The sequence below is a fragment of the Eriocheir sinensis genome, chromosome 41 (genome assembly GCF_024679095.1).
Source record: "Eriocheir sinensis breed Jianghai 21 chromosome 41, ASM2467909v1, whole genome shotgun sequence".
In the NCBI taxonomy this organism is placed as follows: Eukaryota; Metazoa; Arthropoda; class Malacostraca; order Decapoda; family Varunidae; genus Eriocheir; species Eriocheir sinensis.
In genome coordinates, this window is record NC_066549.1 from 4,094,454 (window position 1) to 4,166,542 (window position 72,089).

Sequence of the window (72,089 nt, forward strand, 5' to 3'; positions counted from 1 at the left end):
CCTTCCTTTTCCATCGTTTACAGAATTACTTTTCATTCTATTTTACTCTTCTTCCCTCCCCTGTGTGTGTGTGTGTGTGTGTGTGTGTGTGTGTGTACCCCCTCCCCCCCTCCCCGCCCGAAGTCCCTCGCCCCCAGCGCCATCTCGCGGAGTGTTTCAGCGCCGCACATAAAATCGTAATCGAGCACACGAGGTTTTATTGCCCCGAGCCGCCTTGTTCTCTTATCTCGCCTAAGCCGCGAGAGAAAAAGGACGATTGTGAAGTACGCCTCGCTTTGGTGTCGCTGGTTTGTGGCGGTGGCGTTGGTGGGGGGGCTGGTGGTGGAGGTGATGATGGTGGCGGTGGTGGTGTTGGTGGTGGTGTTGGTAGCTTTTGCTTTGGTGTGTGTACTGTTATTATTTGTGGTGTTGGTGTTAGTGGTATTTCCTTTCGTTCCTGTGTACTTTTATTGTAAGTGATGATACTCGCTTTGATGGTGGTGGTGGTGGTGGTGTTTTCTGGTAATGGTGGTGACGTGTTTTTGTGTAGTGTTGTTGTTGGTGGTGATAGTGTTGATGGTGATGGTGGCGGAGAGTAATGCTTATGATGATGGTGAGGATGATAATGATGACGAAGATGATTTTTGTTATTTATTCTTGTTCTTTCCTTTTCTCGCACGGTAGCGGCGGTGATGCAGAAATGAGTGGCAATGTGTACAGTCTTAATGAGTGTTCTGTCGCTATTGTTGTTGTTAGTGTTGTTAGGGGGACGAGGAGTAGTAGTAGTAATGGTGGTGGTGGTGGTCGTCAAACGCATGTGGTACGACAAATTGATTTTCAAACGAACATGAAGTGGTATTTTCTTTCGTGATCGCTTTTACCCATTCCTTTCATATTCCTTCCTCTCTCTCAACATCTATCTACCTATCTATCTATGTATCTATCTGTCTATCTATCTGCCTTTTTCTCGACATATTCCAATCACCAGGGCACCGCGGCTTCCCAACGGACTCAAAACATCGGGACGAGGAAGAGATGGACCACACCAAAAAGATCACATCCTTTGACAGTTTACCAGCGACGGGTCAAATTTGTGGCTTTACCGTGTAGCAGCGACGGTCCAAATTTTTGCCATGATATAAACCCCCAAAAATAGATGATGCATAAACTGATCACAAATGCGTTGATATATATTATGAAATGGTTTGTGTGAGTGATGATTTTTTCTCATTTTTCTCGCTTAGAGGGGGATTTAAGAAACATGATCCCTGCAGCTACCGGGTGAATGGCATGGTAATACAGGTAAAGTTTCCATTATTATCCAGGCCGAGGCCCACGCTACGTATAAGTCCACAGCAGCTCTTGTTAGTCCTAAAGTTTCCTTGTTTTCCGTGGGTGCGCGTTACTCCCGCACAACTTGCCGGGAAGCTTGTCACCCACATCTTCCCCGCCGCACCTCTTTACGGGCCCCGGTTCACCTTCCACGCCTGCACGCCATCAACAGACTCACAGTTTCGACAGCCCATCGCCGTGTATCTTAACTAAACAGGGTCACGTGTGCCTCTTTCCCACAACCTGACGTGCCCGCCGACCCTTCTCTCCGCCATACCTGTCTGTGCAGTTAATCCACACCACCTGGCACGCCGGCAACACCAGCAACGACTCCCAGACTCCCCTCCACCCCAGGCCCTTCCCCACACCTCGCTGCCGCCGCGCTGATAAGCCGCGCCGTGGTTTAATAGACTGTGTTAAAGCCCTCTTAGCTTCCCAACCGATCATAGCCAAGCTTCACCTTAATTAGATCCCGGAGGCTTGTCAGGACGTAGGCACAACGTCTTCTAATGGGGTTGGTAGTGCCCCCCCCCCAGGCACACACAACATCCTTCCCCTGTCATGCCTTGTCTGCTGATGGGATTCGTGCGTTATCCCTCCACAGCCTTTCTCTGCAGCGTCACAGGTCTTGATGCATTATGTTAAGATGACTGAGGGCGTGGTGAGTTTAAGAGAGTAGTGGGTAGAGTTTCAGGAAGCAAACGGAAGTAATAATAATCTGGCCAGTGTATCAAGGACAAAGGGAGAATATAAGAGGGACAATCACAATATTAGATACGAAAGGAAGGTGTCAAGTGAGCGCGGGCGACGTAGGACATGAAAACCAAGTAAGTAAGCGAGCGAGACTAGATGGATAGGGGAGGGAGGGGAGTGCGAGAGAAGGCGACATGAGTACAGTGAAGGTGAGGATATGGGAAAGCAGCGTGAAGACGTGGATGTGTTATGAATACTGGAGTGGGGCCAAGGTGACATGAAAACTTTGTAAGGAAGCGAGCGAGACGAGATGGATGGAGGGGAGGGGAGTGCGAGAGAAGGCGACATGAGTACAGTGAAGGTGAGGATATGGGAAAGCAGCGTGGAGACGTGGATGTGATATGAATACTGGAGTGGGGCCAAGGTGAGGCTAACTGAGGACGTAATGAAATGTAAACAAGGAGCACAGGAGCAAAATGCCAGCTGGACGGACTGCCATCCCTGCGCGGACCAAACACCCACAACCACACCTATTTACCACCTCCATCGCTCAGCTAGAAAGCACAATGGTCGGTATTATAAGATACTTTCGCCTCTCATATCAGCTACTTTTAGAAAGAGGGGTCATTCGGGGTTCTACGAGTGTTTTTAGTTTTTTGTGGGTCAGAAGAAGAGTCAAACTACCAAACCACCAAAACTACCCTAAAAAACTCCCACAACTCCTACGAAAAAATTGAAAAAATGTGTCTTGAGCAGCGAATGAAATGTCTTTATAACCACCAATATTCTGTCATCATAACTCATGACCAAACTAACGACCCAGGTATTTTTGCTTATTTGAAATATATAAACCTGTACCAATGGACGAAAAAAAGAGTTTTGTTAGGAAGGAACTCGCAACTAACCATACGATAACATGCCGTAGAAGGAAGCACCGTTGCCAGATTATCGTACTCAGAGCATCATATTTACAGGCTTCTCCCCCACAAATACCACCAGGAAACAAAAATAGTTAACCATTTCAACGATGACAGCATAAAAAGCCAGTTATTGGTGCCCAAGAGACAGTTTTGGGGTTGGAAATAGGGAAATAAGAGAAACTGAGTACGACAATCTGGCAAACGTGGAAGGAGGCCAGAGGAAAACGTCCCAACGGTCAGGCAGATCAGGTTAGGGCACAGGGCCAATTTTACAGAAAGTACAGCACATTTGTAAGCTCCCCAACAAGACACAACTACGAAAAGTCATTGTAGCTCTAGTGTTTGGCGTTGGTATAAAAGGAGAATATTTTAGGAAACCAAGCGGGAAGTCTCTTTAGAATCTGGCACTGAATAGAAACATCTGATCACTGTGGAGAATACAGTTTGGTTCGGGCGCTAACAACGACTCTTGGACTGTCGAGCTGGCCCACAGTGTTTACAAGCCAACACGGGCCCTGCTGACGCCACGGCCTACACGACGCTGGGTACCGGATGGGTTGCTTATGGGTACTCTGACGCGTGTAAGGAGAGATCAGGTTGAGGTTGTAAATGAACTCAGCGAGGCATAACAAAACGTGTCGCTGATGTTGACACAGCCTCGGCACAGATCCTGAGGACACACGGCCTGGAGGGAATGAGGCGTTGTGTTGATTGCGCGGAGCAGCGTTAGAAACATGTTGATAAATGGAGATGTGTGAGTGTTTGATTAAAAATAATTATTGATGATGATGATGTTTTGTGTGTGTGTGTGTGTGTGTGTGTGTGTGTGTGTGTGTGTGAACGCTTAAGGTATATTTAACTGAAACATATATAACATTTCATCAAGCCGTTGTTATATTTAATAAAGTCCAGCCAGAGTTCCACTGCACTAAATCCCTTGGGGCATCTGATGAACCGTTGAATCTTTTACACTCCGCTAATCCCGGATATCCGTGACTCATTTAAGCTCGTGAAATACTATCTATGAGTATTATTGTCGTTACAGGAACACTGGGGATCGTTTCGCGGCTCCCAGAATGAGTATGAGTTGGTATTGTGTTGATTTTGCCGCGAGCACTGAGTTCCCTTTTCATTGCTTACGGGCTTCCACAGCACTGTTGGAGATCACTTAGGAAAGTATGTATAATCATTTTAAGAAGGTGTCAATGGATATTATAATGTATAGTTATTTGGTACATCAATGGGGACGTGTAACTTAAAACATTTCATTTTCTGAAATATATTTACGGTGTCCTGACGGTAAGGAAAACATTATATGTATTCTTTACTTCTTGATCCAATCTTATTCCCTCACACTTTTCTTTATCGCGTTCATTTTTCTTTTACTACTTTTGACTATTCTTGAAAATTTAGCTCGCCCCTTCCCCTCCCTCCCTCCCCTTCCTTCATCCCTCCCTCCGGCGTGAATCTCACCAAACTCCTTCGTAGAACTTGCTCCTTCCGCCGCCGTGACCAAAATACCTCAGACTTATCGCAAAAACATTCCCGCGAGCACGGAAGGCATCGAGCCCCAGAACCTCGACTCAGCAGCACTTGGAGGGAGTTTGGGCCCGGCGCAGCGAGGGACGGGCGGCCCAAGAGCCCAACTCACACTCTCCTGACCCGGTGTTTCCGCTGAGCTTTCCAGGTTCGTTCACACATTATCCCCGCGCTTCGAATTTTCCTCGTGTTGTTCCGGCTCTTATTTGTGCTGATTGACGTTTTTTTTCACAGCGCCATCAGCAAGTTTTCCTCTCACCTTCGGCCCTCCCTTCCCCTCTCTCCTCCTCCTCTTCCTAATGCAAGCGATGAACACTCATTTACACCATTCCATTTTTGCTTCCTCTTTTTAATTGCGTCATTGACCTGGACTTCCTATCCTGTTAAAAAGAAACCACATCAGGCAAATCTAAAACCTATATTTGCACCTGTTCATTCTTACTCAACGTCATTCCCTCTTTCTATGCAGCCGAATATCTTTCAACACACCCAAATGATTGCTATCCACCTCCGACAACTATCATTACTCTTAAACCAAGGCACAACACAACCAACCAAAATAAACATCAATTATTTTTATTACTGGGAGCGGCGAGTAGCGGTCTTTTTTTTGGTACTATTTTTGTAGCCCTTGAGCCGTGTCCCTTGATGTAAAAAAAAAAAAAAAAAAAAAATACACTCACACGTCTCCTCCACTTATCATGTATCTAGCAATTCTCAAAACAATCAACACAACACCTCTTGCCATCCATGCCGCGTGGCCTCTGGGTGTGTGCCGAGGCTGTGCCAATATCAGCGACACTTGGGATAAATATAATTGTGATAGGTGAAGGAAAGAGGAAGTGATTGTCAACTTGTTTCAGAGAATTTCCCTGCAACGTACAATGCCAATAATACTCAAGGATATCTACGTCACATGAGGGGTGGGAGAGAGAGAGAGAGAGAGAGAGAGAGAGAGAGAGAGAGAGAGAGAGAGAGAGAGAGAGAGAGAGAGAGAGAGAGAGAGACATAGAGAGATAGAGAGAGAGAGAGAGAGAGAGAGAGAGAGAGAGAGAGAGAGAGAGAGAGAGAGAGAGAGAGAGAGAGAGAGAGAGAGAGAGAGAGAGAGAGAGAGAGAGAGAGAGAGAGAGAGAGAGAGAGAGAGAGAGAGAGAGAGAGAGAGAGAGAGAGAGAGAGAGAGAAAATTCTGTGATAATAATGTGAAGGAAAATAAAACTCGAGTCAAATAAACACAAAGAAACTGTAAAGAATAACCCGAACTTACAAGGAAAAATGAGTGATCTACGATAAAGAAACTCATGAAGGGAGAATGGCAGAAAACGAAGAAAAAAATACCACTAGACAAAGAGGAAAACAAACACAATTACAGAGCAGGAAATAATAGTTCAATTAGAGATGAAAGAACACAAACAAAAAAATACCTCCAGAAGCCGAAGGGCATGCAAACACACACACACACACACACACACACACACACACACACACACACACACACACACACACACACACACACACACACACACACACACACACACACACACACACACACACACACACAGAAGCGCACGAGGACGCACACGCAAATCGATACAAGGCAGGGAGTAAAATGATAGGGCGGAGAGCTAACTTTGAGATAAAAGAAGCGGACATATTTGTTGCCTTTGATTTTTTTTTTTATTGTTGTTGTTACTTGGAATGTTACCGATACATATCCCCGGGACTCATGCAACAACGCCATCAGAGTGGGAGAAACAAACGTTGAATATATTTTAATGGCAAAAACAACTATATTTGGGCAGACCATGTTTGTTTTACAGCAGAGGAAGCAGCTTAAGGGCAAAAGGCAAATACTGAGACCCCCCCCCCCCCAAAAAAAAAGCCCGCTAGTCGCTGTTCCTGTAAATAATAAAAAATAGAACAAAATGGTCAAAATGAGATACCAATTTCGGATGGAGAGGTGTCTTGATACTCCCCTTTTCAAAGAGTTCAAGTCGTAGGCAGGAAAAAAATACAAATGCCGGTGAAAGTAACAGAGTGGGAGCCCTGGAATTGCAAAAATCGTTAGGGCAGGCAGAGAACCATAGATGATTAAGTAGATAGATAGGTAGACATAAGTAGAGAAAATAGAAACAGTACATACTTTCTACCAAGCAATACCTATCTTCTACCTCACTAATTTTGAAATCGGTACACTGTTACGCGCCTGTGCAAGCTGTAGCCTGGAGGAACACCTGTATAGGGTGACTCCTCTCCCTCCGTTCAGCTGACGCGTGCACAAAACCCTCGTCCCTCGCCCAGCCTCGGCTCGTAACCCTTCCCTGGCAGACACCTCCGTCCGGGCGGGGGAATTATTAACGGGCTGGGAGGGAGGGCGGGTAAGTAGGAGCGATAGGGAGGAAATTTTACCGAGAAAACTTCCGCAGATTCCCAGTTTATGGCTCATTCCGCAGAGATTATTGCCCGCACTGCCAGCGTCGCCATTCCTGCCTCCCTCCCACCCCCTGACACCCTCGACGCGCCCATAAACATAACCACCCCCATAACCATCACCATAACAACACTGGCCAACCCGCATCCCCACCACTGTCACTGTTGCCGCCACCCTCCCCACAAGTGTAATGATCCTCGTTCACCGTCCCCCTCCACAATCATGTTCATCCACACTCACGATCACAATCACCAGCATAGTCATTATACATACTGCTTTTATCACTATTATAATCATTAGCAAAACTGTCGCTATTACCACGACCTGTAATGCTCATCACTATCATCCTTAAACACAGTCACAAACGGTATTTTAATCCACACTCACCATCACTATCGCCACCGCCACTGGTACAGAATCCTCACGGCTAGCTTCACCCGATCGTCTGTTCAGTGACTGGAGGTGTAAAATAACTCCTACACCTACACCACCGGTACAATATCTATTCTTTCCTCAGTTTTTCTCTTGCGCAATAACTGGGAATATCACAATACCTATCACACTTGGACAATCGGAGAGCAATACGTATTGGAGACCAGCGACATAGCGGGGTTATTCTCCTGTATTTTTCCCCCTTTGAGCTGCCTCCTTTGCTGTAAAATGAGGACGACACATAGGTCCGTATTGTTAGACGCTTTCGGCTCTCACAAACAATTTCTTAAGGTCATAAAAGGAAATCAAGTCAGATGCTCATGAGTGGTATTTCAGGTTCATCGTACAGAAGAAGGATCAAACTACCACCAGGGCCATTAAACTATCCCTGGAAAAGTCCAAAACTCATACGAAAGCCTTGTCAAATATCAGTGCTTGGGCGACGACATGTTTTAAAATACGACCCATAATCTTTGTACTCGCCAATCATCATCAAGGTTGTCCTCGCGGCAGTCAATGGAATCTGGAAAAAAAGGATATGTCGTTAATGTGTCTCTTTCTACACCTACTTGTACCTTATTATTTTACACTCGGTCACACGGGAATAAGTTTCATCTTCCTATGGCATACGGATACATATAGATGACATAGAGATACACAGGGTTAGAGGAAAAAGTAGGAAGCCGCTGTTTGGCAAAATGAAGAGTATAAAAATAAGCTGACATATAATACTTAACATTTCAGGAGGATGGCCACTAACATATTGCAATAGGTAGCCAAGTAAAACAAAAGTAAAACCGTAAGCGAAGGTAAACAATGCAATGACATCCTCTCTCAAGCTCTGACCCCGACACTAGTTATTCTGCCAAACAAGCCTCAAGTAAGCACATTCTCACTCCCTCTCCGCCTGGCGCCTTGAAAGCATCGTCAACACTCCACTATATCCAGGGAGCTTCCCACTCCCAACAGGTCGCAAAAAGCAAACACGTGAAGCCTTTCCTGCGTCACTTCCCTCACTTCTCAATAACCGCCGAGGAGCTGAACGGGCGAGGGTCATCACAGCCTCTGATTCACGGTCGCTGTGGGCGTTGTGAGCCACTCCAGAGGGAAATATTGGACGCCACCAAGACAGCCACATTTTGATAACGTGTCAGTACACCTTGACTGTGAGGCTATTTTTGTTCCTATCTCTGTACAAATGACACGCACACACACACACAGACACAGACACACACAAACACAAACAAAAAACACGATATAACAAACACACACACACAGGAACGCACAAATACACACCACACAAACAAACACGCAAAAACACACACACAGACACTTCCCAGCCCTCCCCATACACGCACATACACACACTTCCTCCTCCTCACTTCCTAACGACATGATCTATTATATCCAGAACCTCACATTCACAGCTTAACCCCCCTTACGCTTCACCGGCCTATACAAGCCTCCTTCGATCCTGTCCTTGACCGCTTTCGGCTTACACTCCAGCTTCACCGTGATGCAGTTAAAGACCATTGCCTTTAGCCTTGCCTCGGCCTGTCTCTGGAGCAAACAGCATCCTGACCTTCGTGTCCAAGCGGTGCGTCGGGAACCAGGATATCCCCTCGAGCAGGTTGTTGGCTTCCGGGAAAGGAGAATGATGGGTCAGATGTTGAGAGCCTCGGTGATGACTTGTTTGTTGCGACGCTCTTCCATCTTACCTCCTCTGCCCTCTCATCGTTTTGCTTCCCTTTCTATTTTCTTTTCTTTTTCTTTTACTTTTTGTTCTTGTTCTTCTTATTAAGGGTATCAAAGATTTTCTTCTTCTTTTTCTTCTTATCATTATTATTAGGAATCATTATTTTTGTGTTCTTTTTCTTTTCCTTCTTCTTCTTCTTCTTCTTCCTCTTCTTCTTTTTCCTTCTTTGTCATTTTCTTCTTCTACTTCTTCTTCTTCTTCTTCTTCTTCTTCTTCTCCTTCTATTTCTTCTTCTTCTTTTCCTTCTTCTTCTTCTTCTTCCTATTATTATTATTATTATTATTATTATTATTATTATTATTATTATTATTATTATTATTATTATTATTATTATCACTATCCACCTCCTTCTGTTATACCATCCTCTGCCTCTGCCTCCTCCTCCTCCTTCAACTTTATTTTTCCTCTTCCTCCATGTATTTTATCATCCTCTTCCTCCGCCTCCTCCTGCGATACACAATCATGTTTATACGAACTTGCTTTCTTTCCTTTCTTGCCCATTTTAAGAAGCAAACTTTTTACATTATATTTTCTTAAAGACTTTGTTTACGCATATCATCCACCTTTTTATTCTATTTATTTTTTCATTTATCTATTATTTTTTGTTTTAATTATTTATTTATTTATCATTTATTTATTTACTTTTTTTTGTGTGTAATTGCATCCGTGTTTATGCGTGCGCTCAAACATTTATTTCTTGCTCCAATAAAAAAATAATTTCCCAAGATGATAAGTTTTTCTTGATTATATTTTAACCTCTTTACCTCTCAGTATGCGCGCGTTCCCCTCGCAATCCGTTTACCGACAAATAAATCACTCCGGGCGACAGACGGCGACACAACGCAATCATCGACGCAAAAAAAAAAAAAAAAAAAAAAAAAATCGCCAATATTTCCGTTTCTTCTTTTTCCCGGGACGACATATAATGAAGGGAGTGAATTTTTTTTTTATCATTACTGAATTACCACTGATTACAGGTTACGTGTGTGTGTGTGTGTGTGTGTGTGTGTGTGTGTGTGTGTGTGTGTGTGTGTGTGTGTGTGTGTGTGTGTACATGAGCAAATATCAGACTCGAGCTTCATATTTCTGTGTCTATTTGCTAAAGTTCAAGGTTTTCTACACTTTGAAAAAAAAAAAACTTATAAAAAAAGTGAATAAAGACCAATGAACAAAATAAAACACAGTTCTTTTGGCCGAAGCGTTTCTGCTATGATTGTCCTTTTAATATATTGTAGAACCGAACTCAGTGAATATAAAGTGTTGAAGTTCCATGATATTTTTTTGCAGGTCACTTTTTTTTTTTACTTTTCGAAAGCTCCGCTCCTCCTGACAGGTATCGCTCCTTCAGACACAATTTGTTCCTCGTTGAGAGACAGTGACTGACAGCACGCCAAACACAGCGCCGGATATCTGAGGTCAAGGTCGTCAACGTGAAAAATAAAAATGTAAAAAATAGGTGAGGCGCAAAAAGTCTAGACGAGCGTTAAACCAAGAGCTGACAAATTAGAAAAAAAACAAAACAGGAATGAATAATCCGATGCTTGATTCGTCTCTGTCCCCCTGTGATTCGCTTTCTGCTTCTGTTCTGTTCTGTTCTGTTCTCTCTCTCTCTCTCTCTCTCATAACCACCAGTCATCAGAAGTGCTTACGTTTTGGCTTTACCTCTGCATTTCCTAGACCGCCTCTCACATACAGAATCTTTATATTATGTGGTTAGAATACTGATAACAAAAAGTAAGCTTGCCTTTCGGTAAAACATGAATTTTGCACTCCTGCCGGCCAGCAAGCTAGGCAGCCAGGAAGTTTATTAAGCACCTATATTCCCAGTCATCCAGCCATATAATTAACCAGTCTACCAACTAGCGCGCCGACAACCTAGAGAAACAAATGCAGCCAGTCAATTTGCAAGACAGCCAACAATCCCACCAGTCATCCAGCCAGCCAGTCGCTTACACTGCTAGACAACCAACTAACTAACAAGACAACTAACCAATTGGTCAAGCGCACAAACAAGCAACGCTGCAATGCACGAGATGCGCTTTAGGTCGTAAACGGCAATCAAGATGAGCTTCCAGTGAGAGAGCAGACGGCCAAACACTGCCTTCCCTGCCAACCTGTTCCTCTGTCAGCCGACTGTGCTGCCCATGAACGGTTACGTGTCACCTTCAAGTCAAAATATAAAACAAAAGGCGGGGTGAGGTATTGGTGCCAATGCACATTTCTCTACCTCTATCTACGTCGTTCGTCCGCCCTCGTTAAAGAAAGGCTTTGTTGCTGTGACCCTGAACTCCAGCTTGACGAGAAGGAAGGCTGTGTTTTATTAGTGTGAACGAATGACAGTGTGCACCCACGACACCTGCTGAGTTGGTTATTTTATGATAACATTTCAACGGGAATATGATACCAATACACCGACTGATCGATAGGTATATGGACATGCGCCAAATGACAGATGATACCTAACCAACCAACAAGTGTGCAAGGCTACAGTAACATTTATATTATTTTGAGTCTGAGCTAACTGACGGCTGTGCAGGATACAACATATTTCACGATTCTTTTATTGCTTTTTAAATCTTTAGGGATAATAATGTTATTAAAAATATTTTATAACCTACATTTCATTTCCAAATAAACATCGCGATAATAAATGTAATAATAATATTTTTAAAGTCATCCATTGCTACGAGAGCTAGAGAGCGAGAGCGAAAGAGAGAGAGCGAGAGAGAGAGAGAGAGAGAGAGAGAGAGAGAGAGAGAGAGAGAGAGAGAGAGAGAGAGAGAGAGAGAGAGAGAGAGAGAGAGAGAGAGAGAGAGAGAGAGAGAGAGACGGGAGGGGGGGAGGGGAAGGGAAAGATACTCAACACAAACAGCCCCCCCTCCCCTACAAGTCTTTCTCCCACCAAGCAGAACACCATATTTGCGTGTCGAGGCAGCGGGACGCAAAGGCTGTCGCGAGAATCGACAAGTGAGAGGCGAACCAGCTGGTTGGCGTGAGTCAATTTGCATAGCGACGTCTGTCTTAACACGGCGGAGTGAGGAGGGCTGGGTCCGGGCGGGGGTGAAGGGGGGGCAGTGATGGTTGTGGTCGTGGTGGAGGCGGTTGTGGTAGAGGCCGGAGGCGAGGAAAGTTGGGTGAATTTGGTGATATGGTCGGCGGGATGGGTGAGGGAACTTGTTACAGGGAAGGACAGTGGGCCATACATAAGTGTTTTGGACGTGGATGGCTGCAGGGTCATAGCGGGGGCTTAGGAGGCCGTAGCGGGGAAAGTAGGAGAGCCGAGGGGACCATGAACGGAAAGAGGGAAGGGGAAAGAAAGCCAGAAATAGTGGAAATTGGTAAATGTGGTGCTGTGCATGCCGTGAGGGGGGCAGGAGGGGGAAGGGGTATGCGGAGAGAAAAGAAGGAACCATGGAAAGAAAGAAAAGACCAAGTAAGGTTTTATGGAAGCGGTGATGACCTAGGAATCGGAGCTGGGAAAGGAAGGGACATCGATAGAGAAGCCAAGTCGAGGTTTCGGTGAATATCATCCTGGAATAGTGTGATGTAGAGGCTGTGAATGAAGGGAGAAGAGGAAGGGGAATTGGGAGCAAAGTCTAAACGTTAGGAAAAGAAAAAAAAGACGTGAGGATATAGGGATTAGAGAAGGGGACAACGATGCCAGTAAAGATATTGACGGTGATATGGAGAGCATGAAGGTGAAGCCAAACGGAGACTAAGTTTACAAGTAAGGGAGAGAATTACAAGTGAGAACATATGGATCAGGAAAAGAGATCGCAATTCCAGAGAAGTCAGAAGGTAGGTCAGGAGTGATGTGGGGAGCATGAAAGAGGATAGATATGGGGAGCAAAAACGGAAAATCAAAGGCAGAAATAGAAGTGAAGACATACGGAGCAGGAAGAAAGAGACAACCGATTCCATGGAAGCCAGAATGAGGGTAACGTTGACGGCCAACCGGAAGTGGGACGCTTTACTATCTCAGACGGGTGATCCAAAAAAGAGATTGGAGCGAATATTCGACGCAGACTTTTATATTCATGGAAAGAAGAGACAGACGGGTGGCTGATAGAGGCAGAGAAAAGACCTGAATTTGTAAGTGATAGGGTTTTGAAAGAGGTCTAGCGGAATGATAGGTGTTCAAAGGGGTGTGCTTTTTTGTGAGGAGGGAGTCTGAAAAGAGAGAGAAGGGTCAATAGGAGTTGATGAGGCTGTTTGTGATGCTTGACTAACTAGGAACACAGACGTCAGGCAACAAAACGCGGAGAGTGAGATCAAGCAAGGAGCAATATCAAGTCAAGCGTGTTTTACTGTGAGGGAAGTGAGGGACAGGGCTAAAGGTGGTGGTGGAGACTAACCTACCGCAAGCTTGCCAAACTTAACCAAACTTAATAAATCAGGCAACAAAACGCCACGGGTGACATCTAGCGTGTTTTACGGTGAGGCAAGGAAGTGACCGGGTTGGAGGTGTGGTGGAGCCTAACTTAACCAAACTTACCCAAACTCGCTAATGTCAGGCGACGAAACACGGCTGGGGGCAAGCAAGTTTTAGTGTGAGGCGCAAGGACATGGCGTGAGTAGCACAGACAAGGACAGTCTCCTATCTATCTTATGACGGAACAGTTGACCTCAGAAAGAAATAGCCAATAAATAAAGAGATAAGACAATGACAGAACAGTTGACCCCAGGAAGAAATAGGCAATAAATAAATGAGAATAGATAGACAATGACAGGCTCCTATTTATTTCGCGACGGAGTAGTTGACCTCAGAAAGAAATAGTCAATAAATAAATGAGAATAGACAGACATTGACAGCCTCCAATCTACCTCACGAGGGAAGAGTTGATGGATCGAAAATGACAGCCTCCTCTCTATCTCACAACCGGAATATTGACCTCGGAAAGAAATGGTCAATAAACGAGTCAAGGAGAGTATCAAGACACCTCTTCATCCGAATTTGACCTCTCTTCTGGCCTCTCGTTGTTGTTTTTTTCGGAGTAGCGTTAGTGGACCTTTTTGTTGTTGTTGTTTATTTTTTTCCCTAGAGCTGCCTCCGCTGTAAAAAAAGGGATTATACATCAGCAATTCCCCACTAGTAAACAAATCCTCCCAAATAGAAATCCTTGTAAAGTCAGACCTTTTATCATCTCCCCGAAAGCTGCGAGATGCTACGAGATGCATGCCTTCGAAGAGAGACAAAATTAAATTAGTACACCCTTGGATGCTACAGACTAAGATATGCAAAGAAGAAGAGGCGGAAGAAGATTAAGAAGAAGAAACATAAGAAAAAGTTGAAGAAAAAGAAGAAGACAAGATGAAAAGAAAAAGAAAGAGGACTAAACGGAATAATAAACAAAAGAAAGATGAAAGAAAAGAAAAAGGAAAAGAAATAAAGGAAAAAAGAAAAAAGAAAAAATAAGAGAAAAGAAGAATAAAAGAAAATGAAAATGAAGAAAATGATGATAAAAGCTGATGATAAGGAAGAAAAAAAAGAAAAGATGGATGATAAAAGAAAGAAAGGGTGAGATGGACATGTCTGTGAGGAGGAAGCAAGAATGATGGATGGGTACAAGAGCAACAGTCCAGTCCAACACAACGGAGTGGAGGACAGCCAGAGGAGTGTAATGGGCTCGCTGGAAAGGATATTGATGACGGCAGATGATCCCTCCTTCACGCTTACACTACACACTCACGTCCTCCAGCAATACATGTCACAACAACTTCCTGACACTGGCCTCCTAATGTTACCAGCCCCTGCCTTACGCAACATTCCACCTGCGGCCCCAACAAATGCACTAAAAGAAACACACTCCATTATGTATAGAATGTTAGTAGAATCTCAATGGTACGTTGTATTCACCAAACCAGTTCATTAGTTACACCTTTCAAGCGTTTACCTATCAAATACTCACACAAAAATGACTTACCTGTCACAGCTTCATTCTTTCACCAATCACCTGACAATCTAGAACTCTTACAACCTCCCGTCTCCACATCCTAAGAGCTCTCACTCACACCACAATCCTCCACCACACAATATATTTTCACCCTCACCATAACTTCACCATCACCTTACTCTCACAATCACCCTCACCTCACCCTTATCTTCAACTCATCTATACCCCGCCCTTCCCATCACCCTCTTCTCCACTTGACCCCCCCCTCACCCCCACCTCCACGCGCCACCCGACAGCTGGGCCGAGTAATTGAGTTAGGCAGCTTAGCACCTCAGGGTTTGTATTGGGTCACGGGATTGGCGGCATGGCGGGGATAACAACATTTACTCTCCTCCAATAACACGGATTTGTTGTCTTTTACTGCTGTAGTGTCTGCGGATAACATCGTTTAGGCGCGGCCGTTAATGAAAATGGGTTTATGGTTAGGCCTATGCTTAAAAATATATCACTGTGTTATTTAGTTGCCTACAGTAGTACAGCTTTGTTTTCTCTTACTGTTGTATTCGCTATGATATTGAAATGGATTATTATTAACAGTTCTTTAAAGAAATTATGCTTATATATTTGCTAATTCTGTGTATGTCCCTTCGCTATGAAAAGGATACATGCTAACCGTTCAGTTTTTTTTTTTTTTATAGTAATAGAAACAGCTCAAGGACAAAAAAAAAAAAATGATAGATATAAAAAAAGCCCGCTAATCACTGCCCCTATAAAAAGAGAGTATAGAAGAGTGGCCAAAAGAGAGGTCAGTTTTTAGTGGAGCGGTGTCTCGATGCTCTCCTCTTGAAGCAAATAAATACAGAAGTGGTAAGGAAACTCAGGTTGAAGCAGGAGTGCAATATTCTCTAACGTTTTGTCTGTCGAAACGTTAGAGAAAATAGTATTCCTGCCTCGCCTTCAGTTTTCCTACCAAATTTTCGAGTCAATCATCTTCAGGATATCCCCTTTAGGAGCATCTACCAATTATATTTAGGATTCTCCGCTAATGGAAGGTATTAACGGTCACGCAATTATTCTGCGGTATAGACATCACTTATTGCGGCACGCGCTAATGAAAAACAACAACAACAATAGAATCAACAAGCAGCAGAAGAATCATTGAGTGCGTGACGCAATATAGCTGATGGTGAATAACGCTCTCCACTTTCATTTTCGTTTTGTGGGATGAATCACGATCCGAGGCTCAATATCCCCGTTATGAAAAGTGATGAAACGGGAAAAAATTTATCGAGGCTGAAATGCGTGCGATCCTCCCGACCATTACAATCACGGCAGAGTCCCGCCCGTCGCCCCTCGCCGTGGCCAATACAGCCGCGGGATTGGAATTTTAATATATATTCCCCGTGGTTACCCAGAGCCAAACCACCATGATCAGTTTCCTTGCTCTATAATGAAAAATATGGAATGAAAAATACAGCCAATCGGAATTTTAATACATATTCCCAGTGGTTACCCAGAGCCAAACCACCATGATCAGTTTCTTGCTCTGTAATGAAAAATATGGAAGGAAAAATATAGCCACGGAATCGGAATTTTAATATATATTCCCCGTGGTTACCCAGAGCCAAACCACCATGATCAGTTTCTTGCTCTGTAATGAAAAATATGGAAGGAAAAATACAGCCAATCAGAATTTTAATATATATTCCCCGTGGTTACTCAGAGCCATTTTTTCCTCATCAGTTTCTTGCTCTACAATGAAATATATTAAAGGAAAATGAAAGAGACGGAGAGGATATGGATTGAGGATATTTCAGAGAGCGCTAAGGAGGTGGAGCTGCATATATTAGACGGTTTAAATCATCTCAGTGCATAGGAATGAGAGCAATGGTGGGATGGTTGGCGGAAAGGAGTATTGTCACGATTCTCTCTCTCTCTCTCTCTCTCTCTCTCTCTCTCTCTCCCCGCATCTCCCCCACTCCTCTTTAATCTCCTCCATTATCTCCAGTCTTCCTCTAGTCTTCTCTAAAGTGTTTACCTTCCTCTTCTATTTCCCTCTCCATTCCCTCTGCAACATTTCCCTGGCCCTTCCTCCACTTCTATCCAGTCTCCAGCATGATCTCCACCTCCCTCGTCTTTTTTCTTTTTCTTTTCCATGACCCCGCTCACCTATTCCATAAACATAAACCTTACTTCTCATATCAACTTTCCAACATGAGAGGCAGAAAATCATATAAGAAACGTGATGACACACTTAACATAACGAGTGCAGTCTGGGTGGAAAAATAGAGCAAGGTAAATAAAAGAAAAAAATGAGAAAATACAAAACATAGGATAATAGGTGAAGGTAAATATAGACATTGCTAGAAAAAAAGGGAACCGTCAGTCTATGCCTATGTCTGTCTGGTTGTATGTTTCTTCGTTTAAATATTCCTTCAACAGACTGAGCTTCGTTTCTCATAGGACAAGCTATTCCCAGAGAGTCGCGCACGTGCAAGCCTCCTATACGTTTCCCTTATCTTTCTTTCATTCTGTTCACTTCCTTTCGCTTCAGGTCATATTTTTTACCCACGGTGCCCCAGGAACTGATTGCATTCCGAACACAACTTTTCCTCTAATCCTCCCTCCGCATTCCCTAACACACACACGCGCGCACGAACTCCACTCTCCCTCTCCCTCTCCCTCTCTCTCTCTCTCATAAGCCGTTGTCTGCTCCGTTAGAGGGATGGAGAAGACGCGGAGGGACTCGAGAAAGGGATATAGTGGGAATTGGTTCGGGAGGAAAGAAGGCTGGGAAACAAAAGGCAAGATGAGGCAAAGGAAAAAGAACAAAAGCCATAATATGAAGAAGGACGAGGATAGAGGAGGTGGAGGAAGAGGAGGAGGAGGAGGAGGAGGTGGAAGAGAGTGGAATGGTGGTTTATTTGACACGGGTCTCTCTGGAGGGAAGGGCGAGAGGGGTTGGTTTTGGGAGAGATATAGAGAGATAATGGAGAGAGAGAGAGAGAGAGAGAGAGAGAGAGAGAGAGAGAGAGAGAGAGAGAGAGAGAGAGAGAGAGAGAGAGAGAGAGAGAGAGAGAGAGAGAGAGAGAGAGAGAGAGAGAGAGAGAGAGAGAGAGAGAGAGAGAGAGAGAGAGAGAGAGAGAGAGAGAGAGAGAGAGAGAGAGAGAGAGAGAGAGAGAGAGAGAGAGAGATACGAGACATTAACTGAGAATGGTCGCCAAACACTGTGCGGCGAGGTGGGTTTACAGTTTTGTCCTTTATTCCTCTCCTTTTCCTACCCTGGGACTCTAGAAACGTTGACATGAGACTCGCACGGAATACTCCCTCGCTCAGTTGAATCTCGTTCCAGACAACACCTACAGACTCTACGTATACCTGTAATAAGGCTTTAATTAGTATTTGTGAGCATAGTGTAGAGTGATTTTGCTACTCCTACTGTAAAAAGGCTGCAGTTTATGTAAAGTTAAATAAAAAAAAAGAGGATGAAGAAAAAGTAGTAGTAGTAGTAGTAGTAGTAGTAGTAGTAGTAGTAGTAGAAGATGGTAATGTAAAGAACAAATGATGATAAAGATGCTGATTCTGGTTATTATTATATTAAAGGTAAAAACGAGTACAAATGGAGAGAAAAGTGAATTCCTCTCTCTCTAATATGATGAAATAACATGACAAACTGAATCCGAATATATACACTCAGTAAAACTAAAATAGATATTATGTTCCCTGTGTGTGTGTGTGTGTGTGTATGTGTGTGTGTGTGTGTGTGTGTGTGTTAAAGGTATAGTGTTAAAGAGCGATAAAGGTTGTGTCTGCCATCCGCTGTCTGGCTCCGTTCCCAGTGCCATGAGCGTGAGGTGTCTGGCCCATATGTTTTTAGTCCCTATCTTACATTCACCCCAAAAAATTTAGTACACGCATAAAATCTTCAGTACAAACGAGCGGTCGTCAAAGCGGTTTTAGTATATTCGTATTTGTGCGTATATTCGTATTCGTATGTATTCGTATATGTTAATCCCCACGTCGAATTTTTTTTCGTTAGGACATATAAGGAAAATACTAGCTTTTAGTGATTGATTTGTTTGAATAATGAATTATCAAATAATTACTTGTATCAAAATGACACACTATTTTTTTATTGTTATATATTACTTTAGGTGGTGGGCAGTTTTTTTCTTGTTTAAGTTTCGAGTATTGATAACATTTTCGTGCGATGCGCTTTTAACGATTTATTCACTAGCTTCTCCAGCCGCCACTACAGTGTGTACCCAGTGTGGGAATAATGCAGATTGGAGTAAGAACTCTGCAGAGCACTTCTGGTGGAGCAATACCATTAACTGCCCTCGCCAAGCAATATGAAGCCGCAACCCCAGCTGTGGCCTGCGGGGTGCATGTACTGTTGCCTCGGCTGTCAGCGATGTCAGTGAACGTTCGCTGCCGCAGTACAGACACACGTAGTACACAGAACATCACTACTGCAAATTTTCAGGGGACAATGGCTCCATTACGAGTATTTGCTGCGAAGAATATTAGAAAACACAAGAGATAATGTCTCTGTTATCTAAACTTAGACTTTGCCTGCACCAAAAGTCACGTCCTTGTTTTAAAAGTCAGGTCGTGTCTCCTCTGCCGGATCAAGGGATTGGACTCCCTCTGTATACAGTCGAGTATTTTTTTCTCACGTCTGGCTGCCTCCAGGAGTCAACACAAGCACCAGACACAAGGTTGATCTTGGGAGACCATGTCTGGCAGTAGTGTGTCCACACTTGGTGTGTCCTCACCTCGTCAGGGACACATGCTCGTCACTTCAGCGTGTTTCTTTTACCAGGTATGCTACTCAAGAGAGCCGCCTCAAATAAAATTCGGAAATAAGTAATTTAAATCTACAGAAGTGTACGTTTTTGGTGTAATAATGGATTTAGGAGTAATGGTGGTGGTGGTGGTGGGGTGTTAAGAAAATATCTTGAAGGCAAAAACAAATAAAGGCAGAGAAGGAACCCTACACAGCCAGGCAGGCAGGCGGATCGGATATATTCACTTAGTCAGATGGGGAATCAAATATACAGAAGCACACAGATGTGCCGCCAGACAAACAGTCTCAAAGCCAGGATAAGTATCTCTTGATGTCTCTAGAGGCAGCCTTTGAACATGTCTACACCAGCGGCTGTAAGAGCGTACCGGCTGGCGGGACTCAGCATGCAGTACCCTCAGCCACCCTTGAGCTGGCGTGGCGGCGTAGAGAGGCTCCCAGTGGGCTCAAGGGAAGTGGTGCTCGTTTGAGGCCAATACTGAAGCGTCCGTGCACCGCTTGTATACAGATTACCACGATGAAGCCTCTGCCTTGAGTGGGTGGTTTTGATCTGATCAGTAAAGGGTAACGTGAGACAAGGAGGCAATCCTGCGAGTCTTTACATAAATCCGCTATTGCTCCATCGTTCATTGTTCACCCAACATTTATTTTTTCCCCTTTATCACAAAATGCCCCACGACTATTATTGTGGATTTGCGCATTAGTAACGTAATGATAGGGCAGAGGACAGGTGTCAAGAGACACGTGACGTGGGGTCATCCATCATCAACTGGGCACAAAGTTATATATCGACACACAGAAAACAAAAGATTTGCGTCGTGATACACGCAGTGGTGGGGATGCCTGTGAACATTTGCTGTCAAAGATAATACATCCTGATGGATTGCATATCTATATATCCAGACAACACACACACACACACACACACGCACACGCACACACACACACACACACCGTTCCGTGGTGGAACTGATAGCGACCCTGCTCGTCATCCGGCACCATGTTTCCCAAGCCTCGCCTGGCAGGGGCGGGGCACAGCCGTGTGCAGTGAGCCGTTCCCTGCCACAGTTGTTCCCCGCTTCATGCTCTCCAAACAAAATGTTTCACTGCACGCGGCATTTCATCCGCGGTGACGAATGCTAAACAATTTTTGTGAAAAGTGAAACATTAACACGTGGAAACTTCTGGCGTCTAAATGTCCTGGTTAGTCCAGTTTCTTTATCTCACAATTGTGGCAAAATTCGTGAAATAAGTACTAACGTAAATCTATTTTTTACAGACACACACATATACTTATCTACAGCATGATACACACAATATAACACACACAAAAAATATTTCCAAGAAAAAAAGTTTATATGAATCCAAGTCTACACGATGAAACGCCATATTGAAGAAGAGGCAAAAAGAGCCTTAACTATATTGCAGTGTAGACTAACAGTTGCATTCCGCAAAATAATAAAAAAAACTGATTGTCGAGCTGAGTGGCTTGTGGCGGCCTGGGCATATTTGAGGCGGCGGCGCGTGCGGGCCGTCATTAGGCGAGCAAACATCAAACGGAGCCTCAAACTCTCAATTACAAAAGAAAAAAAGGAAGCGAAACGGCTCATCAAAGCACGGCTCACCGCTCGTGTCTTCATAATGAGTGATTTACAGTAACACGATGACTTTGTTTTTCCTTACACAACAGGCGACAAAATTGATCAAAGCGCCAACAGATGAAGTTCATTTACACGATACCTCTTGATTCACGCCGAGCAGGCCGCCTGGCACTATACCGAAGCGTTGTAAAGACCGGCTTACTGCTGACATGAAACACTCGGCGATAACTAGTAACACCATTCCGTGTAGATTAAACATGTAAGCTCTTACCAACACACACAAATTTACACACACACACACACACACACACACACACACACACACACACACACACACACACACACACACACACACACACACACACACACACACATATGCATACTATGTATTGCCAGGCACTGACTCAGTGATTCAGCATTGTAAGTAAAGCAACAAACAAAATGCTAATCTATTCCGGGCCGCGGCTTGAGGGATGCCTCCATCCTGTGCTGCCGACACAAGGCGGCGGCTGAGCAAACACGACGGATACGCCCAATATGTTAATCCACCGTGTGTGTGTTTGTGTGTGTGTGTGTGTGTGTGTGTCTAACATACATAATTTCAGGACAAACACTTTGTTCATATCAATTCAATATAACAATTTTTACTTCAGCTGCTCACATTATATTCAGCGTCTTCCGCCTTTCAACCCAAAGGCTACAGAAGACCCTTTGTCGTGAATTATTCAGCTCTGGTCTACATGCTTATAGTTTTCAGCTTCTTTATGTGCTGTTTGAGAGTGAGGCTCCGATCTCTCGTAACCAGGAAGGCATCAGTTCATGTTGCTTAAGTCTGGAAGTCTTGGGTCAAACACATTTATGGTTGTATAGGAACAGTTTACCTTATACTCTCTTCGGCCATTTGCGTGAAATTGTATAACTCGTTCAGAACAAGCAAATGTCACAGCCAAACTAGCTCAGGGTAACGCTGGAGACACACACACACACACACACACACACACACACGCTACGGTCACATCATCCAAGAGTCGCGCCAGACACTTGCAGGACGCGACACAATTTCCTGGGCAGAAAGCTGTCCTGGAACGCAGAAGAACGGCTTGGCAATGCCGGTGTTCACGAGAGGAAATTTGTCATGTCAGTGAACGGCATATATATATATATATATATATATATATATATATATATATATATATATATATATATATATATATATATATATCTCTCTCTCTCTCATAAGCAACAAAGGAATAATACACAGTGTGATGGGAAGGAAATCCAACAAAGTCAACATGTTTTGCGTGTACCAGGTGAGGGCGTGCGGGCCTGGGAGGGTGTGGTGCAGGAGACCACGAGGCGGGCCCACTGCTGCCCTGCCTGGTTGAGTGGGTTCATGTGTGTTTTTATTCCGTAACCATCACCTCCTTCTTTCATTCAATTCAAAGAAAAAACATTTCCTTGCCTATGGTTCAATTTTTTTTCTTTCATGTATAAAATCGTCATACAATGTTTTCAAACATAATATTCGTAAACTCACTTCAGTATTTGACGTCTCATTATTTCAGATTTTGAGGATAATTTTTACATTGCAATCTGTAGCTGCAACGAGAAACACTGATATTTTTTCATTTCTTTATTTGACCGCCGCCGCCGCGGATGTGGTGTTAATATGCAGTAAAGACGTGACGTGATAAATTAATTTTGCATAATAAAACACCTGATCTCCGCTGGAGGTCATCTCGCTCCAGACGCTTTGTACTCACAAGAATTGCATCAGATCATAACATTATCCGTAGACACAATCAAGAGAGCAGGCATACATGAATACGCGAAATAATTACAAACACGACAGATGTCAACATATAAAGAACACTAAAAATGGAAGAAAACTACGAAAATCAAATCAGATCTTTTGTGTTGGCTTCCGTATTTTTTTCCCAAGAACTGGACACCAAGAAATCAAAGGGTAAAGAGTGATGTTCAAAACAATCAGAGAGGAAAAGAAATAAACAGTGAGCTGAGGGAAAACTGTTACATTTTTACTCAATTTTTCGTCTAAACAAATCGGTTTTGGGGTAAAGAACAAAACGAGAGAGAGAGAGAGAGAGAGAGAGAGAGAGAGAGAGAGAGAGAGAGAGAGAGAGAGAGAGAGAGAGAGAGAGAGAGAGAGAGAGAGAGAGAGAGAGAGAGAGAGAGAGAGAGAGAGAGAGAGAGAGAGAGAGAGAGAGAGAGAGAGAGAGAGAGAGAGAGAGAGAGACCGTAAAAATGTTGGTAGGATTTACGAGGGGGAAGCGATTACAACCACGCTCTGAGCAATCACTGTTCCATCACACTGCAATGGCAAAAGATACTGAAAAAGAAACCCTGGAAATGCGACGAGGAAAAATCTGTAACAAGTGGCGGAGGGGACAAAGAATTAATGCAACTGTAAACGCTGCAGTCATGACTTGGGCAGAGGTGGCACTTTTCAGTTTAATAATAGTCTTTGGAATGGAAAATGAAGGGCAAAAGCAGGCGAGTTAATGTATGGAAGTAAGAAACGTGATGGATGATGACCAGGGTGATTCATAATTACATATACGTGGATGTTGCAGGGGAAGGCATGACAGACGAGCGAGGTGAGGCAATTCCAGCCACATTCACTCTTTTTTAAGGGTAACGCTGAGTACTTACTAGATAATTAAGACAGAACGCTATGCTGAGGAAACCTTTGCGTGATACATATGTAAAAGTATTAACAAAAGGAGGCAAACATGCAAGTTAAAAAATATGAAAACTAAGTGATTAAACTAAACTCATTGAATGATGTGTAATCGACGAAGTTGAGAAGCATTATATTGTGAATCTCATTGACATGTGACCACACTGGCAATAACAAGGACTGAAAAAATATGCAGTCACTCAAAAGCAGTAAAGGAAATATAAAAAAAGGGGAAAAAAGTGTGGATGTTGATGGCAAAAAGGGTAACGGCGGAGGAAAAGGGAGTTATAAAACATAAAAAGAGTTTGCTACTGGAACACCAGCAGATAAAATCTTTTACAGTTTGGAAAACCTTGCGAACGGTAGGGAAAAATTATGTCGTTAAAAGAATATAACATCTACTGTGCACTTTCGTCTGTCGTGTTAATCTTGTTGGTAAGTCTAGAATCACTCGAAGGCTGAGCGTTACATTAGGGTCATCTCTTATGAATTTATCTGCAAACCGAGTCATTTGAACAAAATAATGTTAAAGTTGAGAACCAAACAAGCGTGCAGGTCAATGCTCACTCTAATGGATGGCGCAACTATAAACACTCGCCTGCGCCAGAATGGGCTGGGCCAACCATCAGGCCCTACCAGGGGAAAATCCTAACGGCGCAATACGCCGCAATGTAAAATAAATAAATAAATAAATAGATAAAATAATAAGTGCTTCTTAGTTCAGTATAGTCCAGTGTTTCATAGTTCAGTATTTCATAGTTTTTATGTTTCACAGACTCGACCCTTGCTGTACCTCCTGCACGTACTCGTCTATGCAGCTCAATAAAGCCTAAAGAAGAAGGTCTCTCTCTCTCTCTCTCTCAGTGGTCCATGGACCCTACACTCACCATACTATAACACAGTACACCGACATGAAAAGGCAAACCTGACTATATTATTCGCATAAATATTTCTTTTAACGGCATTGGGTTCAAAAATTGCTATTTTTAAACCTCCTGATTGTGGATTCGATTTCTCAAAATCTATATAGTTAATAAGTAGCTAAAGGATAAAGTGTCTCAGTGGTGCATTGGTGAGCATTCCTGTATTATAGCAAGGAATCCGCGGGCCCGGGGTCTATCTCGGCCTGGAATATATCGACGTCAAGTCTGTCCATACTCGCCTTTCGGGTTGGTCGTTAAATGGGCTAAAGGTAAACTGTGGTAATCCGGACAGCGATGCCGGCAATATTGACAATGCTGATGGTAGTGCTGAGGAATACGAAGGGAAGGAGAAATCGTGACACTGACAAGACTAACGACGGACCGTGGAAAAATGTGTTAAGAAAAAATGCCACTAATTATACATACGCAAGCAACTGTTTAAGTCTACAATGGAGTTACGGTAAGCGACGAGTTGTAGAAAATAGAAGTGAAAAACGGTGTCATTCCTTGCTTTGATCGTGGCGGGAACAAAAGAAAAAACAGAAGAAAAGAAAGAAATAAAAAGAAAAAATGGGAAGAAAGTCTTAATGAGATTCAAGTATATAAAAGTTTATGATGTAATTTGCAGGCAAGGCTACGCTGTTTCCGTTATGTCCTTTCCGTGAATTACTCATCTTTGAAGTAAAAATAAAGGGCTTTTGATACCGTTTTCCTTTAGGGTCTGTCGCCTTATTTTATAGAAACACTCGCGCCGTCTAGAGGACTATATATTATTTCTAGTGTTTTACCACATCAACCTCCTCGGCATAAGGTTAGTGTTTCTCTCTTTTCCTTCAATCTACTATTTCCGTGTTTAATTACTAGAGCACACACACACACACACACACACACACACACACACACACACACACACACACACACACACACACACTTTTATTGGTATATGATTAAGGGAGCTTTCATTGTCAACTACATTTCCCAAAACACATGACGAGATTGTTTTGATGTTCACAGATAAATGAGAGACACAATGACTCTGATTACTGAGTGCAGTGTTTCAGCTTTTAGGAGGCTAATTGGATGCCCTGTGTGAAACATGACTTTCTGAACTAATAAATATTATCAAGCTGTGTGGACGCGGGAGCATTTGCACGCACAAAAATAGAATTTAATGAACATACATTACTTATACTATTACAAGTCTAACACTATTACTACTACAACTACTACAACTACTACTGTTACTACTACCACCACTGCTACTACTACTACTACTACTACTACTACTGCTACTACCACTGCTACTAGTACTACTGCTGCTCCTTTTGTTCCGGCTGCTGCTAACTTACAACAATAATGATAATAATAACATTAATAACATAAATGATAGTAATAATAATAATAATAATAATAATAATAATAATAATAATAATAATAATAATAATAATAATAATAAATAAATAAATAACAATAATAGTTATTAATGATGTTTAATAATTACCAACCCCACATATATGCACGCGCAATCTTACATATGTACACGCACGCACACATAAAAACAGCCCCCCCCCCCACACACACACACACACACACACACCACAAACACAATAAATGGTTAATGCTACACAGATTTGTCGTTATTTCGGTGATCGCAGTTTTCAATAACATGTGTGTGTGTGTGTGTGTGTGTGTGTGTGTGTGTGTGTGTGTGTGTGTGTGTGTGTGTGTGTGTGTGTTTGGGTGCTATAAGTAAAATTCACGTGCTCATATTTTTTTCAGTAATTAAATGTTGGCGCCACTTTCGTAAAAGTTGCATCGACAAAATTCATAACACGCAGTTTTTCACCCCCAGGCGTCAAACTGCCTTTAAATCAGTGTGGTGTAAATCAGTTTTTATGTGTTTTTCCCGAGCAGGCTATGCGCGAAGATTACAGGTGCATTAATTAAGTTTGGGGAATAAATCTCTCACCTTGCCCTGGTGTCTCACGGAAACGCCTTTATTAGTGAGACGGAGCCGCGAAACGGATTCCCGGCCATGACATTCTGATGCAATTCTGGCAAATTTATGGCGCAAGATTGTGCAGCGGGTGGCTCTGGCGGGCGGCGCGGGCGTGTGCTGGAGCGGGGCGCGATAATCTATTACTTATTCTAAATCTGGTGAAATAACATGCTAAGGTCCGAACTGCCTCCCGTGTGTGTGTGTGTGTGTGTGTGTGTGTGTGTGTGTGTGTGTGTGTGTGTGAGAGAGAGAGAGAGAGAGAGAGAGAGAACGCGCGCATCTTGTTACCTGTAAACAACTTCAAATTCGACACGAACAAAACCTGCTTCACAAATTGCACGGTTGACTTCATTTTCAGCATTTCGTCAGTAAGTAAATATATGACAAATCAGCTGTTGGGCGACACCCGGCGAGGTAATATAAGTATTGCAGTCTGGAAAATTCGTTGCCTTATTGATTTCTGGCAAAAGGCAAAAGCTAAGTTACCTCAATGAAATAATTTAATGGAACAGTGTATACAACAATTTGCGTTAACCTTAGCCTTCGTCTAAAATGTTTATCAAAGTAAAAGAAAAATAATTAATAAAGCTTTAAAAAAATAGGATGAAATAACCAAATATCAAACACATTAATAAAAAATAATGATAATTGTTACTTTTCCCTGACGATATGCCATGGATTACAAGCGATATTCTATAAAATAAAATATGAAATGTCAGAGGAAAGAAGGTAGACGTCAAGGCCAGAGGTCATGGTAAGAGATCGGAGGTGAAACGTGAAACGGGAAATGCCATGAAAAACAACAACAAAAAATCACCTTTGGTTTTGCTTCCTTGCTCTAGACGAAGACGGACGGCAGAAATCTCGCCACACAAAATTAAGCACATCCAGGTCAGGCCGAGTCGTTGAACAAGTACGTCATATTGATCGTCACAACAGAGCCACGACCGGAACGAAAGATTTAGTTCAGAGGTGCAGAATCAGGATCCTTTCTTTTCCTTCACGACACCCACACGGTAATAGATCCATTAAGACTTAATAAATAACGTCCGACAGTGTTTTCTCTTTTTCCTTCACCGTGTCTCAATTTTGGGAGTAAAAGAGGAGATATGTAAAGCACGCGACTATCTTGCTTCCCTCGACGGACCTGATATATTCATTATTTCACCTACTGCATGCGGTGGGGCCTTTAGATAATAATAATAATAATAATAATAATAATAATAATAATAATAATAATAATAATAATAATAATAATAATAATAATAATACACGGCTACTAATACCCTCCTACTCTCCTGCCACAATCGACGGTGTCTAAATTGTGTTATTATTCCCCAAAATTGATGACCTCCACGAGGATAACAGTAAGTACGGAATCATGCAAACAAGGCAACGCAAATCAGGTATATAAGGGATCACCTTGCCAATTTCGTAGGTGAACAGATAACACAATCGCGGGACTGTGATCGTAAGTAACGTTCATTTGGTTCACCTCCGCCTTACTGCCAAGTCCCGTGTTTGAGCTGGGCCTTCACGACACGGAGAAAATACAACTGGGTGTGAAAAAAATGCCAGATATGTTGTCTATCCGCGTGAGTGAAAAGTCTGCCTCACGTTTTCTTTTGCGTTCGCCCTATAGCACTGGTGGACTTTTTTGATGGGGCCTGCTCGTTGACCCAGCACGTTAGCAGGACAAGCAAATGGTTTAGTTGCGCCACCTTGCTTGGCTCATGCTGGCCTCTGGAGCTCCACTTGATCCTCTTTAGAGTTTCACTAGAGTTCGGGTTGAAAGGTGGTCATTAGGATAACAAGTGCGAAGTTTTTGGCCACTCGGTGATAACTGAAAATTGCCAGCTCTTAGTGGCGGGACTGAACCCTTGGTCCTCCAGAACACCGCGCCGGCACGCTGACCATTCATCCACCGACTCCCCTCACTGATATGGTTTGTAGCAGTAATGTATCACGAGGAAAAAAATAAACAAACTAACACACACACACACACACACACACACACACACACACACACACACACACACATCATTTACTGGCAACACAGCAACAAGGTAATCCACTCCGGCCAGGCCCAGCAGTGCCCTACAGATATCACCTGCGGGACTATAGAGAAGGGTTATGTGCGCCGCGGGTCCCCTTATACGGTAGTGTGTCTTTATGTGGTAGACACAGAGGAAAGATATTTACTTCCCGAGAATAAACGCTCCCATAGTTTAAAATGAAAATAGGCATAAATAGTCTACAATATCTCCTACTCATTTATTTGGGTTTATAAGAGAAATGATTTACTCTTCTGATATTTATGTTCGTCATTCATATGGGTTAACAATACAATAAGACAGACGAAAAATTTTATCCAGCATAAGCTATTTTATTTGGTCTCTAACGAAAAACTGCAAAAACCGACTTATAAACAATCCTTTGATTTAAAAGCCAGAAACAAACATATGGAATGTGTAAGAGAATATGCTTTCTGGTTCATATTTGGTTCTGAAAAGTGTTTTATATCCATTACCTTTGAATCAAGTATAATCCTTGCGCTTACTGCTGTCTATGAGCTGCGTAACAAGTGAATCATGGTGTGCTTATAAAGTCTTGCGAGGCAACTGTTCTTGAAAAGGATAGATACCTTTACATTTGAAGTATGTGCTCTTGAGGGCAGGTCTCGCCATAGCCTTCGCCATCGTGTCTTAAAAATATGCAAAAAATGACAACGTTTGACGCGCAAATCAACAAAAACGACAATCAAAAGTTTCAACCTGATAACTTGATATCACTAGACAAAAAATGTGAAAAAATATGTGCAATTAGAGTGATTTCGTTCCGATAATTTTTCATTAAACGGCGCATTCTTTTTGTTATGGAAATAGTTTGCACGTAACATTTTATGTAAAAGGTAAATGTAGCCGCCCGATACACCTGTGCTGGACGTGTTACTTTTCCTTTGACTAAGCTGACCGTGGTCGTTCATTTGGTAATTTTTTGCAAGTCACACCTGTTGCGTTACTTTAAAAATATACATGTAATATTGATAACGGCGGCAGGGACGCTTAATTCATTAAACGTTGTCCAGTTTTACAAAACATTGTTATAAGTATATGAATATTACGGTTGTATTTGTTTCATTCACAAGCTGGTGATACATTAAACTTTATATTAATATCGAGGTTCATATTGTGTGTATATTGCCACATTATTTGTTGTTACTGCTGTTGCTGTACGTATTTCTTGCTAATAATACTCATGTCAATACTATTGCTATTGCTCTTGATCTTTGTGGGCGCGAAACAGCAATTTTCACCTTTCATGCTCACCCCGAAATAAGTATAACAAAACGGTAACTCAAATATATATAACACAACGGTAATCCAATGATGGACAACACTCCGCATCACAGCCTTTAAGAACACATCGTTGAGGACCTTCTCAAAACCTCTCATCGCAAACCTTGACACACACCTGATTTTACATTACTCATGTGAACACTGAAAATAAATCTGCTCAGGAAATCTCTCTCTCTCTCTCTCTCTCTCTCTCTCTCATTAATTTTTTTCTTTCCATTTCTTCATTTTTATTTTATTTTATAGCTTTCTCTTTCCCTTTATCAGTCCCTCTTCTTTATTTTTTGACCTTCTTCTCTTTTAATTCACGGTTTTCTGTATTTACCTTTCTTTTCCAACCTTCTCTCATTTTTTCTTTTCTTTTTAACTTATTTATCTTTTCCAGGCTGTCTACGTATTTTTCTTTTTCTCGGACTCAGTCATTCCTGGAGGCAGCAGTGGTAGCGGTGGTGCTTGAGAAGGAAGTGTTTGTGTTAGAACGGAGGAGAGATTTGGGGTGAGATGATGGATATGTTTGGTTAGAATGGTACAAGGACGGAGAGTAAGTGTGGGAAATGCATTCGCTCTTATATACGAATACGTGTGTGTGTGTGTGTGTGTGTGTGTGTGTGTGTGTGTGTTTAGGGTACGGGGACGGTGGCTGGCTTGAATACTAAGCTCCTGCAATACGAGTAGCGGTGCAGTTTGTATGTTAAGTCTAATGCCTGAGCCCTGACGCACTTCCTCCGTCATCTACTTCATAACCCGGGAGACTGTGAACTTTCATATACCCCCCTCCCTCCAAGGCTGACAGGTAAAGAGATGAAAGGTTAGGACTCGGAAATAAAAAAAAGTACCTGTAGCTCGCTCCTCCCACAAGGTAAAACAAAATATGACAAACCAGATCATCATGTTTAGTTTTTTAGGTATATTTATTTTGTTTTAGAAGGTCTTCTCTAAATTGAATTGCAGGAACTCAAGAAATTACATTTATTCACAGAAGTAAGTCCTTTTTAGGAGAGCCTATTTATAAAACCTTTTTTTTTGAGAGATAGACATGTGGATATATAGCTCAGAGATAGATTAGTAGAGATAAAGATAGAGAGCGAGAGAGAGAGAGAGAGAGAGAGAGAGAGAGAGAGAGAGAGAGAGAGAGAGAGAGAGAGAGAGAGAGAGAGAGAGAGAGAGAGAGAGAGAGAGAGAGAGAGAGAGAGAGAGAGAGAGAGAGAGAGAGAGAGAGAGAGAGAGAGAGAGAGAGATGAAAGTGAGGGCTGATGGATGGAGGAGAGGACTTAGGAAGGAAGCAGGAAACTGATAAGGGGATGAAAGGGATGAGGAGGAGAGGCAAAGGAGGGTTTTGGGAAGGGAGATGATTGAGGAAAGGAAGGAGCGAGGGGAGGTGTGTGAGGGACAAAATGAACGTCCAGAAAGGCTCTGTGGAGGGCGGACGTGACCAAAAGCGGAATGGAACGACGAGTAAAATGAGGAGGGAATTGAGGTCGGATGAATTGTCTAGACTACATGGCCGATCAATGACTTTCAAGTTGTGGTTGTGAGAGCCTGTGTCTGGGCCCAGTCAGAAGTTTCATGACAAGAAGATCTTCATAAGAACATTTTATACTAACGACCTTGCTCGATATAATGAACACTGGAAGCTAATGAAAGCTCGGCATCGCTCAGTATTTATCACAGAAATATGAGTTTAACAAAAATGCGACGATTTTAACTTTTTCTGTTAACTTTTAGACCCGGAACTAGAAATGTATTAAAGTTGTTGTTTTTTCAAAATGCTTGCAATAATAATTGGGTTAAATTTTAAGCCATCTCATAAAAGTCACGCAATAACTAAAACTAACAGGACTCTGATTATTTTTTATGGAATGACAACAACAAAGTCTCTCTAACACAACTCTTGCGTCGCAGTTCATCACTTTAAGCACGAAATCGCAAGCCATAAGAGTGCGAAAATGTCCGTTGCTTGTGCGAGAGTTAGGCGAGAAGATTTGCAAACCTGAACTCGTTCTGGGATGTTGAGGAAAATTCGTATATGCAATTACTTAACTTTTTTCTCAAAAGTTGGGAAAAATTGATCCAAGTTAAGTTTCTTTGTACTTGGCAAGGCGTTCCAAACCACCTTTAAATTCTGCTCTCAGTGTTGTTGCTCTTTCTACCTTCCATCGATATTTTCTTGCTGAATTGCTAACTGCATGCATCCATCCCTTCCGCGGCCTCGCTGCACACGACTTTCTACTCTTGCTCATTTCAATGCTATCCAAATCCCGTTATCCAGCATCTTCATTCCTTCATTCCTTTCACAGGTAAATTCTGGAACAGCCTTCCTTTGTCTGTATTTTTTCCTGACTACGAAAAGAAACTTCTCCATCCGAAATGATCGTCTATTTTGGCCATTCCATTCTGTTTCTGTTACAGGAGAAGCGTTTAGTTTTTGTTTTTTTTTTCCTTGAACTAATTCCGTTTCTGGATTTTTTTTTTCAACGTGGTCTCTGAGGAGAGGAGGAAGACTAGACATTATGAGAGTTGTCGCATATCACACATTCCTTCAGCACTATCTTCACCACCACAACCTTCCCCTAGACATTGAGTATTATCGCATACCAAGCATTCCTTGAGCACAGCCTTGACCACCACCACCTTCACCTAAACACCCGCCAGGGCAGCTCAACGCCTCAATGATCTGCTTTTAGTGGCACTGAAATTAAAAGCAAAACACACTATGATATGGGATTTGTGCTCTCTCTCTCTCTCTCTCTCTCTCTCTCTCTCTCTCTCTCTCTCTCTCTCTCTCTCTCTCTCTCACCCATATCACCCCATACCTACCCTCCCACCCCCACAAACAATACACATATCGTCTGTGAATATTTGACAACATCGGAATGGATACAAAACAAACCTCAAACCTCAACAATTAGCGCCACTCCCCATGTTCCTCCCTAATTCACCCACTCTCCCTCAGGCTCCCTTTGACGGAAATAAAATGCGGTGCGAGGGAGCAGAACAATCAAATATTTCTCCTGGCACCGACCTCCTCTTCTACATCATTCTTCAGCTTTATATCCGTCTTTATCATCACTCTGTATCCGTTTTTAGAGGCTTTTCCTTGACTTACACACCAATTCACGTATTTAGAATCGTCCAGTTTCCTCCTCGCCCCTCCAGTCTCTTCAATTCCCTTCCCTCCGCTAGTAACACCTTCTCCTTCACGTAAATTTATCATTCGCCTCCTAATATTCCCCCTATTTCTTCCTTGCCCTAACAGTCTAATCACTTCCCTCCGCCAGTGCCACTTTCTTCACTTTCATGGTAATCCATCACGACCTCGCCCCCTTGAAGTTACATAATTGGCGGTGGATGGCTCATAAACGGCTGGAGTACGTGAGGCTTTGTCTTGGGGCGGCGGGTCGAGGCAACAGGTAGGCTACTGAGGGAGGGGAAGAGTGTGATGGGAGGGCGGAAGGTAAGCACAACTCCTTCAGCTGGCAGATTTAATGAGTGTTCCATCTCGTTTATTCTCTCTCTCTCTCTCTCTCTCTCTCTCTCTCTCTCTCTCTCTCTCTCTCTCTCTCTCTCTCTCACACACACACACCCACACACACACACACACACACACACCCACACACACACACACACCCACACACACACACACACACACCCACACCCACACCCACCCACACACACCCACCCACACACACACACACACAAACACCGAACTCTCGATATAAAGAGTCTCTAACGCTGGATGTCGCCAAGTCCTTGTGTTGCTTTTCGCGTCGTGTGTTGGCTTTGCACTTCGAGTAACTTGCAGATTCAATAATAGTAATAGTGATAAAATAGACGAAAATTCATCAGCAAGAAGAGGTGGACTATAGGATGCCAATACGGGCTAGGAAGATGATGCGTCTCTTCAAATGCACCACCACCGCCACCACCACCACCTGACTCTCAGCACTCAGCCCAGACAGCAGCCGCCTCGCTGTGCCGCGGCGCTGCTCTCGCATTCCCTTGGCCGTGGCTTCGCTTCAGGTGACATGGCCAGACTGCTTGGCGCACACAGCCGCTCGGGGCCTGAATCACCATAAAGGCAGAGCAAGGTGAAGGAGTGGAGCACTTGCTGCGTTACATGACCCAAGGTGGGGAGAGGGGGCCTTTTACGTTTTCCCACATGCACGTACGCAAACACACACACATACACACGCACAAGCACACACACACACACACACACACACACACACACACACACACACACACACACACACACACACACCGATGAAGCACAGTAGTAGTACAGTGTAAGAGTTTTGTGCTAAGTTTTATATATTCATTTGTTTGTTTATTTACGGCCATTTGCAGGCCCATTTGCGCTGCTTGGCTCGTGCTCCTGCCGCTGCTGCACCTGACTAGAGTGCAATGAAAGGCGGAATGTGGGCGACACTCAGGCACTCGGTGGTGACTCACCTACTGAGCCTCTCCAGCCTGGCAGCCCACTACTAACTAACCTCCGAAGACGCACCCTTCCCTTCCCCAACACCTTTTATTCCCTCCCTACCTCTCTCCCTCCATCACTCGCGTGACAGGTCAATCTCCTTCCTGCTCTCCCTTATCTCCCTCCATCTTGCCACTCACTCCCCCTCGCGGCAGGTGAAGCTACACCGCCTCGCCGGGAACATTGCCCTGCGAGGGAGGCGGCACAAGGAGGATAAAAGGGCCCCCTGCTGTCTGTCCCGTTGCATTGTTAATGTTGACGCAGACGCTGAAAATGCAAAAAGCTTGTTCTCTGCCACTGAACGGAAACTCGCAAAACACTCTTGAATTGCAATTGTTTTTCTTTCAGATAAAAAAAATATCGGTACACCGCCATCCAAATAAATAAATATGTATATAATAATACTAGGAATGCCACGTAGACCAAAATTACAATTTTGTGAACAATTTGTAAACAAGTTGACGAATGTATCGATAAAAAACGAATAATGAATAAATACTAAATTAAATATATTAATGAAATAAATACCAAACCATAAATGATAAACGAAAGATGAACGAAAATTTCCCCAAGCATAACTGTTGTGACTCGTCAGCCTCGCAGAGTCCCTAAAAGTCACATACAGGAGGTGGGGACTAAGCCGACTGGAGACTTCCCCTTTGGCTGGTTGCGGGTTCAATACATGGCGTCGGAAAGATTATTTCCCCTACTCGAACTATATCAACGGACTTCTATGAAAGATGATCAGTTTAGGTTGAAGGCGTTTAAACACCCTTCTTGAAGGCATTAAAATCTTAGGAAGGGGGAAATGCAGACGAAGGAACTGAGAATAACGACAACTCGTAAATAATCAGTTATCTTCCTATAAACTATCCTCCTTCTAAACTTTTATGGACTCTATAACTTATAAAAAAAAAGATCTCCCAGTTATATTTGTTTTATCATTGCATTAACTAAACACTTGCTTTCTCTCTTCCAATTATCCACTACCCTGTCTCTTACCCGTCGCTTGCCTATCTTCTTATTGACCTACTTGAGCCCGTCTTGCCAGGGGGACAGACGCGAGCCTCTCCACAAGGACCAGCGAGGAAGCAGGTTTGTTTATTTTCCTCGAAAGATAATTAACGTGGCCTGAAAAGTCCGGAAAGTCAACGACATTTTGCCTTCGTTTAAGAATTTGCAAGTGTGTGTGTGTGTGTGTGTGTGTGTGTGTGTGTGTGTGTGTGTGTGTGTGTGTGTTCGTGCACCGGTCCAGCAGGAGGAGGGATGGCCTCTAAAAGGTTCCAGCGCCTCGCCTCGCCTCGCCGCAAGGAACGTCTGATCGGTTTCCATTAATCGCACGCTCCGGGGTGTCGTGTAGGATGGCGAGGGAAAAATTTTCCTTTACGTTAATATTATCTGTTTCTTGTTTAAACTTTCCGAACCCTAAATTTGAGTCAGAGTTGTGGCATTCAGACGGACACAAACACTCTCCTTATTCCCTTTCATTCACTCACTCACACACACACAAACACACACACACACACACACACAAACACACACACACAAACACACTGCCAGAAAGATCTCGCCACTATAAAAACTCTCCAGAGCCAGAACTGGCTGAGCAGACCATCAGGCCCCACCTGGAAGAAGCCTTGGGCCGACCATCAGGCCCCACCGGGAAGATGCCTACCGGCGCAATAGGCAACAACGTAAAAAAAAAAAAAAAAAAAAAAAAAAAAACACGCACACACACACAGGCGCGCGCAGTGAAATATTGGCCATAAATGTCACTGCCGCGTGAATTTCAATTAATTACAGAGGAGAAAATAGAGGCGAGATTATCTTTAAATGAAATTCATATTTTGTTTTATGTAAGATATTAGAAGATGTGATGGTTCATAAACAATGCCGAATGTGAGAGAGAGAGAGAGAGAGAGAGAGAGAGAGAGAGAGAGAGAGAGAGAGAGAGAGAGAGAGAGAGAGAGAGAGAGAGAGAGAGAGAGAGAGAGAGAGAGAGAGAGAGAGAGAGAGAGAGAGAGAGAGAGAGAGAGAGAGAGAGTGGGGGGGAAGGGGGGGGAGGGGGAACTAAACAATATACGAAATGTAAAGCAACAGAAAAATTATGTTGGACGGCCAATCTTCGCCGCGTGGTTGCCAGGTTCGGCAGAGTCAACGTTTGTTTATTCCAAAAGTAATTCCTTCCCTTCGATTCTCACAAACACGTGCATAGTGCAACGTTCATGTCCCAATAAGACAAAGCCACTCTATAACCTTTTTAGGGAGTCCATCGGCGGTGGTGACTGGTCCTCATCGAACCACTTATCCCAGCAGCAGCAGCAGCAACTAAGTGTCACTGTTTCTGAGGGAGCAGTTTGCCGTCACGGTGCCGTCGGCCATCAGCCTGGAAAGGGAACATCAACGCCCGGCCGAGGCGGTTAACAGCACGGCGATGATCAGCCACGTATTGACAGACGACGAGCAGGGAAGGTAAAGGGACTGGCGCCAACTTGCCTGAGCTACGAGGCTGCACGCGTGCCTGGCGAGGGAATTTTTGATTCATGATGGCGATCGAGTTGACAGACACCGGCAACTTTTAAAAATCAAAGGCAATGAACGTGGCGGAGTGCCAAACCTAGCGAATGGGGGCATGTCGCTGCACGCTTAAAAATCAGCTCTCGTCACTGAACAACCCACTAAACGCAATGGGGAAAAAACTTAAAATATATGATTTAGACAACATTCAGCTGCCGGCCATGTTTGATGATGTTTGTAAACCATTTCTGCAAATCTACGAAGCGTCTCAGATAGCTATGAAGTAATGTGATAGGAGAAAAAAAAAATATCAACATTCTCTCTCTCTCTCTCTCTCTCTCTCTCTCTCTCTCTCTCTCTCTCTCTCTCTCTCTCTCTCTCATTGATCACCAAGTACTCACTCAGTAAAACATGTAAAAAGATTGTTATGGCGTTCCCCTTTGCTGTTGCATATTTATGATAACCTTTATAAAGTCACATTTCATCGATACGGAGCAGCTGTTGATATAAAAGGTTAGATTTTTTCCTGTAGCAGTGTCTGGTGCATAAAAGTCTGAGGGAGAAACACAGATGTTTTTGCTCCCCATTCGCGGAAGTGATTGTTTTGAGGAAACGTAATTTTTTTTATCAGTATTTTTACGCCGCGTGACGGGAACACCTGCACCGCCAGGGACTCGAGGCGGCAGGATGCGGAGGCAGGCGGCTGCAGCTATTTGACTTATTCACACGCGGCGATTACACAGACACATATCTAGGCCAACTCATCCAAACTAAAAGAAAATGAATCTGAAAGAAGATATAAAGGAGCTGGAGCGTCTTTGATAAACACAGTAATATCATGTATACAGATCTGCCACTTTCCGTGAAGAGAACGGTGTAGAACCAATGCATCCTGTCACTCCAGAAACCTGGCGCCAACAAATTATTTAGAGAAACTAAGAAGCGCACAAAGAAGTTAGGAGATAAAAATGCTGGTAATAACAGTGAGATACAGGAAGCGAGCGGCATGGATTAGAGAGGAAACAAATTTTACAGATATTTCAATGACTACGAAGAAAAATAAATGGATATGTGCAAGTTATATCATACGTAGAACTGATAGCGGAGGAACAGCGACATTAACAGAGTGGCAACACAGAATCTGTAAGTGAGAGCAGGCAGAGGACCAAGTGGAGAGACGAATTTAGAGTATTTTCAGTATCAGGATGAAGTACACGAACACTAAATAGAGGAGGAGGAGAACACTAAGAGAGGCCTTTGTCGTGCAGTGGACTAGTTAATAATGCTGAGGATGATAATGAAGAAAAGGTATGTTGAGTTTCAGCAGTTTCATGATATAATAATAGTCATAACATTATACACGTTTGAAGCATTAAAGGCTAATCTTTCTGGATTAGTTTGATTGGAAACACGTGAGCGTGGCGGTGCAACAAGTGTGTGACGCGTTTAATGGACTGAAGAGCAGGACTAATTACGTGGGAGACCTCTGCTTATTTTTCCGATTTTCTGTATTGAATGAATATTAAAAACTGCAAATGAAACACCAATAAAACAATACTTTCCTACATGACAATGGCTAATGGATCACTTGTATTGCGATCATCCTATCTCCTAACACGGTGAGCGGCACTACCTCAATTACTGTCAACTCCACAATGCAATATCTTTTATAGGAAGCCACACAACTATCTAACTTCAGAAATACGAATTCACGGATGGAGAAAGTGACCAATAGCCGGAGAAAAAGAGTTCATCAGAGAGAGTGAGGGCGGAGTAGATTCCCACTTGAGTTTTGCATGCTGTTAATACGACGCGGGAAGTAACACGACTCACCGACATAGAGTATCCACAACAGCCACTAGTTGGTAAAGAACACTTACTTCGAGTGAGTGACATGAAGCCTGCGAGGGTGGAGAGGGGGGGGAGGGGGGGGGAGGCCGCATTGAACCAAAGAGGGAAGGGAAGAGGATGATAGAGGAGGAAGAAGAGGAAGAAAGGTGTCAGTCAATTGGATGAAAAGAAGGAAGGGAAGGAGGGAATGGAGGAAGAGGAGGAGGAAGAGGAAGGAGGGTGTCAGGCCACTGGATAAAAGTAATTAGTAAGGAGAAAAGAAAGAGGGAGAATGGTGTCAGGCCGCTGGATAAAAGAAAGAAGGAAGAAGAGGAGGACGAGAAGAGGAGAACAGCAAGAGGAAGGAGGATGTTGGGCCACTGGATAAAAGGAAGGAAGGAAAAGTAATTAGTAAGGAGAAAAGAAAAAGGGAGAATGGTGTCAGGCCGCTGGATAAAAGAAAGAAGAAGAGGAGGACGAGAAGAGGAGAACAGCAAGAGGAAGGAGGATGTTGGACCACTGGATAAAAGGAGGGAAGGAAAAGTAATTAGTAAGGAGAAAAGGATTAAAATCACCAAAAAAAGCAACGGAAGTTAAAGGCAGAAAACTGAGGAGTGGATCAGCACACTTCAGAGAGGCCGGAGTGGCGGTGAGTAGAGACAGTGATGTAGGGTACTCCATCATGCTTAACTTCTCTTCGTTCTCCATAGCGAGCACTACAATGTGTCAAGACGTCAACCTGTGACACTGTTGTTGGTGCTGTTGCTGTTGACATTATTGTTGTCGTTGTAGTCACCGTTAATGGGAAAGCTGAGGAAGGGTCGGTCCAAGGGGAGGGCAGCAGGGTGATGGCATGGCGGCGACGGCGGCGGCGGCGGCGGCTCTGACTTAGGATCCACGGTTAACGACGTTCATTAATAACACGAATATTGACGCCATCCGAAAATTGAACGAGACCGTAATGGAGGAAAGGCTGAAGAATGGAGGAATTACGAAAATGATGAAGAGGCGTGAGTTTCCAAATTATGTGACGGGGTTGTTATCATCAGGAAGGAGGTATTTTATCCAAGATGCAGCTGAAATTGGTGGAGGATAATGAAGATAAACTGATATATTGATGCGCCATGGTTTGAAAAAAATGCTATACTTTTTTGAGGGGCCGACCCACATAAGAACTTGGCCGTGTCTGCCTCCCAGCATCCAGAGAAACTGTCGCCGCTCAGCACATTCCATTTTAACACGTGGATAACCTCGTTTTGTGTGGGACTTCATTTACACTTCCTTATCTCTGGCTTTTGCGCAAACGTTTGGACCTCAATACGTTTGCAGCCACTCCCGTCAGAAGCCGTCAATCAGTGAAATGAAGCAGCAAACACTTAATGGTTGAGCAAGCAGAAAACCTTTTATTCTGAAGTTATCCTGCACTTGCTGCTAATGAGTCAATTCCACTAATTAGCCTAATGCTATAAAAGGTTAGGAATACAGAATAATGTAATACTTATATTGTGTAATATCGTTAAGTTCTACTACCTAATCTTCTCCACGAATTCTTGCCGCGTACATAAGTAAATCAGTGACATACATTCATGAATCATCATAAAAATAGACATATTACTGAATCGCAGGATGTAACTTCTACTGTATTTGGTCTCTCTATCTCTATCATCTGGTACATAAAAGCGAAACTCTGCAAAAAGGGACAAATAGAGACTTTTCTGACCTGAGCTATATTAGGAAATTCCTCCCGAAGCAATAACACAAGCAAAACTTTGGTTCGTTATAAACTGCCCCACTAAAAACATGGCGAAAGTTGGACCAGATCAAATTACCAGGGCTCAATAAATGAAATCATAAAACTTTGCCACAGGTGAAAAACAAATATGAAAGACAGAGAAAAGCATCGATATCCACGATAGATGATAATATCGTGCGTTGAACCTAAGAGCAAAGAAGACGAGGAGACCGAAAGAGGATCCAAGTTCACGTTTGGTGGACAAGAAAGGCAAGGAATCAAACGAATCCATCATCAGTTTAAGATAAAAAAAAAAGAATCTACCAACAATGATCCAAAAGAGTTCACGAAAAAAAGTGCGCTTGAAAGTAGCAGTTATGTTCTAGCCAACAAGAGACAGTGGTGATGGTGACGGTGGCAGAGAAAGTAATGTGATGTTTTGGTGGTGATGTTGGTGGTTTAGATGGTTGTGTTGGTGGTTGTCTGGGTGATGGCAGGGAAAGACAATGGCGGTGGTCGCGGTGGGAATGGTGTGGTAATGGATGTCGTACTCAGTGATTCCTGCGCCATAAATTTCAATCCCTTCCCGTGGGTCCCGGCGCCTTGGGGGTCATAAGAAGGAACCCGAGACAAGAAGAGTAATAATGCGAGGAAGGAATAGCTAAAGCCTCCCTTGTCATGCTTGTGTGTCGCTTGCCTCGCCGTCCGCCACCAACCATCAGTCTCAATTTGTCTCTTTTGTTACTTCGGTGCGTAATGTACTCTCTCTCTCTCTCTCTCTCTCTCTCTCTCTCTCTCTCTCTCTCTCTCTCTCTCTCTCTCTCTCTCTCTCTCCATCGTGTTTTTCTCTCTACTTTTTTGTACCTTAGGTTGTGAGATCAAGTTTTGGACATGCCAATCTAAATTTCGAAAAAAAATCGCGCTCTTTCTTTCTCTCTCTCTCCACCGTGTTTTCCTTCCTCTCTATTTTTCTGTACCCTTCGTTCCTCATTGTTTTTATCCCTAATTCTGCTTTCCATAACAGTTGTGTGGCTTCTCTATTTCGGGATCTATTTGCTGATCGGGTTTCCTTCTTTTGTATTTCTCTTTCAATTCCTCGTATATCAAATTATTTCATGTTGCTTGCTGGCTTCCAATCCTGGTTGTGCTCCATTCGTTCCACATGTATCTTAGCTCCCTCGTCTCTCATTCCATTATTCCTCTGCAAAGTAATGTTCTTCTCTTAAATGATTTCCTTCACTTTCCCTTCCCCTTCTCCCTAAATCGTTTATCTGTGAATGTTTACACAGCGCGCCACTAACAGGTTGAAGCTACCCACTATGGACCCTGAAGAGAGTCCACCGGCGCTATGAAACGCACATTAAACAAACAAACGAAAGCATACATAACCAAACAGAGCCCCCCCCCCCTAACACACACACAGACACAGAAACACACACACACACACACACACTCACACACACACACGCAGCAGCAGCACCCACACACCTGAATAAGCTGCAGACCCGCAGATCCAGCACGGGCGGGTTTTGGGAAACTCAATTTTCAGTAATTATTCAGACCTCATTAACGTCATGGGTCCGCGCCTCCAGACGTAATGACTGATTAAGTCGCGGAGGCGGAAAAAACGCCGACGAGGACGAGGAGGCGAAGCATGGGAGATTGTGGTGTTTGTGTTGGTGGTGGTGGAGGTGGCAGCGGTAGTGAGGTAGTTAATGGTGACTGTGATGGTATTGGTATTGGAAATGATGCTTATTGTGGTGGTGGTGGTGGTGGTGATGGTGGTGATGCTTTAGGTGTTAGTGGTGTAGGTGGTGATACTGTTGTTGGTGGTGGTGATTGTATAGTGATATTGATGTTGTTGTCGTTATCATTATTATTGCTATTGTAGTTGGTGGTGGAGGTGATGGTATTAGTAGCGGTTAAGGTGGTGACTGTGGTGCTGTTGGTGATCAGTGTAATGATGGTGGGGGTGAGGATTGAAGTATATGTGGTTGTGGGGGTGGTGATGGTAGTGCTTAATATTGTCCTGTTGGGGGTAAGAGTAAGGTGGTGACGATGGTGGTGGTGAGGACTGTAGTATTTGTGGTTGTGAGGGCGATGGTGGTAGTGCTTAATATTGTCTGTTGGGGGTGAAGAGTATGGTGGTGATGACGGTGTGGGGGGGGGGGGTACTATTGAAACCGGAACTGTCTGACACTACCATCAAGCAACATCTGAATTATCGGTAATGAAAGCATAACTCATCACTACGCTTCAGTGGCCCTATCGCTGCGCGCGTGAGTGGCGACCATGCGGAGAGCTTAACGAGGCAAATAGGTGTAACAATGGTGTGTGTGTGTGTGTGTGTGTGTGTGTGTGTGTGTGTGTGTGTGTGTGTGTGTCGAGAAAAAAAGACGAAAATAATAAAAAGGTAATAAGTTCGACATTCATCAATATTAATACCTGGAAATGGAACGAAAAAACAAATCTCGGCTTAACTGCGAATCATGCCAACCTTCGCCTCTGTGAATTCTTACGGACCATCGCCTCGTGTGTGCCTTCACTTCACGGGAAAAATCAGAGGTGCTCTCGGGGGGTAGCGAGAAGTCCCCCATTACCCATCCCACCTGCTCCTAATTAACAGGAACAATTTACTATTAATGAGGTAATCGTCTATAATTATAATTGGAGTTTATGGTTCGTGGAATGGCTTAAATAACCGAGCCAACATCACACGGAACCAGGTAATGAGTGCTTTTACCTATACTTAACATGATCGCTAATTTAATAACAAATATACCAAAATAATTATGCCTTTGGTTGATTCATTATTACTGGCATATTGTGTTTATTTTTTATCATTCTCTCTCTCTCTCTCTCTCTCTCTCTCTCTCTCTCTCTCTCTCTCTCTCTCTCTCTCTCTCTCTCTCTCTCTCTCTCTCTCTCTGTTGTGGGTCTTAATGGACGAGACCTGGATAAGAATGCAGCAATAATGTAGTAATGTTGATAGTGAAGGTGAAGTATTTGCCTCTGTTGGTGTGGTGGTGGTGGTGGTGGTGATGGTGGTGGTGGTAGTGGTGGTGGTGAGTGAATGGTTTTGACAAAAGTGCTGTATACATGGCTTAATGGTGGTAGTGTTGGTGGTGGTATTGTTGCAGGTGATGATGGATACAATGGCTGTGGTGGTGTGGGTACTGGTAATGGTTTGGTTGTAGGCTTGGTATTATTTTTACTTAGGGTGGTTGGGGTGCTGGCGGAGTCGTAATGGTGACTGTGGTGGCGATGGTGATAATGATGGTGGTGATGGTGGTGATTGTTGTGTAAGTGGTGCTTGGCTGATGATAATGTCAGTGAGGCAATAGGGGTGACGGTTTAAGTCGTGGTTGTGGTGTGGCAGAAGTGGGGTAGTAATATGGTAGCAGTGGTGTAATAGAAGGTCGTGTTAGAGGGGATTGGTGATGGTGGTAATGGTGGCAGACGTGTAACAAAAGATGGTGACGTCTTTAAAATAATTGTAATCTTGAACATATAATACAGTAAAGATTTTGTGTTGTTATTCTCACTTAATAGCGCAAGACAATACCAAGGTTGAAAATAAATGTAATTTGCAAGTGCAAAGAAAAATGACGCGAAAAATAATATAATGGAATTATTATTTTCGTTATACAGACAGACACGTAAAAAAAATCTTGAAAAAAAACTGTTCCAACTTAAAAAAAAAAAATACAGGATAGAGAGCGCACATAGGTGTTTGGGACGGGGTAAATATAAGGACACTTTGAACAGTGCCGGCAAATAGATATAAAAAAAAATACAAGACAAAAAAATCATATACCAAAGAAAAATCAACGTAAATGCAACATATAATTGACGAAAATGCACGAATCGCATTACAAAAGTTAAGGAAGGAAAATCGGTGTACGAACACACACACACACACACACACACACACACACACACACACACTCACACACTATCGCTACGTCTGATATATGTGAGTGTTCGTTCTACTTAACTTCGTTTCCTCCGGCTTCTCTTATTACATTTTTCGAAGCTCGGCTCAAGAATGATTCACTCTGTTACTCACACCAAATCTACACTGAATTCAATTTAGCTTCTCCGCGAGTGACGCATTTCTCACACGGCTAAATATACTGCACTTTTCTTTCCTTTGCGCACTCACTAATTTTTGTGAGAGAGAGAGAGAGAGAGAGAGAGAGAGAAATCTTATTCCTGCATTTTCTTGTATTATGTAAGCGAAAAAAATGACGTTACTTTTGATAACGGAAAGTATTCGTCGTCTCGCTACACAGGATCATTGTTAAAACACTAAGTAACGAAAAAGATGATACTTCAAAAACGTTGTATGAGCTAGAAACGCAAAACTATTTATATCTTATACTAAAAGCTTAAAATCCAATTCCATTAATATTTTGAAGCCCCATTATGAGAGCCGCTATGAGTACAGTGCCGTATAAGAACTCACTAGGATCGAAAAAACAGAATCCCAGCCACATGGGTTTCAATATCATTATCATCACCTCTATAAGATCTTTATATCGGCTTATCTTCTATAAGAAATGAAAAAAAAACAGTAGTTATTATCATAATAAAATGATTAAATAAGGAGCATATATCTTAGTAAATAAAACACCCGCTAATTCATTCATTTCGAAATATAACATGTCTATTTATTAATATCCAAACATGAAATCGCGGTTCATATGAGCTAAAAGATTTGAACGTGGTTTGCCTTACACGAGTAATAAAACTACTTATTCCAGCAGCTATTGAAGATGCATCCGTTAAGGCTAATTCCAGAAACTTACTATTATTACTCTAAAACAATGACGTATGCAGAGTTGAATAACTGTTTATGTGAAAATGGGAAGCTCAGTGAAAAAGCAGAAGCCTATTGAATAAGGGAACAAAATCGCTGGGGAATTCTACCTGCAATTAACCTGCCGGGTCGTGGTTGGGCAGCATACGTGGCTGGGATATGGCCCCTCGGAGAGCCGTAAATTTTGATACAGCCGCCAGAGGACTCCACCCTCCGAAATACGCCCAGAGGCAGCGAAAGATGTACGAGCCCCTGAAGCTACGTGCGATGCTGAGGTGCTCCAAAGTCAACGAGCGTGTGGTATACTTATTCACGCCTGTCGCTGGATAAACAAACAGCAGCAGAGATTTTTCTTCCAAGGTCCATTGACGAAGTGGCTCGAAGTTTATGGATATACGTGACCTGTGGTGAGGACGGCGAGACGAGGAGTGTGTGAGTGTGGGGGGAGGAGGGGGGTGGGTATTGTGTTTTGGCTAAGGGAAGAAAACAAGATCTGGTGGTTAGCAGGAAGGATTGATGGGAGGGAGGGTGGAAGAACTCGAGAGAGGAGAGGAGGACATGATGGATGGGACAAGGTCTACACGAAAGAAAGGATGTTCTGAGCGGAAGAGGGAGAGAGTGGTCATGTTTTGAGGGCCATATATTCAAGCACAGTTCGGGTCATGCCAGGAGATATGATAAAACAGGTTGAAAGCAATGAATATGTCTTTTCTAACTGTATGGCAAACGCAGCCCAGGTAAAGTTAGCAAGAGAATGACTGATATACCCCCACACTCTTAACTGACGGCCACGGAGGGAAACACTGTGTGTGTGTGTGTGTGTGTGTGTGTGTGTGTGTGTGTGTGTGTGTGTGTGTGTGTGTGTGTGTGTGTGTGTGTGTGTGTGTTCGTTCACTTTCATGACCTTGGTCTTGGCGAGGGAGGGACACGATGGAGGATTGGGAGTTTACGAGCATTTAACAAAGCGGGCGAGTTATCTACGCCTGCACACGACCGTCTGTACAACTACACTTTTTCCATTTTTGTTGTATCAAGTTAGGCAGCGGGTACTAGCCATACATTACGAACGAACAGCCTTCATATCCTGGTACACATAAAAATGGCGTGTAGTCTGTCCAGTAAAAGTGTTATCCAGCGCCCTAGTACCAGAGTCCGTCCCATAAAGTCAGGAAGTTCTCTCCTACATACACTCTTAGTCCTAAATTAATGGGGTGGATTGGCGTGGGAAGCGTGATTGTGTTGATCGTGCCTGGCTTGGACGCGAGGACGTGTAAATATCTCCGTTAAAAGTTGGGGAAATGTCGGAATACTTGGCGGCCATCACACTTCCTGGTTCCGTGTTGCTCGTATTTCTCAGAGAATTAAAAGAGCTTTACAATATTTCGTGTCTGTGTGTGTGTGTGTGTGTGTGTGTGTGTGTGTGTGTGTGTGTGTGTGTGTGTGTGTGTGTGTGTGTGTGTGTGTGCGTGTGTGTGTGTGTGTGCGTCAGCGTGCGTGGGGGATATATATATATATATATATATATATATATATATATATATATATATATATATATATATATATATTTTATTAATCAGTTTAGTATAAGGCACTGCACATAAAAATGCATTCGTTTTCTCCCGTTGTCTTTTATTTAAAAAAAAAAAAGTTGGGCGCTCTTAATCTGGCGATAAAAATGGCAAACACGACAGCTGCATCTGTTTTGATTTTTTGGCGTTTCTTATTTCTTTGGTGGAATTTACTTGTTTATAATTTTCTTCATATTTGTTTTTTAAGAAAATCTCAACTTATTATAACGCCGAAAAACAGATTCAGAATTTCTTCAAGACTTCGGTGGCGGGCCGTGGAGGGAGGGGAGTGACCTGACAAACTCCTGGCGCCGGGATATTGTGCTTGGTGCTGTATTGTTCCTTTTCTTAAGGCCGCTGGCACACGAGCAAATTGTGGTCGCCACGCCGTGACGACACGAGTAGCTTTTGAGACGCTGTTACACGCGATTTGTGGCTCGATTGAGCGACGCCCGTGTGTAAGATAATTGCGGCAATGAAACACAACTACACGCCTCTTCAGTTTATCCAGTCTGGTGAACGATTGGCGGGTCGCAGCTTTGTCCACCATCGAGCAACCAAAAGTGGCCCGTGTGTTCAGCTCCAAGCCACAAAGCGACGCCACTTGTGGCGGGGATCTGCGTCTCCTCGCTACAGTCGCCGGCCACAGTCGCTCGTGTGAAAGGGTTCGCTTCAGAACAATGTGAACCTATGGGAAGCCACATCCCTGCTACTGCGTGTCGTCACGGCGTGGCGACCACACGTCGCTCTCGTGCCAGCGGCTTTAAACAAATACGCGAACATAATAATTCACAGGAAGGGGTTGAATCGGAGACTAGTTATTTGGTTATGCATAAGCAGCTTAATAGCTCGTGATTCAATTCCTGGGAAATAATTTCATGAGACCGCAATATTAATGCAGTATCCTAAAAATTATTAAAGGTATACGAATTCTACGAAAAGCTCAGCACTTGAGAAACTATAAAACGATGCAACACTCCATTAAGTATAAATTCTTACAAAATGATACCCTTTCGGAGTAAGGACGGTAAAAAGACGATGATGTAAATATTTCGTGGCCATCTGGAAACACCGTCCTTCCTCGTACGTTATTGAGGAGCGAACCCTCATAACTTCGGCGACAAGCTCAGGCAATCATGGTGGAGTTACTTAAGATCCTTACTACTTTCTACAAATATAAAAGCACTGCGTCAAGGCCACATGCGTTATCCAGAGGGGCGTGATTTGCATAACACAGGACGCGACAAAATTAGCAATTCCTCCGAAGTAGCAAAAGCCTTCTGGGAAAACACTCGCTAACACACAACGCCTTGGTTTACTTATTGTTGACTTTCAAACTGTCACTTAATAATATATATAAATTAGTTAATAATAATACGTTAACGCCCAAGACTACCCCGACACCTAGGGCACTCCCACCCCGATACAAATGGGCGCCCCAACGCTGGCTAATGGAGATCCTTCCTGCACACATCTCCACAGCCTCGACAACCTGCCACATACATCCTCCACACACAACCCGACACCCTGCCACATACACCCTCCACACACACCCCGACACCCTGCCACATACACCTTCCATACACCCCGACACCCTGCCACATACACCCTCCACACACCCCGACACCCTGCCACATACACCCTCCACACACCCCCCGACACCCTGCCACATACACCCTCCACACACACCCCGACACCCTGCCACATACACCCTCCACACACACCCCGACACCCCTGCCACACCCTCCACACACCCCCTGCCACATACACCCACCCACCACCCCTCCACAGTGTCCACACACCCCACACCCCTGCCACATACACACCTCCACACACCTGCCACATACACCCCACCCCTCCACACACACCCTGACACCCTCCCACATACACCCTCCACACACCCTGCCACACACACCCTGACACCTCCACATACACCCCGACACCCTGCCACACACCTCCACACACCCTGACACCCTGCCACATACACCCTCCACACACACCCCGACACCCTGCCACATACACCCTCCACACACCCCGACACCCTGCCACATACACCCTCCACACACACCCCGACACCCTGCCACATACACCTCACACCCCGACACCCTGCCACATACACCTCCACACACCCGACACCCTGCCACAGTTCTCCACACACCCCACACACACCACACACACCCTGCCCACACACACCCCCACACCTCCACACACACCCCGACACCCTGCCACATACACCCTCCACACACACCCCGACACCCTGCCACATACACTTCAAGCTTCCCCCAACAACCTGCCATCCTCCCTCACCCCTACCACACTCCCTCCTCTCACACCACTTGCACTGCTTCGCCTCGTTGGTCAATATCAGGGGGAGACAAAGAGCCACGCTTAGGAGGGCCGGAGTATTAGGAAGCCCGCCCGCCAAGCTGTACCGTGCTGGCGTCTTGCCCCTCATGCGCCGCGCCATCACAGCCCCGCCGGGAGACATACATCACGCACACACACTTCCCTCATGCCCTCCTGGGACGACATGCTTCCTATTCCTACATGATGAATTACACACAGTCAAGCCTTGGCGTTTTCAATGCAGTGGTTAGAACATTCTGTTATCTATATAGGTCATTATTTGTTATAGACTGCTGTAGTTTCCTTTTAGATTTATACGGTCTGGGTGATGTTAAACAAATATCGATCCATTCATTTGTACATGTGTTTCGAAATCTTCGCAGTGGGTTTACAATACGTAAACTGGGGTGAGATAAGCCACCCACCGGCGACCAACACATTCAGCGTATAAAACAGAACACAAAGCCGACGTAAATGGGTTTATGAAGCTCCGTACCACTTAATGTTTATTTCCTTTCCTAAATCCAAAATATTTTGTATTTATTTAGCAAAATTCTTTCAAAACGTGGAAGCATTACAAACAGAATGTGCCCATCGCCTCTAGAACTCTACAAAACACATGTGGAACATTTATATCAACACTCAGCTTAAACATTCCGGGTTAAAGTTTCCTGTTCTATCTTAAGACAAAAAGGTGGAGGGGTCTCTCTCTCTCTCTCTCTCTCTCTCTCTCTCTCTCTCTCTCTCTCTCTCTCTCTCTCTCTCTCTCTCTCTCTCTCTCTCTCATCAGTAATACATATAAGCTCACTATTCAGCGTTTCTTTCGGCGCATCCTCTCCTCAACGAGGCAGATATACCATGACATTAAAAAGATACTATTTTTATAAAGTAAAAATATAATCCTACAAGCCGTATGTCAGTGGAGTGTTGCAGGAGTGTGGAAATCCAGCTCGTGGAGTGCATGTTCGCGGAACGAGCGAGTTCGTTGATATTGTGTGTTTTGAAGTTTATGAAATGTTCTAGTCGTGTATTCATTGAAATAATGTTTGTGGAGTCTATATTTATGACAGCTTGCTGGAAAGTGTGCTTGGAGAGTTGAGTTGGCAGGAGTGTTGTAGAGTGCTGGATGCTGTGAAAGTGTGAGTACGGGTGTGTGGATGGGTGCACGTGTGTGTGTGTGTGTGTGTGTGTGTGTGTGTGTGTGTGTGTGTGTGTGTGTGTGTGTGTGTGTGTGTGTGTGTGTGTGTGTGTACGCGCGCGCGAGCGGGTGCTCAAAGTGCATAAAGAAATTACGCTAAAAGTTGTAATAATGTTCATGGGAATAAAGTGGGAGAGCATGAATGTCTGTGAGAAAAAGTGTATAAAAATAAGTGTTTGAGGTAAATTATCGAGAGTAAAAATGGTTCTGTGATAAATACTTTATGGGGAAAATACAAGCGTCCGAAAAGCTCGTAGGGAGAGCACGTGTTCATGAAAGATGGTCTATGAATGTCGTGTGTATAAACAATAAGTTAAACTAATAACACCATGGCTGAGGCGCTTCCTCCCAGCGAGCGGGTGGCGGGCGGGCGTCGGCCGTTCATCACCGCCGGGCTGATGGATGGCGGGGCCTCAGCGCTCCGCCCGGGGAGTGAGGCGTGCGGGGGCCGGCTATTGACTCCATCCCTCCCCCCCCCCTCTCTCCAGCTGCTACGTTACACTGGCCGCCAAGTTATTTTAGCTAAGTGAGCCAATAATGCAAGAGTTTCTAAAGTATAGTCAAATACAGAATAAAAAGTGCAATATGAACAATTTTATCGATTTTATATATTATCGTCTTTTGTATTTTCATTTATCAGTTTTATTTTTTTTTACTTTTCCATTTCCTGGATATAAAATCTTAAATACAGAATGAAAATAAAAAAGTACGAAAAATCTTATTCATTTTTTTATGTATCAGATAATTGTCTTTTTATATTCTCATTTTTCGCTATTTTTTCACCTTTTCATTTTCGGTGTATTAAATTTTCTTTACATCGAAAATTAAAACAGCGAGAATAGTGGACGTAAATCCTTCTCGGTAAAGCTCGCGTCCTGAGCCATTTACCTGTGAGCGAATAATGCAACAGCGAAGCAACAATTTATTATCAAGGAAAGCTTCGCCGATAAAAAAAAGTCGTATGCACTGAACGTACGTGTGTGTGTGTGTGTGTGTGTGTGTGTGTGTGTGTGTGTGTGTGTGTGTGTGTGTGTGTGTGTGTGTGTGTGTGGGTGTGTGTGTTTCCTTCCGTCCTTCACCTCTCACCTTTCTCCTTCTTTCCCCTCCCCTCTCATTTACCTTCCCGTCTCTTCATCTAACCGTTCCCCTCTCGTTCCCTAACATCACCTTTCCCCTCCCGTCCCCTTACACTACTCCACCGTCCCATCCCCTAACAGCCTAGCCTCACCTTTCCCTCTAGTTCCCTTATCTTACTTCGCCGTTCGCTTATCGTCTCCTTACCTCACCGAAACCGTCCCGTCTCCTAACCTGTCCCCTCCCATTCCTTCACTTCTCGTCACAACATGAGCCCCGCCAGACTCCCGCGTATAACTTGCCGTTTCTTCCGCCTCCGTAACAAAACTTCCTCAGTCTTATCGCAAAAAGTGAAAGCAGGAAGAGGGATGAAAAGTGAAGAAAGGAGGAGGGGAAATAACAAAGAAAACAAAAGGGAAAAAATATATGAGGGTATGAGAGAAAATGGATCGGAAAGGAGAGGAGAGATAAGGAACAGAGAACTAATGAAAGTGGTAATGGAAGACAAGGAGATTGAAGGATAAAGGAGATAAAGGGAAGTGACAGTGGTGACAGTGGAAGAAAAGAAAAAAAATTTTTTTTACCTGAATAACTTGTTCAGATACCCCGTTTATAGTTCATTCAGCTGATATTATTGACCTTGCTGCCGGCGTGGCCATCTTTTCCCCTCCCGTCCCCAGACCCCCTCGTCATGTCCACACACCCGTCATGCCACTGTTACTACCGACACTCAAAACACCTCTTACAACTGTCACCATAATATTAACAAACAGTACAACTACACCATGGCGAACGGACCTATACACGAAGTTAACAATGTAATGATTTACACAGATGTGTCTTAAGATGAAGTACGCAAAAATATAGTTGCATTTAGAGGAAGAATGGGAAATGCTTCACCAATAAAGGGAAGTAATCGAATTAATGAAATAAGACATATATTCAATATGCCAAATGAAAAAGATATTTTTAAAATGAGATGACAAATGATTCCAAGAGATATAATCAACTGCAAAGACATACTATAATGCACAACCTGTAAAATGGTGAGAACACTGGCCTTGCTTCTGTCGATGATGCAATAATCCTTGCGGAGTCACTAAAGAATCTGATGATGGCTCTCGCGGCACTGCATGGGGAGGCGTAGCCTTTGGTACTTCATGTCTTCATGTCTTCATGACTTTTAGTCTCTTGGGCGAAGACCAAGGTACAGGTGTTTAGAGACTTGCTAGATGAAACAGTACGGTCTGTTCATGTGTAGTTAGGACATTGATATCTTGGAATGTATCACATATCTTGGTAGCGTGAATAAGTATAACGGCGGGTCTCGTTAAAAAGTCTTAGGGCCGACTGGCTTGGCCCACGGCGTTATGGACTCGCTCAGCACGAGTATATGGCGTTGCCGATACCATTCACGTGCAGGGGGATAAATATCCGAATCTTCAAGTCGTTTGTGCTCCCTGTCTTACTCTACGGCTCTGATACACTGACAACGAATAGTGACTTTAGGCGGTGACGCCTCTAATAAACGTATACGCAGAATCAAGGAATATCGCGTTTATGACTTAAATGTCAAACCGGCAATTACTCCATGAATCTGATTCGAGGTCTATTACCCGCATAGTTCGTGAACCCCAACTCTGGCGAAACGGGCATATGGCACGCTGCCCAGAAGCCGACCCTGCCCACCCGAGTCAATCCTGAGTGGAGGAAGCCAAGGAGACGCCCAGAGTTTGTGGCCTGAGCTTGTTGATAGATCCTACCGTGAGGTACTCAGATTGGGATGGGGGACTGCAGAAAGACTTCCCCTGACGAACTCCTGGGGTTGGAGTCTTAACGAGGGAGAGGCGAGGCGAGGTGCCCCATGCCCAATATTAATTAAATGATGAGAAAACAGTGTCTACGAAGACTCAATATGTGGGAGGCAAACCTGAGATTTGCATACGGTGACTGAGGAGCTGAATCGTTTTTAAGTTACATACGTATCATTTTTCAAGAAAACTGAAAACCATTTTAACGTGATCTTCAATTAGTGGATTTGATTGATTAAATACTTGCTATTTAAAACTGCCGGCGTGCAACTTCTAGCTGCGTCATGAGGGCAATGGGACACAAACACCCCGCAACAACAAGCACTGTACTCACCGACAACCCCAAGCACTGCGTCCCCGTCGCGGCTCCTCGCCGGGGCAATCGTGCGTTTCTTGCACTGCCACGTGGAGGAGGCAGCTCGCTACTGGTTATCTGAAAGGAAATAAAGTTTTTTTCAGCAACATCATTTATCACATGCCCTATTTCTCGCATTGCATCTTAAAATTTCCAATAACAACAATGTGTGTTCCACCATGAAGTGAACTAAGCCTTCTCGTCGTGGCCTGATTAGCAGTTGCTGTAAGTCGACGGAATAGAAGGAACGACATCAAAATATAGAGTCGTCTAATAATCATTTGGAGTCCTGATGTATGTGCTTGAGCTGTGGTCCTGTAAGACTGCTGTGACTTTTTGAGCGCCTTCTCGTAAAGTAGAGCAAAGACGGAAAAAGATATTGACAGTAATGTTCATTTACTAAAAATTATTGGTCTTGTAGAGTGACAGCCAGCCTTCCTACCAGACACAACGCCATCCAGCACGGCAAAAACTCACCCGACAACAACGAGACGCCGCTCTATTCTCCAGCAATTAAGAATAATTTGTCGTGGCTCAAGCACATCCTAATGCGTCTTCATAAAGAAAACGAAGAGAGATTCACTGCCTCATGCGCCGCGCCGCCCACCAACGAGACAACCACGAGCGTCCATTCAGTGACTCGATACATAATGACGCTGCCCCGAACACCCGCCGCCTGTGTGTGCCAATGTGTCTCTGCAGCTCCAAAAGTATCTATCTATATCTATATATCTATATCTATCTGTCTGTCTTCCCGTTCCTTCACCTTGGGAGGGCAACACACACACACACACACACACACACACACACACACAATGAGAGGCGCTGGCGGCGGCACAGACGGCGAGATGCAAATGTCCTCTGAGGCAGCGGTATAGTGTGTGTGTGTGTGTGTGTGTGTGTGTGTGTGTGTGTGTGTGTGTGTGTGTGTGTGTGTGTGTGTGTGTGTGTTTGCAATAAAATAAATAATAAATTGCCCAAAGTAAAATATCTACAAAAATGAAATAAATTGTTTTACTAAAATATCAAATTTTCCGATTCTTTTTCGGAGCTGTGGTGTAACCCACTATTTGAATTTTACAACCACACTCATCACCAACGTAAATGTCACAGGACTTATAAATGTGTGACTTCGACGGGCCTTAAAGCCGCCCGGCTGCTGCCTGGAGGCGGAGGGGCGTGGCGGCGGGCGCTGGCAGAGACTTATCCCACAAACTTAACTCAAAAGTTTTGTTAATATGAAGCACTGTCTTATATATCTCATTTTAAAAACATTACCCAGGATAAGTAGCTCATGATTTATTTCTGAGTCATAATGCAAGACTTTTTACTCGAAACTAAAACAACAACAAAAAAAAAACATGCATTTTACCGAGACATTTCATCTCTGCATCATAAAATATTACAACGTCAGCCTTCCGTGCCTAAAGACAACAATGAAAAAGCATCATTCATGAAGCACTTGAGCCACAAGGAGACTGAGAAGGAATCGGAATCTAAGAATCAAGGTCTGACTCTCCGGCGGAAAGGTCAAGTTTAAATATGTGTATAAGACAGAACAGAGCTTCCAAAGGCTGCACGGCCCACTCCCTCACTGCATCCCGCAAAACACCACCACATAAGATCAAGTTCCGTACACCTAGATAAGTATGCTCTTGAGAAGCTGCACAGGGACTACCACACACGTTCATTATAACAATCACACATTTTTTTTTTTACATCAGAGGACACGGTTCAAGGGCAATAAAAAGAGTACCAAAAAAGCTCGCTACTCGCCACTCCTATAAAAGTAAAGAGTAGCCAAAAAAGAAGTCAATTTCGGGTGGCGAGGTGTCCTGATACACTCTTCTTCTTCACCCCAAATATGTTTCCCCTCATATTCATTTGCTAAGATAGGGTGTAAGGGGCACTAACGCGACTTGTGCTATACCAACACCTCCACCCAAACCTTCCATAAATGCAACACTGGACCTTGCTGCGTGTGACTCTCGAAAATGTTATGAGAAAGACAAGCTGGGCACTGACAACGTGAAGAAAGGTGATCTGTCTCTGGTGTCGCAATAAAACTTGTCATTAGTGCCAAAGTTCAATAGCGAGGAGACCCTATCGGTGGAGAACATGTCGAGAGAGAGTGTGCGTTGAATACTTGTTTACTTCCCCAGTCATGAAAAAAAACAAAAACATCAGAACTAACGCCATCATTACACCATTGCTACTCCACAAACGTCTGTTGCGTCTTCACTAAACTTCGCCACAAACGATTAGTTCCGCTGATTACAACATCTTAAACATTTCCCTCCTATTTCCATCTCCAATTATAATTATTCATCGTATATCACTCGTTGAACCTACAATTCCTCTTTCACCAACAAGCGCCTGATAAACACCTTTGCGGCCACACCTCTAAGCTCCCAAACACATGGAGGGGCGGCGTGCGTGCGTGCCTCGGCCCGTGTTTTGTTCTCATTACTCCGCGACGGGCAGGAGGGGAGAGAGTCTGCTGGATCAGGGGGAGCTACGAGGCGGTAATCATACAATAGCACTCGCAGCACGGCAAAGGCACCCCACGCAAGTTTATGAACTGCCTGCTTCATCTAAATGTAAATTACGATGCTTTGAATATTTGCCTTAAAAGAATTGTCGTATGATTGTTATAACGTAGTGTGTGTGTGTGTGTGTGTGTGTGTGTGTGTGTGTGTGTGTGTGTGTGTGTTATATTAGTAGTCTCAGTCTGCGTTGCACGGATGTCTTTTCCTACCAGTGAGCTCATACATTTTCTACATACATCTGTACAGCTTTCTCAACGTCATAAATTTAATCAGACTTTCAGGCTTTTGAAAGTGATGCATATTGATGTGAACAGGAGCTGAGGTTGACTCCCAATGGATGGATACATGTCGTGAACTATCTTTCCCCAGGCTGTCTCCCCCACCCCCGACCCCGAACCTCCAACACACAATGGCCAAAGTTTGTGTCCTGACCACCTGAAGACGACGATGCGACTTACACAATGAAATATGGTTAAAGTTGAATAGTTAAGACCTGCAGATTCAATAACACATTACATATCAGTACATTACAGAAGTTAAAATCACCCTCAACTACTACAACTACGTCATATTCGCATGGACATGGTGGTGAAGCAACAAGCAACACTGTAATGCTGATCCAGAGCCCGATGTGTATACGTTTGTTTGTTCGTTGCTGTTGTGAGCTGCTCCCCAGAAAGGCCACGACCTCTTTCCGTTACAGTCACTATGAACTCTTAACATAGTAAGTATTAACCCGGTAGCTGCGGGGATCATGTTTCTTAAAGGCCCTTCCCTCTAAGCGAGAATAATTAGAAAAAATCATCACTCACGCAGACCATTTCATAATATATATCAACGTATTTGTGATCAACTTATCCATCATCTGTTTTTTGGGGGTTTATATAATGGCAAAAATCTGGCCCGTCGCTGGTACACGGTAAAGCCACAAACTTGGCCCGTCGCTGCTACCAGGTTAAGTCCCTTTCTGAACGGAGACTCACGTACGGCAACGAGGCAACAACTGCTTCAATCAACCCTGAAACTCCGAACTCTTGAAATGACACTGCATTGGAGCATTACCTAAGTATTCAGTCCTTAATATAATGCTTCAGCTTTCTATAGATTGGAGCTTTCTGAAAATGATTAGTGCTACTCGGTAACACGTACTTAAGGGAGCAATGAAATAAAGTGATTATTACACTTATGAAATTCGCTAACTTAAAATCATTGCCAGATATCATCAGTAACTATTGAGTGTGTGTGTGTGTGTGTGTGTGTGAGAGAGAGAGAGAGAGTAGTTTAAGTCGTTATAAGCAGTTGTTGTCTCGCTATATATTCACCGTAATAAGCACGACTCAGCAACTTAATTCACACTCCACTATTAGTTTACAGTTAAAGAGGGAGGAACCATGGGACAAAACATGACAAACAAAAAAATTCGCTGCTCCTGCAAAAACTTGGCATGCATGTAAAAATAAAAGCGACTCTCCGTTTATCCGCGTAAGGTGTCATGATGCCTCCGTCTTTCAAGCATTTAAATTCGAGGAGGGAGAAAATATGCAAAACTAAATATAGGAACAGGCTGCGGGTGACCATTACAGGCACTTCTCATTTCACATTTATATCACCGTACTTTGATTACACTCGCATTGCCAGGATCGTAATCGCAAATAGGTTACAATAACAATAAAGAGTAAAAAGCCTTGTCGATAAGGATAAGGAACAGAGCGTCTGGTCCTACATATAAGGTGAACACTGAGACGAGGTATACACAAACAGAAAGGGTTAAGCGCCATGACGACCATTCAGCTTGATACTTCCTTGGGCAATTCACCGCTTAGCTTCACACATTTCATATCCTTAAATAGGTGGTCACGATTATGCTGATTTCATGACACATTAGATTGGCTTACCTGTCACTGTCGACACTCGCAAATCGCCACTCCGTCCTTGGCCACAGTTCACTCGCCACAGACACCAACACACGCACACTCCTGTTGGTCGCTGGAGAGTGGAGGCAACAATGGAACATGGGGTACCTCAGGCGTAAAATAAAAGAAAACGGGCGATTCTAGGGGTTGACTTACGTAAACAAGATGGGTCAGACAAGGCACGTAACGAAGAAGTTTAATGAGAAAATATGATAGTGATGACTGGTGGACTTGGGTTGATTAAATGTGAAGAAAGATCGTTATATCCTTTTTTTCCTAAAGATATCAATTGCGGAAGATGATTTCACACATTGCCTGTATCCATCTCACGCCCCCGCCCACCCACCACACCCGTTTGGCAGTGCAGTCTATTTTCTACGGTGTCACGAATTTAAACAGTACGGTGAGCATTGCAAAACAAGGGTCTCTTTATTTTTAACAACAAGGGAGGCAGCTCAAACGCAAAAAACAAATACAAAAAAAAAATCCCGCTAGACGCTACCCAGATAAAAGAAAAGAGAATGAGTGGCCAGAAGACAGGTCAGTTTCGGAAGAAGGGGCGTCTTAATACTCTGGTAAGCTGGAGGTTTTAGCGAACATATAAATCACTTAAAGTTGCTCGATTCGTTTCATATAAAGCAAGGAGTGCAGACTTTGTTCTCGATCATTTCACAAGGCGACATGAAAGGAAGGGATACGAATTGAACCCACAAGATTACTACATCACACCTGAGACTCCTTTCAGGCAAACCAGGAAGTCTTACACAATAGAACGGAGAAACAATATCTGGCCAAAATATTCCTTCTTTTAATCTTGTTGACGCTGACATCTCATTCACTCTCATCTCCGTGGAGGGTTAGGAGCAAATGGAGAGACTAGGAGTTCGAGGAAAAAATCTAATGAAGAGCAATAAAGGGGTAGGAGGGGAGGGGGGGAGTATGGGAGCATCGTACAAGGGAGATCTTATAATACTGAGAAAGGGGAGATCGGGAGAAGAAGAGAAAAAAGAGAGAGAGAGAGAGAGAGAGAGAGAGATATGAAAAGTCAGACAAAAACCATTCATCTTTGATACGTGGTAGCGAGGCAACAGCATCTCATATTCAAACCTCTGAGGACGAGGATACGACACGATTCGAGCGACCGTCATCCCTCTCTTCCTTATCCCCAGCGAACACGGTGTTGTTGGTTCCTAGTAAAGGGGAGGGGGGAGGGGGGGGGGAATAGACGCCGCTATGTGTCAAGTTTCATGGGACGGCAGGACTTGGATGTCGGGAGAGGGGCAAGCGGCGGCAAAGGTCCTCTGAGGCAGCGGTAGTGATTGTGTGTTCCCGATGGCCGATGGGAAGGGAGATTCATCACGTCTCGCCGCCTCTGAGGGTGTCCAGGGAGGGTAAGATTTGCGGCTCCTCAGATGATGTGACCGAGCTGAGTGAAGGAGTTTGGATGGATATCTCCCACGGCGGCACGAAAGCGTTGGCGGCTGGGTTCTCCCGGGGTTCGAGGGAAGGAGAAAGGAGTCTGATCCAATAACAGAGGGAGGAAGGGCATATAGGATGGTGCTGGGAGTCAAATGGAAAAGAGCAAAAAGGGAAAAAGAGGGGGTAAGAAATATGACGAAAGGTATAACAGAGGAAGGATGAGGTCTGATTCAATGACGGAGGGAGGAAGGTAAAGGAAGATGCTGGGAATATAATGAAAGATGGGCAACAAGGGAAAAGGGAAAAGAAGGGGGTGAGAAATGAGACGATAAACAGCATAACAAAGAAAACACCAAGACTTTAAGATCCTGGAAGTAAAATGAAAAAGGGGCAAAAAGGGAAAAGGGAAAAGAAATGGGTGAGATGTGAAACGATAAACAGCATAACAAAGAAAACACCAAGACTTTAAGATGCTGGGAATATAATGAAAGATGGACAAAAAGGGAAAAGGGAAAAGAAAGGGGGTGAGAAATGAGACGATAAACAGCATAACAAAGAAAACACCAAGACTTTAAGATCCTGGAAGTAAAATGAAAAAGGGACAAAAAGGGAAAAGGGAAAAGAAAGGGGGTGAGAAATGAGACGATAAACAGCATAACATAGAAAACACCATGACTTTAAGATCCTGGAAGTAAAATGAAAAAGGGACAAAAAGGGAAAAGAGAAAAGAAATGGGTGAGATGTGAGACGATAAACAGCATAACAAAGAAAACACCAAGACTTTAAGATGCTGGGAATATAATGAAAGATGGACAAAAAGGGAAAAGGGAAAAGAAAGAGGTGAGAAATGAGACGATAAACAGCATAACAACAGACACACCAAGACTTTTACAACCAACTTTCCCCTAAGAAAACGAAGACCTCACATGCGAACGGTACAGCCAACACGAATCAATAACAACAAAGCATAACAAAACATAACAAACATAACAGCATAACAGAGACACACCAAGACTCCACCAACTCTCTCCTAAAAAAAACGAATACCTCACTGCGAACGGAGATTAAGATTGAAATATGGAAATAGATATGTAGTTAATGCAAATACGATTAACAATGTTCAAGGGGAGGAGTTTACATAGTGAATACCCGGTTTGATGAGCTACTGGTCGGTATTATAAGACTCAATCGGTTTTCACATCAGCTATTTCTAAGGTCCAAAGAGGAGGTCAGTCGGGTTCTAATGAGTGTTTCTTTAGGTTCACGGTACAGGAGAAGGGTCAAACTACCACCAGGGCCATATAACGACTCCTGGAAATGCCTAAAACTCCTACGAAAGCCTTGTCAAATATGTGTACTTGGGCGACGAAATGTTAAGGAATACGACCCTCCAAGACTTACAACCAACTCTTCCCCAAGAAAATTAAGGCCTCACTGCGAACGGCCCAACCCACACAAATCAGTAACAACACAAACTCAAACTGGATAGAAGGAGGAAAAGAAATCTCCTTCCCCGCGGCTTCACGCAAATCTGTCCCCGATCCTGTCAGGCATAAAATTATTTCATCGCTTACTTTCTATACGCGACAATGAGGCCGAAATTACGTGTCCCGTGAGGCGTGCTAAGGGAGGAAAGACGCCTAAAAATTTGAACATGCAACCATTGTGAATGTATCCGGTGGTGGTGGTGGTGGTGGTGGTGGTGATTATGGTGATGGTGGTGAGGAAGTGGTGCAACGTAAACGAGATGATGTTAGGAGAGATGTTGTGGTTGATTAGGGAGAGTAATAGTTGTTGTTGTTGTTGTTGTTGTTGTTGTTGTTGTTGTTGTTGTTGTTGTTGTTGTTGTTTGTTTGTTTTGATGATGGTGGGAACGTTGATATCGTCGTCGTTGTTACTGCTGTTGTGCTTGCTGAGAGAGAGAACTGGATTTTTTTGTTGATTTTGCTAATGTTGTTGTTGTCATTTTGGTGGTGAGGGAAGCGTTGATATTGTTGCTGTTACTTTTTTTTTTTTTTTTTTTTTTTTTTACAACAAAGGAGACAGCTCGAGGGCACAAAAAAAGAAAACAATAATAAAAAAAAAGCCCGCTACTCGCTGCTCCCAAAAAAGAGATGGCCGAAAGAAAGGTCAATTTCGGGAGTAGAGGTGTCCTGATACCCTCCTTTTGAAAGAGTTCAAGTCGTAGGCAGGAGGAAATACAGATGAAGGAAGATTGTTCCAGAGTTTACCAGCGTGAGGGATGAAAGAGTGATGATTCTGGTTAACTCTTGCATAAGGGGTTTGGACAGTATAGGGATGTTGTTGTTGTTGTATTGCTGGTGGTGGAAGCGTTATTGTTGTTGTTAATACTGTTGTTTTGTTGCTGTTGTAGTTCGATGGCGGAGCGGAGTGGCGGGGCGGGGCGGCGGAGGTGTCAAGGCGGGCGGCGGGCGGGGGGCGGGGGGCTTCTTAGCAGCGTCGGGAAGGCTATTATCAAGTTAGTCCATAATAACGAGGCCTAACTTCGTTGTCCTCAAAGTTAATCTCCAAGTACAAGTTGAGATCTGGACCCTAAAGTCTTCAATGACGCGCGCACACACACACACACACACACACACACACACACACACACACACACACACACACACACACACACACACACACACGTCGCCGTTAAAAAGAGTGGAAACAATGATGAAGTTATGATGGTGTTAAAGCAAGAAGAGGACGACCTAAAATGTGATGGAGGAGGAGGAGGAGGAGGAGATAATGGAGGAGGCTTAGAGAAAATATGGTAATGATAATGTGTAATACTATACCTTCCCTAACTAGGCTGATGATAATGGCGTAAGGCCCGAGGAGAGGGAGTGACGCTACACCACCAACACCAAGGAGTTTGAGCGACACCATCACCCTCTCCTCCTCCCTGCACATCTTGCCCCGCTCACCCCTTCGTCACCTAGCTACCTCTCCGGGCACCCATACTCTACGCACTTTCCAGCAAGATCACTTAAGTAAGGCCCACTCCAGCCTCTCCCCTGCCCTCAATTTCCCCTTCCCGTTTTGTCACTGCACCGTCTTTTCACTGGTAACATGCCTCTAAAAAGTGTAGCACATATTTGGGAGTCCTGAAGAAGCAGTGTCCGAACGTTGCTACAAGGCGGTAAGGTCTTCATACGGAGGAACGCATATTGGAAGTATACTGACGTTAGGCATCGACTCTATTTCTATTTATATCTCATCTGAGGTGGTTTCAAGAAGAGAGGAGCAAGAAAAGATGAAAAAAAGGAGGAAGAAGATATGTAAAACTATTTCTATTTTATCTGAGGTGGTTCAAGAAGAGAGGAGCAGGAAAAGATGAAAAAAAGGAGGAAGAAGATATGTAAAACTATTTCTATTTTATCTGAGGTGGTTTCAAGAAGAGAGGAGCAAGAAAAGATGAAAAAAGAAGGACGAAGATATGTAAAAAAAAAAGAGCAGATAGGAAGAAGAGGGCAGTTATAATGAATCATCTTCCTTGGCTGCTACTTAACCTTCTGACCAGCGGAAGCCTACCACTCCAAGCCTATACAACATGTCCTTTCTCCGTCTACCAATTCACCCGTCCACCCACCTCCCAGCAACCCAGGCACACCTCTACCCCCCCCTCCCCCCCCCAGCCCCCGTCGCCCCGGCCCTCCCCCGCCTCGTGCCTCCAAGTTCCTCCGCCACGTCGCCAGCCAGACAGGTTTCCGCAACTTTTTACTTCAGATGTTGCGAGAGGCGCTATAAACAGTGCCCATGCTTTCCTTCCGGCTCCTCCTGCTCCAGCGTGTGTGTGTGTGTGTGTGTGTGTGTGTGTGTGTGTGTGTTGCGAGGCTCTTAGGTATATTACGTCGTGAAGAAATGAAGCGAGAGGTTATTTGGGGCACCTGGATGGCTGAGTGACGCAATCCGAGCAGCCGTTCGTACAGAGGAGGGCGAGGAAGGGAGGGAAGGGGAAAAGGAGGTGAAGCGTGATGGAAACCTGAGATATTGGGAGCGTGAACATTTAATGAAAGTAAAGTGAAGGCGAAGCGAAAAATGGGAAAGAAATATGGTGGAGGAGCGAAAAGGTTGGTCGGAGGTTGTGTAAAAATAATGTGTGTATCATTCTGCTATAAGGTTGTATTTCCTGAGCTCAGAAATTTCGCTGTACATTTGAAGGCGAAACTTTCATACAATCTTATAAGTCTGGAATCCTCGTAAAACTTCTTAAAGACAGACAGAGTAATGAAAGAATAGACCCTCCTTCCACTCCAATATTAGAACAAACATGATAGTTACTTAAAATTGAGATAAGCAGCGAAAAGCAACCTCTTTCTATATCTCTCTTTCAATGTACCTCCCGAAATTGACCTCTCTTTTTGGCCACTCCTCTGTACTCTATTCAGGAGCAGTAAGTAGCGGGCTTCTTTTTTTCATTATTGTTTTCTTTTTTTTTTCACGCCCTTGAACAACCTCTTTCTATATCTCTCTTTCACTGTACCTGTCTATTTATGTGTCGATCCACGTATATGTATCTCTCTCCTATGTATGTGTATCCCTTTTGGCCTCTGTCCCGCCAGCTCATTCAGTCTAAGGGAGTGATCGTGCGCCGGCAGCATTCAGCACGGCCCGCCAGTGTCCAGTGCGCCTTGCCATCACTTGCTACACAATTCCGGGCTCGCTTTCCTTCTCCCTGTTCCGCCAAAGCTTTTTCCTCTTCTTTCTTCTTCTTAATTGCTGCCTCCTGCCCCTGTTGTTTCTTCTCCTATTTTTTCCTTCCAGTCTTTCTCTTACTCTTTTTCTCCTCTTCCTCCCCTTCAGTTTCTGCCTCCTCCTCCTCCTCCTCCTCCTACTGCTCCTTCATCTTCACATATTTCACCTTCCATCCATTCCATTCTGCTTCCTGGACACTACTCACGTTTTATTCAGCAGCTTTTTTTATGTTTATGGTCCCGACGTCTGCTTTCCTTCCCTTCCGTCGTTGTGTATACTCTCACATTGCTTGGCTCCTGCCTTGTCGGGGGTATTTGCTCGCCTGTATTCATCTTGTCGTGCAATGTAAGGTTTGTAGCGAGCTCGTATTGTCCCGTCCCCGCATTTGCTGCTGCACAATCTATTCAAGCTTGTGTGTGTGTGTGTGTGTGTGTGTGTGTGTGTGTGTGTGTGTGTGTGTGTGTGTGTGTGTGTGTGTGTGTGTGTGTGTGTGTGTGTGTGTGTGTGTGTGTGTGTGTGTGTGTGTGTGTGTGTGTGTGTGTGTGTGTGTGTGTGTGTGTGTGTGTGTGTGTGTGTGTGTGTGTGTGTGTGTGTGTGTGTCGTACAAATAACCAGGCAAAAAGATGTGTACACTGGAAAGGAAAAAAAATATGCGTCTCAGCAATTCTAAGAAAACCATAACAGACAATTATTCGTCATAGCATCTTTTGTTTTGACAAACCACAGTAGAAGGGAGGCGGTGGCTGAGTGGTTAGCGCGCCGGAACAGCGTTCAGAAGGACACGGGTTCGTGTCCCGCCTGCCGCGACTAGCCGGGATTTTTCAGTCACCGCCGAGTGGCCTAAGACTACCCACATGCTGTCCTGAAAACCACCTGGACTCTAGATTCTCTCTCTAAAGAGAAGATCAAAGATGAGCTCCGGGGCGCCATTATAAACACTTGCCTCCGCCATAACGCGCTGGGGCCGACCATCAGGCCCCACCAAGAAAGCCCACCGTCGCCAAAGGCCAAAACGTGAAAAAAGTAGAAATGCTCTTGTAGAGGAAAAGCAGTTTGACCATCACACACGTATATAGTTTCATCGCACGTCTTCTATAGATCTGCTGGGCCTTTCCCCTTAAATCTTCCCACGCCTGCATTGTCTTGTTCTGTGATAAACGGAAAACACATCGTATCTCGCCCCGAGCAAAAGAAAGAGAATACCATTTTTAGAAGCACGGAAGGGATGGGAGCGATTCATCACTCTGGTTTCAGGAAAAGCTTTCACAATCTCAACAGTCCTTTTATAGCACAGCATACAATCTCCACGCTGCACCCCAATATCTCCCCACCCTCACATACCACCTCACCCTTCATACACAAACACCATAACACTACCTCAACGCGCACACTATACACAAAAAGGCTGTAGTCGGGTCTGAGCTCATATTCTCAAAACTATTGGGGCTTACACTCTCACATTCGATAAAGCCTTCTTAGAGGTTGTCGGCATTTCCAGGGTACTTTTACGAGCCTATTGATAGTCTAACATATCTTCTACACCATGAACGTGAAAAACACTCGTGAGAACCTGACTAGCATCCTTTGTGGCCTTGGGAAATAGTTGTTGTGAGAAGGAAGGAAGGAAGGAGGGAAGTAAAGAAGGAAGGAAGGAAGGAAGGAACGAAGGTAGGAAGGAAGGAACGAAGGAAGGAAGGAAGGAAGGAAAGAAAGAAAGAAAGAAAGAAAGAAAGAAAGAAAGAAAAAAAGAAAGAAAGGAAGGAAGGAAGGAAGGAAGAAAGGAGAGCCGAAAGTGTCTGAAAAAATAAACCCTTTCTTGCCTTCGTAACGGCGCATCTTCGTGTGGTGGTTTTGTTGTATTTAAATGCTTTCCTAAGGTCTTTCGTGTTGCTGCCTCTGTTTCGTGAGCTAAGAATCGTCATGAAGTCCATTTCATCAGGGCGACTCGAAAAAAGAATACGGAAAATCTTACCCTTCAAAACTGTATAACGACGAAAAGAAAGTGTTTGTTGGCAATATAACTGTTGTTCATGATCTCGGGAACCCCTCTGGCGGCAACCATCGGTACAAACAGCCCCTTGCACAGTCCCTTTGGTCGTCCTCAGCCTCACACTGGCCGCGGACCCTGATGGATCTCACTGTCAAACTGTGAAGGCCAAGTTGGGGACATTTAATAGGACTTGACTGGAAGTGGTGGAGATGGACGGGAGGGGACGATACGGAGGCGCGATGACTGAAGAGGAAACACGGAAACATGGAGAAGCAGGTAACAGACTGCCCGCTTTAGTTAGGAGGAGGAGGAGGAGGAGGAGGAGGAGGAAGAGGAGGACCAGAAGGAGGAGGAGATGGAGGAGAAAGAAAAATCTGCTTAATATAATTGCACCTTTTCCAATGCTTTGATTTTCACTCGATGAACTGTTTTTATTTAAGGAGATCAAAATAATCGTACAGTTTCTATTGCATTGCGACTTGCATTGACGGGTGGAGGAGTTTTATTCACACGAAGCAAACAACACATATATTAATGAGAAGATAAACCTGCCGACGACCTTTGTGTATCCTGAAGCAAGACTGTGAGCCATAAATTACTGCATCGACCGTAAGCAAGGTTGGCTGCACTGCAAATACCCCTTGGGCCATAAAACAAAAAAATCACCCGAGGAGTTTTCCGATAAATGACTAAGCCTCTCTTCCACACCAGACATTTCATAAAAGAAAAACGCAGATAACACACCATCACACGTCTGTCCAATATACTCGCTTAATCTCATGGTTGGTTGTAAAAATCTTGGTGTTTTCTTTGTTATGCTGTTTATCGTCTCATTTCTCACCCCCTTTCTTTTCCCTTTTCCCTTTTTGTCCCTTTTTCATTTTACTCCCAGCATCTTAAAGTCTTGGTGTTTTCTTTGTTATGCTGTTTATCGTCTCATTTCTCACCCCCTTTCTTTTCCCTTTTCCCTTTTTGTCCCTTTTTCATTTCACTCCCAGCATCTTAAAGTCTTGGTGTTTTCTTTGTTATGCTGTTTATCGTCTCATTTCTCACCTCTTTCTTTTCCCTTTTCCCTTTTTGCCCCTTCTTCATTTTACTCCCAGCATCTTAAAGTCTTGGTGTTTTCTTTGTTATGCTGTTTATCGTCTCATTTCTCACCTCTTTCTTTTCCCTTTTCCCTTTTTGTCCCTTTTTCATTTTACTCCCAGCATCTTAAAGTCTTGGTGTTTTCTTTGTTATGCTGTTTATCGTCTCATTTCTCACCTCTTTCTTTTCCCTTTTCCCTTTTTGCCATCACACCTCTCGCCAATCTACTCGCTTAATCTCTTTTCTGCGAACCAAATTATTATACACACTCGTCATTTTATTTTCTCGTCAATATCACTTTAGGGAACGAGAGATTAGGAACGCTTAGTATCAACGTTGCCAGATTGTCGTACTCAGCCGCTAATATTTCCCGACTTCCTACCTGAAAACTGTCTTCTGGGCTCCAATAACGAAACCCTTTTATAGTTATCGTTAAAAGAGTTAGATCCTGATGTCTCTTGGCAATAGTTATGCGTCAGAAACCGGTAAATACTATGCTCTGAGTACGATAACATGGCGACGTTGCTTAGTAGCCATTTCTGCCTCCGTGTTAAAGTTCAATATCTTAGCAGGCTCAAAACACTTAAGGAAAGGATATAAAGCTGTGCCATCTGCTTTCATGATCTAAACTTAAATGATCATAACGTAAGGCCGGTTTGTCCTCAGTCATTGCGATATCCTTTAGTCAACATCCCACCGTTGCCATATTATCGTACTCAAAGCATTGTATTTACCGGTTTCTGACGCCTAACTATTGCCAAGAAACATCAGGAATTAACTATTTTAACGATAATTATAAGTGAATCTTCTTATTGGGGTCCACGGGACAGTTTTTGGGTCGGAAGTCGGTAAATATGAGGCTGAGTACGACAATCTGGCAACTTTGCAACAGCCTCCTTTATGCTACTGGTGCTAAGAACTCTAACAACCTATGACATATCTAGGCCACCCCGCCTGACCCACTCGACAAACCCAGTGAAATATGAGATGCTGAAAGGGCCAGTAAGGGGAAGTGAAGGCTATGGAAGTTAAGAACGAGGGTGTGAGAATCATGGTCGAACAGAGACACATGAGTCAACAACCTCTACATTGAGCGTTGGGGAGAGGCACACTGCGGCTTCACCCTTCGTAACACTTCCCCTTCAGAGTCTAGAGGCTTTAATAAGTAAGGAGAGAGAGAGAGAGAAATGAGACGCAAATGAGCTAACAGCCTCTACACTTAGCGTCAGGGAGAGGCTCTGATTTACCACGCGACAGCTTCATGAGTAATACAGTCCACGCTCAGAGGCTACACAAGAGCATTCTCGTGTTCAAGGGAATGGATCACCTGTGGCCTTGTTGGGGCGGCGACCGTGTCCTGTTCCGGTGGTGTGTGGGACGTGATGTGTGGTGGGCGTGGGATGGGGCGAAGGGAAAGCGGGAAAGGAGGGAGGGAGAGAAAAAGTGCATGAGAAGGAGGTGGCGGGAAAGTAGGATAAATATATGGATGAAGGAAAAGGTAAAGAAAGAAAGAGGGGTCAGAGAAGTGGATTTGTAAAGTGTAGTGAGTGTGAGGGAAGGAAAGAAAGGAAGAAGGGAGGGAGAGAAAAAGTGAAAGGGAAATAAGGGACGAGAAAGTGGGGGGGGGGATATGGATGAAGGAAAAGTTAAAGGAAGGAAGGAGAGGCAAGAAACGGGATAAAGACAGTGCGAAGGACTTTGTAGTATGTAAGATGTTGGAGAAAAAAAAAAGCCCGAAGGAAGAAGGGAGAGAAAAAGTGAGGGGGAAAAGAGGGGACAGTGGAAGACAAAGGTGTGGATGAGAGAAAAAAATAATAAAAAGAAGGAAGAGCGAGAAAAAGGGAACGTGAACTGTGTAGATAGGAAGTGTGAGAGAGACAAAAGGAAAGAATAAGGGAGAAAGAGTGAAAAGGAAGTAGACAAGTGGAAGATAATTAGAAGTATAAAAAGCATGAAAAAAGTATGGATAATAAAAATAAAAATAAACTCTGGTATTATCAAAAGTATGGATGAAGGAAAAGGTTGAAAAAAGGGATGGAAGGCGAAGAATGGAAAGCAATGAAGGAGGGAAAAAGAAAAAGCGAAAAGGAAGTAACTGGCAAAGAATTAGAAGTATAAGAAGTATGAAAAAAAGTATGGATGATAAAAATAATAAAAAAAAGTATGGATGAAGGAAAAGGTAAAAAATAAAAAGAATGAAAGGCGAAGAATGATGAGCAGTGAAGGAAGGAATGAGAAAAAAGTATAAAGAAAGTAATTGACGGAAAAGTAGAAGAGAGAGAAAGACATAGATGAAGGAAAAAAAAGATAAAGAACAAAGAAAGGAAAGAAGGGAAAGAAGAAGATAAACAGAGTGTGAAAAGGAAAGTGGGGGAGAAAGATAAGGATGAAGAAAAGAGAGAATAAAAGAAGAAAAGGCGAGAAAAAGAGATACATACAACAGGTCAAGAGATACAAAGACAAGGGAGTGAGGGGATGAAGAACCACACACACACACACACACACACACAAAAAAAAAAAAAAAAAAAACGCTAAAAAGTACCACATCACTTAACACCCTCTTATGAAATCTTCCAGCGCGGTGCAGAGAGAGAGAAGACAGGGAAAGGGATCATCGGCGAGGCGTAAAAAGGGAGACAACTGGAAGGAAAATTATAATAAGGTGTTGCGAGTAATGAGGTCACGGTGGCGGGAGGGAGAGGAAGGAGGATTAGCAGGGATGGTGAAGACAGGAAGGATGACGGAGTGGCTGGCCGAGATAGATAGATAGATAGATAGATACAGATAGATAGATAGAGATATATTGACATAGAGAGAGAGGTAATGAGGTCACGGTGGAGGGAGGGAGAGGGAGGAGGATTAAAAGTTATGATAGCGATGGGAAAGGTACAAGAATGGCAGGCCGAGATAGATAGATAGATATACAGATAGATACAGATAACGACAATGATAGAGACAAACCCAACCAGACAAACAGAAGCGGAGAAAGCGTATCAACAGACAGACAGACAAACACCCAGAAAAACACACGGGAACACGAGACACACATGAAGACATAAAAGGAAAGGTTGCAGACACACAGAGAGACGGAGAGACAGACAGACAAACAGGCGCAGACACACACACACGAGAGAGACGCATCCGCCAAGGTATTTCCAGGAACGTGTTTTTATCCCCTCCTCCGTATAAGCTATTTTGGGCTGACTTCGTTGTGCTCGTGGCTTTGTGGGCGTGTTTGAGGTGCTGACGTCCGTGGTCCCAGATTATCGTACTCAGAGCCTCGTATCTACCGGTTTCTGATGCCTAACTATTGCCAAGAAACATCAGTAATTAACCATTTTAACGATAACCATATATAAAAGCAGTTATTGGGGTCAAGGAGGCAGTTTTGGGGTCGGAAATCGGCAAACATAAGAGGCTGAGTACGACAATCTGGCATCGTTGGTGGCGGGCGTGGGCGAGGTACTGAGGGCCATATTTTTAAACATTTCTGCACCCAAGAACACGTACTTTACTAGTCTTTCGTGGGAGTTTAGGGCATTTCCAGGGGTACTTTTATGACCCTGGTGGTAGTCTGAGCCTTCCTCTGTACCGTGAACCTAAAAGAACACTCATTAGAACTCGATTAACCTCCTTTTTGGCCTCTGGAAATAGTTGGTGTGAGGGATGGGAGCATCTGACAATACCAACTTGAGGCCCGTGGTTGACGTGTTGGGGCGTGCTAGGGCGAGACTTTGTCCTTTTTTATTGACAAGTACAGAGGAGGAAAGATAATGAGCCGATTTCACAGTCCAACACAGTGTCTTCGTAACAGCCCGAACCAAACTATAGAATCCCATACAATCCAAAATGGTGAGGTCTTCGAAGCCACACTAAATACACAAGACTTTTCCTGTATAGTTTCATCAAATTTGTGAACTTATATATAAACACCAGACACTATACAAGGAAATTTCGAACGCTCTGGTATTGGTTTGGGAGCTTACTAACCCATCATGGGGAACTGTGAAACTGGCTCTTTGTCCTTTTTTATTGGCAATTACAGAGGAGGAAAGATAATGTTACAAAAACGGAACTAAGTAGTGTGTGTGCTCCAGCGTTGCCAAATTGTCGTACACTGAACATTACATTTATCATTTTTAGGCTCCAAGACTGTCGTAACCACACAGATAACGATAGGAAATTAAAGTTAGCGTTAAAACTGTTAAATATTGATGGGTTTCGTTCTTTTTTGCTATAGTTATCGGTCAGAAACTACAAAAAGGCAATGCGCTGAGTACGATAATTTGGCAACGCTGGTGTGTTCGGTAACCTAACCCTGAGGTGGAGGAGAGCTAA

General features: G+C 43.8%; 1 long non-coding RNA gene across 1 annotated transcript; it reads right to left on the reverse strand.

The window, feature by feature from the left end:
• Window positions 1-7,642: 7,642 nt before the first annotated feature.
• Window positions 7,643-58,629, reverse strand: LOC127009517 (uncharacterized). Its single transcript, XR_007762033.1, has 3 exons — window positions 58,538-58,629; window positions 54,073-54,171; window positions 7,643-7,846 (listed from the first exon to the last, which is right to left on the reverse strand). It is a non-coding gene; the product is annotated as an uncharacterized LOC127009517 (long non-coding RNA).
• Between the last annotated feature and the right edge of the window lie 13,460 nt (window positions 58,630-72,089).